The sequence below is a fragment of the Drosophila takahashii genome, chromosome 3R, assembly GCF_030179915.1.
Source record: "Drosophila takahashii strain IR98-3 E-12201 chromosome 3R, DtakHiC1v2, whole genome shotgun sequence".
Taxonomy (NCBI): Eukaryota; Metazoa; Arthropoda; class Insecta; order Diptera; family Drosophilidae; genus Drosophila; species Drosophila takahashii.
The window spans coordinates 27,313,107-27,374,064 of record NC_091681.1 but is presented as its reverse complement, the minus strand read 5'-3'; the positions used below and the strand labels follow the sequence as shown (position 1 = coordinate 27,374,064).

Here is a 60,958-nt window from a genome sequence, read left to right as displayed (position 1 = left end):
ACTGCTAAATGCTGAATTTTTACCGAGTGTGACCGAAACTGCAATTTCCCCGCACATATATCCTCTTTCCATATTTGCATATATGCGCACATGTCTGTCTGTGAGCGAATGTGTGTCATATGTTTATTAGGAACATTACCGAAATACGTTTATATTTAATTTTACACTTACACCTAAACATGATTTTTTTGGGGGTCTGCGAAGTGGGCAACAAACTGGAAACCAACCGGGCCGCTTGCATCGCGTCTTTGGTCACATTTGGTTTTTACTTTTGATGTCTCAATTTGAATCTTCGTCTGTCTGAGTTTTTTCCTTTCTTATTTTCCGAAATTCACGCCAAAGTCTAAGCCGAGAGTTGGTTACTTCGTTAAGTTTCTTTTTCGATTTTTGGTCTTGCCAGATTGCAAGATTTCCTTTTTTAAATTTGGTTTTTTATATTTTGCAAAATGCAGCGCGTTGCTTTTGAGCCGAAAGTTAATAATTTTTTTGTCCTACATTTATCTAAGCCGAAATATTAAAACGTTCTTCGAAATGCTACCACTTGATTGAAATGTTTCCTTAGCTCCTCCTTTGATCCTGCTCTGAAATCTGTTCCTGTGATCCTGCTTTTGATTATGGTCTGGAGTTCTTATTATTTTTCTTTTTTGGTTGGGTCAGGCTTGGCTATATGTATGCTTAGAGTTGTGTATGTATCGTTATTATTCATTATCCTGGAAAACTATAAGTGTAAGCTGATGCATCTGTGAACTGATCTTCTTCGGTTGTTGTTCGGTTGTTCTTGTTTCTGATGATGTTGGCTGAACGGCATTAAGTTGTTATAGTTACTGTACTGTTGTTGTTCTGTCTTAGGTGGCTGATGATGAGTTCTATTTAATGTGTCTTTTGGATATTGTTTGCTTCTGTATTCTGTTACTAGCTTAGTTCTCGTCTGTATGCTCGGCTGTATGTTCATAATTATGCTTGTTTGATTCTGCTTCGTGTGGCTGACAAAATATAAATCAATTACGGCGACTGCTAAACTATGAGTATAAATTTTAGTTGATTCTCGTTACGATTATACCTATGCTGACATTCAATTTCGTAGTATCTCTGCTTGTTTTCTTGGGTGTGTCTGTGTCTGCGTGTCTGAGTGCGTAAATTAAACCTAAAGGCGGCGGAGGATCCGGATCCCTCCGGCCGATCTGATCTGATCTGTCCCAATTTCCACTTGGCTTATATGGTGTGAGTAAAAAAGCATACAAATATCATATAGTTTTTCGTACTGATTTTGGCTTGGAACAAACTGCGTATATATATTAAGGTAATATATAGGTGTGTCTGACTGATTTGCTTTTGCTTTTGCTTCTGCTTTTGAATCGGTTTCTGCTGCTGCTGTTGTTGCTTAGGTTGGCTTTTGGTTCCTGCTTAACATTTATTAGAGACTTTTGCTGCATGCGCTGAAGATCATTTTATTTCGACTGATTTTCGGTTTGTTTAGTTTTGTTTGTTGTTTTGTTTTTTTTTTTTGGTATTTTTCTTGGTTTTGTAATACATATTTAAAATAGCAACTACCATTATCTTGTATTTGTATTTTATTATTATTTTGTTTTGCTTGCTTTGAGTTTATTTCCTTATATAAGTAATAAGTTATATATATTTATAAGGTTGTGGATCGTAATGTGGTTGATGTGGTTCGTGTGCTGAGGGCGGGTCTCTTAGGGGGTCTTTGGGGGTTCACTCGGCCAGTACCAGGTAATATTCGATCTGCATTTCCCGCTCGGAAAACGCTGCGCAAACGATTTCCCTCTCTTTCACTCACTCGATTTCTCTTCTTTTTAGTTTGTTGCTTGGGTTCCGGATTTTCCTTTTCTTTACTCAGTGTACATTTAGAACATTTGTTAGCTATGCTGAAATACGGATTACGACGTCTAGAGTATGTATTTTATATATATGTCTATTTATATAGTTTCACTTATCGTTTAAATGTTACCGGCACTATTGTTCTGAACTCAAGAGTTGTTAAATTTCCCATAACGCTTTAATGCCTCGAACTCAGGCTGAAAATGCTGCCAAACTTTGTTGATCCAACTAAAGAACTCGACTCACTAAATTCAAACCAAGTTGGTCACATATATAAGATTGCTTTATACATGTGCAAGTGTGTATGCATATATATACTGGTTACTCCATCTTAAGACTTTTGTTTTTTTTTTCGATGCTGCTTCACTTCCTCCGTTACTTTCTCCTTTACTGCTCCTCTACTTTCCTCCTGCTCCTCCCGAAAACTAAATATAATCTTTGTATGAACCGTGAACTTAAGAACTCTACTCTGCCCTCTTCCTGTTGTTGTTGTATTCGAACGAACTGAGGAGATGCTCAACTGAAAACTGGCTGGAAAAACTGCGGCGCCACGCCGCCCCTTTTCTGGGTTAATCGAGGGGGCGTGGCCGCCGTTCTGGCTTGTCTATTTCACTATTGGTAACTTAAACGGTAAATTGTTTCTGTGAAAGGCAACTGTTGCGCGTGGAGACCGCAGCTTCCTTCCTCTAGGATGTTCAGGATTTTCTGGGATTTAATGGGATTATCGGTCAAAGGTTAAGGGTTAAAGGCTGGGTCATATAAGCTGCGGCTCCCGCTCGGTTTGTTTGTCGTTTTGCTATATTTAGTTGTATATGCTATTGTAAAAAATATCATTATAAATACTTTTGTTTATCGGTTGCTTACGTTTACGGCTCTCGTTACGTTACGGTTACGGTTAGGGTTACGGTTAGCTAACGGTTACCTTAACGCCTACTGTGGTTGCTGTTGCTCGCGCTGTTGTTGTTGCTTTTGATTTGATCGGTAGCATCGGCTATAGCTATTGCTAGTCGGATATATAGCCTGTCGATTGCTCTGTAAACTTATACATTATAAAATATCTGATCACATTTGTTTGCAGTCTCTGTATAAATATTGTTGTTTCATTTGTTCGCTTATCGCCTTCGTTTTCGTTTACATGTGGTTTACGTTTAAATTACTTTACATATTGTACACATGCCACGCCCACACGAAGCGTGGGGTGGCACGCCTTTATCTCGGATAAATTATAGGATGGGCGATCGATCGAAACCTGGATCGATGGCCGAGAAGGAAAAACGTTGAAACTGAAAATCGATTATTTAGCTTTTTCATATTGGCTCGTTGGAATTGCGTTTTTCGTTTGCTCCTACAGTTGTTTTACATAAAATTTCGTGTAGAATTTTGACAAACGTCTGGCCCCGTTCCTGGTAATATATCTTAATGGTTCGTGTTTTTTCAGTGTCTAATTCTGGAGGACTAATGCAGCGGCTGCTTGCTTCTTGGTGGTGCCAATGGGTGCGATTTCGTTTTGGTTGTACTTCAGTTTGACGACGGCTGGTGGCGCGCCTTTAATCCTCGAAGGATTACAAAGGACGCCGAGTGGGAAATAATAATAATATTGCTGGGCTATTGTCTGGGGGTTTTTGAGGGACCCCCGTCTCGATTTGCGTTTTGTCAATTTTCACCTGTTTATTGCTGCTGCATCTGCAAGTGCATCTGTATCTGTAACTGTTTGCTTTATTGTGTGAGAGTAAACCAAAGGAGTTTTGCAGTTCGTTTCGCAGCGCGTTGCACGTCCCTCAGATATATATGAGATATATATTCTCGATTCAATTTGTTTGTGTTACCAGGAATGGCACCAGTTAAACGCACGCAAAGTTTTGTGGCTCATTTGTGCCGGCTCTCGATTGATTGAGTGGCTCGTTAGAGAATTGTGAAACAAAGGGTTTTTATCACTTATTCTTGTTGTCTATGTGAGTCGATCTGAGTGTAGGTCCCCCGATTTGCTGATTGACCCGAGCCGAGCCGAGATATATCCTAATTCTGGGCAGGCCGAGCACGGTTTGCTTAAAGTTTTGATTGTGGCTACTCCTCTCTAGATTTCTGTTCCCTCGGGTTCAGCAGGCAGGCATCTTCTTCGGGGCTTCGTCTCCTTTTCTTTTATATAGTTTATTTTCGGCAGTTAACTGACTGCACTTCTATTGGCAATTTCTTGTGTGGCGTGCTCGGCACTCTCAGTTCTCAAGGATATATCCCTTCGGGGATTGGGTCTATTGGGGGCACAGAGATCGGCTCGATTGCTGATTCTTAAATGAAAAAATAATTGTTGCTGTTGTCGTTAATTGCTAACTGAAAACCTCGGTGAACGAACTAAAAGTTTTGGCTTATTTGGCTAATTGGCTATTGCTGCGGTTGTTGTTGATTGATTTCGTTTGAGTATAAAAATATAAATCGTTTTATAAAAAGTTATTGGTTGCTGTTGCTTATTTGTTTATTTGTTTGTTTGTTCGTTTGTTTGTTTGTTGGATGCTTGTTGCATTGTATTGTACTATAAATTATCCCGGTTCGTGCGTGGCACGATCGTCTATTGCAAATGAAACTGTGGCATAAAATCTGATTCTCCCGCTTGCTCCTGTCAAAATTCAACTATAAACACTTATGGATTAGTTTTGGTATTGGTTTATATGTATATATATTTATATTTGTATTCGATCATGGGTAAATATTCAGTTATATTCAGTGTAAAATTTGAACTCAGGATGGCTTAAAGACTCAACACAAAGAAATATCTCTCTCCTATCGCTCCCTATATAGTCTGTATATAGCGTATTTATCTTTGATATGTGTAGACAACCCAAAAAAAGTTGCTGCTGGAAGTGCTTTGTGCTGTTGTTATTACCGATCTCTTTTTGTTTTCGTATTGTCGCTTCTAATTGGGCTTGTTGTTGTTCATATTTCGATTTCTTATTTTTTTTTTGCTTTTTGCTTTGTATATTTGAGTAAAAATATTTATTGTGGTTGTGGAAAACTGTGAGAGATTAACTCAAAAATATCACATACGAGTTGATGTATGTTTCCCTGGCTATTGTTGGCTGTTAAAACTTAATTGCAAATTCTCCTCTTCCTCCTCCGCTTCACTGTTATCGGTTACTTAGGTAATTGTTTATCGTTATCGTTGTTTTTATTCGGTTATCGGTTTTTGGGGGGTTTATGCAACTTTCTCTTTATATTTTTATACTTTCTCATGTGCTTTTTTGATGTTGTTGTATATATATCAATTTGAATTTGGAATTTCCATGGGCAACGTTCATTGCGGCCGAAATGTTGGGGTTACGTCATAAGCCAAAAGTTTTAACCTCTTCTTCATAAACTTCACAAATAAGGATGCGTAAGATTGATTCCTGATTGATCAACTTAATAATATTAGTAATACTGGTTGCTGTTGCAGAAATTGCAATTGAATTTTGATTGTTTAACTAAGTCCCTTGGTGCAGGCGCACAGTGCATGCCGAAAGTATGCGCACTGTGCGCTGCTCTATTGCAGTTTGTTTGAAAAAAGATTTGTGGTGCATGTGTGTGTGCACCACGGCTTAATCTTCATACTCTCCTCTCCTCCTCTCTTCTGTCTGATGCTTCCTACGCCAAATAAGTGATAAAAAGTTTACTTCCAAACGGTTTGTTTTTCTTTTTGGTTTTTCGGTGTTTCGATTTTGGGCCAAAAGTTTTTGGGAATTTTGAGAATCGCGCTTGCTACTAAAAAAACGCAATTGATTTCAGAAATATTTCATCGTTTAAATAGATATTTTTCGTTTCATCTTTTTCATTTTCATGTATACCAAAACTGCAAATTTATGTGTATTTTATTTTACTTCGTCTCTTTTCTGTCTTGTGATCAGATGTTTTCCAAACCAAGGATGTTTAACTAACTTATGGTTACGTTGAAGTTGAAGTTACGAATAGATTTGCTTTGATTTACCATGGAGTATGTACCCTAAGTGTAAGTTTGACTGACTTGCTTCAGTGTTTTGTGCGTGTGTGGGCTTGCCAAAGGGGATCTGCTTGATATATATACCGATTTGGGTTTGGCACATGTCCTATCTCAATCCCCTCCTCTTCTTTCTTTCTCCTAACGGAAACCGCAATGCGCGCATTTTCAATGCAGTAAGGCTGTGAGTGAATATTCGCCTGGCCCCTGGCCAGAATGTCCTTTTTCAGGGGCTCTGAGTGGGGGGGTCACGGGGTCGCTTATGCTTAGACTGTAGTAATATTTTAATTACGTGTATGTAGTTGTATTTAAATGTCGCTATGTACAAATCTGATCAATTCTGTTATCGGTTTTGGTTTTTCATTCAGTAATCAGTAATCGGTAAGTTTGGGTATTTTTCTTTTGGTTTGCTTGGTATTCTGCGGTATTAATGCTTTTAAAATCTAGTTAAAATTGCATATGGCTGCGTCTGCTTTTATATTTGGTAATTGTTTTACGTGTAGTAGGTATATACTTATCTCGCCTTCCATCTCGCTCTCGCTTCCATCGTCTGCGTCGATCATCGAATTGATCGATTCGTTTTCTTTATCGGTTTGCGTGCAGTGTTCATTAATGGTTTAGTTTTTACTTTTGCTGTGCTGTGAATTCATTTCTTGCTGCTGACCAACACTGGTCACACAGGGTCGCTGGTTGGTTGCTTTGGCCGGATGTCCTTTGTCATTTCCATTTCCGTTTCCGGCTGTCTTTCTCTGTCTGGTTTCCTGCTGATGCTGCTGCTCCTGCTGCTGCTGTACTTAATCTATATGCTTAGGCTAACTTAGTTCCGTGGTGTAAACTGTACCTGGCGAACCGCGGCTAACAGCTCGGCCACAAAACGAGGAAGGAACTTTCTTTGGCCTATGGCTGATCTGTAATTCTTTTTGGAATTTTCCAACACCGAAAGGTTACTCTGGAGGAACTAAACTCGCTTTCCGGGGGCTTCTCGAAAGGGCGGGCCGAAGTTTGTGGTGGGCGTGGCTGAAGGCTGGCACAGCTGCTGGCCGCGGCCGCTAGGTGTCGCATTCGCTTGGTTTGCGTCGCTCGAATAAGATGAATTATGGAGAATTTAGCTTACCCTTCTCGTCTCTGCGCTCCACCGATTAGTTGAGGTTGTTTTTTTGGGGTTAGTGAGTTGGAGGTGTGTGATGGTGGTGGTGTTGTGCTTGCCAATCAGTTCCAATTTTGCGGTGACAAATGCCAAAATGCTTCTGACGGAGGTCGGTTGGTTTGGGGGAGAGTTGAACCAAAAATTGGGTGGTTTATAAGCGAAAAGGCCAAAAGGTGGGGTATAAATTTTGGTAAAGAAAAATCCAAGCGCCGTCATTTGTGTTTTCTGTTTTCTCATTTAATTTCGCTTTTATTAACCAATTATCGTTCGGGACGGACCCTTTTGTGGCCCGTCCCCTTGACTTGTTGACTTAAGTTTAAGTATGTATGTTTATGTTAGTATAAATGTATGAAATATGTATGTTGCATTAAATATACGCAAGTGTAAGTGTGCTCCTGTGTCATTTGTTGGTACGCAAGTATATCGGTTCATTCGCCTTCCTTGAGGTAAAGAAAGAAAGCGCTGACTGAAAAACTGATGGAAACTGAACAGAACAGAAAGGTTTGACTTCTTCGTATTTTTCTTTTCTTTTTTGTGCTGCTGATTGCTGTTAACTTCCTGAATTTTGACGGTCTAGATACTCTGCTGCTTCTCGCTATTTTCGAATTTTGCTTAAAGATAAAATTTCGCCTAAAGTTTTGTTAGCCAAACGTTTATTGTTAATACGCCTTAAATTGCCTAAATGGTTTCGTCTCATAATTTCGCTCGTCTCGCAATTGTCAATTAACTATTTTTACATCAATCAATAATTTCGTATGGAGGCCTCAATGGGAAGCCTCCATATTGGTTTTATCCGAAACAATAATGAAGTTAGTTCGATTTTTAGTTTGTTGTTAGTTACTTTTTCTATCACAAAATCAGTTACAATTGTATTTAGATCAATTTCAATTTCATTTCCAAATTTCTTTTCAAATTTCATTTTCATTTTTAAATTTCAACTCCATTGCCAAAAGCCGCTTCCTCCGTAAATTTTGTAAAGGCATTAACAATCAACGCGTCACTCCTGGGGGCCCTAAAATCGGACCTGAATTTCGACTTCTGTCTGCTGTGAAGGTGGGTAAAACTTAGGGGTAAGATAACTCAACTGGGTAATGCGATAAACGTAAACTTCAGTTCGATTAGCGAATGCCTCATCTGCTTTGTACGATTCCCTAAATACTAATTTCGCAAATGCTTTTTTCATTTATTCTTCATTTATCCAAACTTGAATTTCACTTTCAATTTCGATTCGAAGAACTCCAGTTTCTTCCACTCGATCTCGCTTTTCGGATTAGGAAACTCACCGTCTTATACGCGACTAATTTTGTCATAGTTACGCCAAAGTGCAATCAAATTTTGCTCAGATTCCCCCGGCGGGAAATCTGGTTAAGCCTAAAAAACTCGCTTAGTTCGTTTCAATTTAGTTTTAGCTAAAATTCATCTATTGTTCAATAATTTCGTGATCATTGGTGTGGCCGAAAGGTTTGCTGGGTTGTGCGATCTCATCTCCTGATCATCTCCTTATAGCGGTGTTCCCATCTCATCTCGTCTCATCTAATCTAATCCAAACTCCCACCAGAGGGCGCTAGGGTATGGGGCTGGCTAACTTAGTAACTGACTAACTGGCTGGCTGATGGAGCTCCTCGGAGCAATTGTTGGGCCGAAATGGTCGATTTCGCTTCGTTCTTTTCGTTCGAGGAATATGATTTTGTCTGTGCCAAATATTCAAATGTTGTGCATGCAGTTGATGATGTTGTTGCTGTTGTCGCGTTGCAGTTGCAATCGAGGATGAGATATTGCAGCTGCAGGAACAACAGGGTTTGCCCGCCCCTGGCCCAAAAAATTTGACGGACGGAGAGCAGGCAAACATATCCCTCTAAACCCGCCCACTTTCCATGCTGTGTCTGCTGTGCTGATGAGTGAGAAGTGCATGATCGATCTCAGCCAGCCAGAAGATGGGGAATTATAATATTGGGAATGGTTTTAAAATCAAGAGAAAGAAAAAACGATATTTTTTAATTGGTATTTTTGGTGTTTCGTGTATATTTTGTTTTGTTGCAACTCAAGGCCAAGTAAAGTAAAGTAATTAAAACTAAACATTAACTTAACTAAACGTATAAATTATTTACATAAATAACAGACTAGTGTGTGTGTGTGTGTTGGTGTTGTGGTGTGTTTTAGTGTGTATGTTGATTATACTATAAACTTAAGATGCGTGCTCAAAGGTGGGGCACTAAAGTATAAGAATTGATTAAAAATAAACCGTACTCAAGGGATTCATGTTAACAATTAACTTTGGTCGAAGGTTCGCATAACGTATTGTAAATGATAAATTGATAAATTTAACTACCCTAACGCCCGCTGTTCGTACAAATACATAACTCTGGCTCTCTTTGATTACAAATCTAAATAGTTTTCGCAATTTCTTAACTTTTTTTATGATTTTTGCTTTTACTTTCGCTTAATAGACATCGAATATATGCTTAGCGCTTAAAAGAGGGGTTATAGGGGATAATAGCAACCTTAGCTTTCGGGTGACTTTTAAACTTTTAAGATTAACTCCCGATTTCCGGCCGCCGGAGGTGCGACTGCTTTTGTAAAGCAGTGCGCAGCTGGGCGGCGGAAACTGCTTGCCGGAAAGTCGGTCGGCCAAGCAGTGCGGTGATGTCCGCTTTCTGTTTGGCCGAGCGACTTTCGCTCTCTCTCAAATGAACACACACTTTGTACCGTTGTGAGCGTGTGTGTGTGTGTGCGTGGAATGTGTGTTATTTTTCTCTGTGGAATGTGTGTCAACTTTCGGTAGATCATTAGACGGCTCAACTATTTGTTAAATATTCATACGTATACGTAATCTGCTGTAAATATTTTCAAAAAAATTTCAACTAACAAACCAACGGCGAGTACAGTTTACACTGCCTGTAAATTACGCTCGGTGTGTATGGGTGTTCTCAGGTGTGTGGCTCAGGTTCTCTTTCAATTTGCACTATTTCACATTATTAGATTAAGACTTGCTGCTCTATGTTTATGCTTAGGTTTTTTGGTTTTGTTCAACTGGCCCGGGAAGATTAGGATCTCCCTGGCCCACTTTCTTCATATTCTTGTCGCTCTTTTGCTGAGGTTCATGTGTGTGTTTGATGTTTTCTGGTGTGTCGATTGTGTGGTTTTGGAAATTTTTGAAAAAATATTTTTTGCTCAGTGTGTTTTCTAAACGCGTTATCGAAATCACTCAGCTATGTCTAAGTTCCCTTTTACTTCTTCTGTGTGTGGATACTGTTTTTTCTTTTCGGTTTTTCAGTTTCTACTCTTGTTTTTTTTTTGGCTGGGGAGTTGGTCATATCCAGTCGTGTTTCCTGCGCAGGTTTAGCCTTTTAGCTTTGGCCTGCGCCTCGCCTTCGAATGGCTGCTGCCGGTGGCTGAAGTGGTGGTGCTGCTGCAGATGGTGGTGGAGGCCGGACTGATGGGCGGTGGCATTCCCAGCGGGTGCGGCAACGGCGGCAGCGTCGGCAGCGCCAACTCCTCCACTTATTCCAGCTGCTCTAAAAAATTGGGCGACTTGAAGTACTCGGGCACGGGATCGTCCATGCGCGAGATGATCTTGTATATGGACTTCTTCCACGACTGCTCGGTGTCTTTGCCACCCTGTATTGCACGGAAGAACTCCCGCAGAGTCGATTCGACCACGAAGCGGAAATTCTGGGGTACCTGTGGACCGATTTTCTCGATTAGCGACTGGCTCCCAAAGGGGTTTTTCTCTGGATCATCTGGTTAGTGGTTCGGTGGTTCTAACTCGCATCCACACACACTTTTTTGGTTTCTTTTTCTTTTGGATTTAGGAGTGTGTGTGCATGTAGAGTCGGGTTACGGGGGTATGGTTAGTGTTAGTGTTAGTGGGTGTTTGGGTGTGTGGGTGTGGGCGTGGTTATTGGCATACCTCAATGTGGTTATTGCGATTGTAGTGCAAATTGAGCACGCGATACAATTCACTATCTCCAGCAATCAACAGATCATCGGGTGTCTTGATGCCTTCGGTGACAGCTTGTCGTGCATATTTCTCCATTTGTATGTAGTAGAATTCTCTGCAGATGCGTAGATGAGGAATGTTTGGTTTGGTCAGTATTCTGGTTTTTTTTTATTCTATTCTATTTATATTTTTTGTTGTTCAGCATTCAAATTTACAAAATCGCAACGCAAATGAAAGAATAATCAAGGTTCGAACCAAGGCGAGGTGGTGGGAAATCAAAGGGGGGAAAGTCAAGTAAAGTGGTAAACCAAATTCAAAGGAAATCGCTAATGCTTTGCTCGCTCGCTCTCTCTCTCTCTCGCTCTCTCACCCAGTCACTCTATCTCGCTCACACTGTTCCTAGGGGGTCCCTTAATGCATTATATTGGATAGCTGTTTGAGTATGACATTATTAATAATTCGCTGCATACTCTTAGGCGCGTCGCGTGTATATGTGGCTGTGTCTGTGTGTGAGTGCGAGTGTGTAAAGAATTTTTAATAAATCTCAAATGTGCAGCAGCAGTAGCTCGTGGTGGTGCAATAACAATTGCAAGTCGAGGCGGCATCTTCTAGCTGCGGTTTTATTTTTTCTGCTGCCTTGGGGGTTGGGGATTTAATTAGCAAGTGCAGCGGGCTGCTGCTGCTGCTGCGTCGCCTTGTTTAGTCAAGTGATTTGTGTGTGGGCTGCCATTCGCAGGGGGATTCAACCGGTGGGGGGATGGGACCAGATGGGGTATATGCTTTACTTGGCAACTGTAAGTGATTGCTTGTCTTCCGGCCTGACTGCCTCCCCCCCAGCTTCTGTGCCTCCTCCTTCTCCTCCATTGTCTGCCGCGCACTAATTGTTGTCTTTTTGCCGAGAATCCTTTGGAGTCCTTCCCCACTCCACCCCCTTTCGCGCCCCCTTGACAACGCTCCGATAATCGCGCTAATTTCAAGATTTCCCAGTAGCAGCGCCAAATGCATTTCTCATGTTTTGCCACACAGCACAGCTCGTGTTGATTTTCCAAACAATAAGCGCAGAATGCGCAAATAGAAAATCTTTTCCTTCTGGCCCCCGGCCTACACAGCCACGCCCCCCTTCGTTTTCAGCGGCTCCCCGGAGGCGGCGGTGGGTGGGTGGTTTCGGTGGCTGCATAATGAGGCTGATGGCTTGGCCTGGCCGAAAGAAAGGAATCGCTGTGTGACAGTTTTGTGTGACAGTTCATTGTGCCGGGTGTCCATAGTTATTAGGGATTGCCAGGATCTCAGCCCCTCTCCGCTTGGGTTTGGTTTGAATTGCAATTAGCTTTGTGGCTGGCGTGAAAAGGAGCTTGAGGCGATCCTTGTGCAAGCAAATACCACATGTGGCAGGAAAAGGAAGCTTGGCTTGGCGGTTTCAAATGCGCCACTTAATTTAGATAATAAGCCGTGCAAGTGGAACTGCAGATGTGCAGATGCAATGGCGTTGGGGCTTGACGGAAGTGCTAATTAGTTTGCATATAATATTTCGTAGCCTATTTATTTGGGCCTCACCCACGCACACAGATGCACCGAGAGGCGGTGGGAAGAGAGGGGAGGAGGTGAGAGAGAGAGTGAGAGAGGGAGAGCCACTAAAACACTTGTTGAAAGGCAGGCAGGCGTTTCTTTGTCAAGTGCATTCATCATCTCACACCCACACTCACACCTCTTTCTCTCTCTCTCTCTCCCCGCTTGAATGTATGCGTGTGCCAGTGTGTGGTTTTTTTTTTGTATGTGCGTTTTTCATGTTCGTGTGTGCCTTGTGTGTGTCTCCTTCTTCGCTGCACCTTCTTCTTCTTCACTTCCTCCGCAATAATTTACGTATCACGGATTACGGTTACGAATACGAACGAGTAGAATGTTATTAATAAGCTCACACATACTCACCCACACATATGCAGACATCTCTACCTCATACATTAATGAAGTAATTGGCAACACTTTTGCATTGTATCTATATATAAGCATCTGTACAAGTCATATACGTCTATATACATATACAGAATGGAGCGTGTATCGTATCTGAGTGTCTGAGTGTTGTGGCTGGGTGTGTGTGTTTGTATTTATATAAATGTAACTGCATTTGTTGCTGTAGCTTTTGTTGTTGTTGTTGTTGTCAGCAAGATCTTTTCATGCGACGAAGGAGGGGAAAAGCTTTGGGGGGTTGGGGGAGCTGTTCTAAGCGCCAAAAGGACACTTAACCTCAAAAAAAGGAAAGCGGCTCGATGAGAAACAAAACACGGAAAAAGAACAGCGGGAGATGTGTGGTGTGTGTGGGTGTAAGTGAGTGGGCTGGCATACGAGTGTGTGTGTGGGCGTATCCTTGAGCGCCTTTTGCCAGTAGGGCCCTGGCCATTGTGCTCGAAACTCTCAAGTAGCTGCCGCCATGAAAAGCGGCCAAAGAAACCCACTGAATGTATCCTGGCAAACAAACTAATTAGCCCGCCAGGAGTCTGAGTGTCGGTGTATATGTCTATGTGTATGTGAATGCATGTCCTTTGCCGCTTTCTTTTCATTATTTGCATTTTGGCGAGCACAAAAAGAAGTTACTGCAGCTAATGCAATTATATAAGTGGCCTGCTTGAGGACCTCCAACAAAAGGCACTTTTGTTAATTAGCCAACAGACACACACACATATGCGCCAAGTGGCAGGAGAAGTGCATAAGTATATGTGTGTGGGTGGGGCCCACTTAAGTAGGCAACACTTTTTAATATGCCAGCGCCACAAGTTTCTTGGCCTCGCTCTTCGCTATTTTCACACTTGACTCTCCAGCTGAAGTGGCAGCATCTCATCATCATGGATCTCATCCTCCGGACTTTCGAGCTCATCTTCAACGGCATCCTCCTAAATGAGGGACCTAACCCCTTGCATTTTTCTTAAGTGGCCACTTTAAGCAACATGTTATTAGAGCACTCAGCCCCAGTATATAACTGTGTATGGTTCTGTGTTTTCTGTGTCTGTGTGAGTGTGGGAAACTCATAATATTAACTAGTCGTTAAGAGAGAGCAAAAAGCGGTTACAAGTATTAATTTCCTAGGTTAATTTAGGGGGAAAACGATTAAGAGGGAAAGCATTTCCCCCTGAGAGAACAAAGGAAACCGAAATCAAAACTTAAGGAACTCAACTCATGAGAAAGGAACTCAAAAAACCGTTACATCTTACAACCCTGCTATCCTGCTAAGAGGAAAAAAACGGAAACAAACAATCGAGAACCAGTTAGGAAATCAAAAAATATTCCCACCCATTTTAACCTCTCTGGCCAAAGAAGTCGAAGTCGAAGGCAAAGACAAGATGCCAACTCCCCGTTTCTCGATTCTCGATTCTCGATTCCCATGCAAAGTAGGGTTAGGCTAGGACTTCTTATCGAAAAGGGATTGCAACCCCCAGAAGATATGCCCGAGAAACAAACCCCGAGCGTGCCGGGTCTTGATTTGTTGTCTTTTGTTGTGCGTTGCTTGTGCGCAGGTAGGGTAGGTAGGTATTTCTTAGGGTGTCCTTAAGACGTTGCGCATGTCTTAGACAAATCGGAGACGGCGGACAGCTGCTAAGCCGGCGATGAAAGAGGGTTGCAAGGTAAATCCAGGTGAGACCTTGTGCCACGCTCTGTTTTCTTTCGGAATTTCTTCTGTTTTTTCGGGGCGGACAGATGCGGCTCGGATTTGGCGCGCAAATAACGGCGACTGAATGCGGGCCTACCTCACTTCACTTTGGTTCTGTTCCATTCAGAGCACTACCCCTCGGAACACTCCTTACCCGGAATAACCCACACCCGGACTATCTGGCAGCTGTCGTTTTTCCGTAGTCTTTGTGCTCTTTTTGGCAACTTCTTGCGCAATTCCACGGACTGACAGTTGACTGGTGTTGCATGTCCCTGGGCCGACTTCTTGAGTGCAAGTCGAGGGTTTCGACAGGTGGCAGTCTCATTTTTGGCCAATCAATTTGTTATGATCTAAACGAACCCCCCGCTAAAACCCCCTTATCAGAAAACTTAAAATTCCAAACTTAGGCGGCGAAACGAAATCATAAAAATGAATGCTGAATGGTTAATACAATATATATGCTTAGGTCTTAAGGCTTATAGATTGTTAATTGCACAACTTACCGGAAGTTCGAGAACCATTTCACCAATTGTGCTGTGTTGTTCTTGTTGAACTTGATGTCCGGGAAGTACATCTTGAGCACCGCGGAGCTGGGGTAGCGCACCCAGAAGAACATCAGCTTGGCCTTGCGCAGGTGCATCGGTGTCAATGTAGAAGAGTGCAAAGGAGTCAAGGATTCGCAATGTCTGGTGGCGTTATATAGATATATGGTATATGTATGAGTTAAATGTGTCGGTTTGGATGGTCGATTGTCTTTCCAAATTTCCATGTTCGTGTATGGCAGAGAGAGAGAGAGGGATTCGATTGGATTGGCAATGTCTAACGTGGCTGCACTTTCGAGTGCCAATAATGAATGTCTAAGGGTGCCACGCCGCCCGGCCGCTTCTTCTTCTGCCTCCTTCAACCCACTGATTGAAAAAGCTCAGCTGGAAATCGGAATCAGAAACGGAATCGCAATCGGAATGGCAGTAGAAGTGGAAATGGGGGCTAGTAAGAGGCCAACGAGTGCAGCTCTTTCGATTGGCTGCTCGTCATTGATTTTTTTCCATTTCTGTGGCTGTTGCGAAATGCAACTCAAGCCAGGCCAAGTCGATGATGATGATGACTTGAGGGTCTTTGGGGGCTTAAGTGTGCGGCGGGGCAATAAATAAGGTTTTGATTACATTTTATAAAAGAATTTAGTTGGGAAATAAATAAACTGAAGAAGACACTTGATTGGTTTCGTTTTGTAAGCGAGGTCTGGGCGAGGTGGGGTTAAGTACTTCTACTATACTGTAAAATCAACCCCCCTCCCTACTTTTTTCTCTCTCTTTCTCTCTGCTGCACACTATGGACTAGGTGGAAACTCACTTGGCCATCAGCGACTCCTGCTGTTCTGTGTTTAGTTGCATTTGCTTGTAAAAGGATATAGTAGGAGCCATGCCATCGAACTGCATGTCGGCCGAGTTGCACTCGGACTGGCGATCCTGGGCGTCCATGACGGCCCTCAGGCAGGTCTTGTAGTCCGGCGATCCCCCGTGATGGGCGGCGGCCAGGAGGGCGGGATGGAGCATCGACGGCGGGTGGGGCAGCGGCGGCGAGTCGCGCGAGTCCATCAGGGCGCCCAGGCTGCCCGGCGGACTGGAGGACAGCTGCATCGGCTGGTGGTGCGGGTGGTGCTGCTGGTGGTGCTGATGCAGTTGCGCCGCCGTTGGCTGGCCGGCGGCTGCGTGGGGATTGAAGAACGGCGAGTACGGCGAGAAGACCTTGGACTCGTGCAGCGAGGGATTGGGAATGGCCACGGAGGTGGGCAAGGACACGGGCATCATGGGTGGTGGTGGTGGCGGCGGTTGCGGATGGTAGGCGGCTCCTCCTCCGCTGCTCCTCGTCGGACTCTGGGCGGGCGTGGCATTGCTGTTGCCGCCATTCGACGCCTGCTGTTGCTGCTGCTGCTGTTGTTGCTGCTGCTGCTGTTGCTGCTGTTGTTGCTGCTGCTGCTGGTTGCCTGGGACATTGGGAGCTCCTCCGGTGGGCGGCACCACGCCATCCTGGGCCAAAATCCGGCTAACGGTGCGAGGCGTGATGCGGGTGTCGGTCACCTTGTGGCGCTTCTTCTTCGGGGTCACCACCAAACTAAGGGCCTCATTCTGCTCCAGCTGCTGCTGCGTCTGCTGGGCGGACTGTTGCTGCTGCTGGGCGGACTGTTGCTGCTGCTGGGCCGACTGCTGCTGCTGCTGCTGGTCGGGCGGCAGGCAGAAGGGTCCGGTCATCGAGTTGTACAAGGCGGCGGCGGCCACCGGATTCATGCCCTGCGGCGTCTTGGGCGCCTGGAACATGGCAGCCGCTGTGGGCGAAGGACGAATGTGAGGAGGCGGTATATTAAGGGAACTTAAGCTATTGTTAGTGGGATTCGGCCCAGCTGGCCCGCTTTGGTTGTTAGTATTCGCTTGGGGATCCCCCGACTGTTGCTGCTGCTGCTGCTGCTGGGCGGACATTGCTGCTGCTGCGGCGGCATGATGCATTTGCAGACCCATGGCAGCGGCTGCAGCAGCGGCGGGCGAGGCGAAGGACAACTGACTGCCATTTAGGCGGGGGGCGGAGATTAGCTGTTGGCAGTTGGGCGGCAGCAAGGGATGCGACTGTGGTTGCTGTTGCTGTTGCAAATGTTGCTGCTGTTGCGGCGTCTGTTGTTGTTGCACGTTACTAACATGTTGCTGTTGCGACGTCTGTTGCTGCTGCTGCTGCTGCCCACTCGAGCCACTTGCGACGGGCGTTTGGGAGGGCATTTGACTATTAGCTAGGAGTAGTGAACCATTATTACCTGATTGTGTTGCGGGCGTGGGTCCATTTTGGGGCCTGTCCGCCACCTTGGTGCGCGGCGATTTCCGGTCGAGGATCTGCGAGGCGAGCAGCAGGTCCTTGTTCAGTTGCTCGGCTGCCGCCGTCACGGAGTCCGCCTGCTTGCTGAACAGCCTGCGCTGGTGGACGAACCGGGTGACAATGGTGTCCACCAGAGCGGACAGCGAGGTGGTGATCTCGGACTTGAGCACATCGGCGAGTCCTTCGAGGTCCGTGCCGGACATGCGCATCATCGAGCTGTTGTTGCTGGCGCGCAGCATCTGGAACTTCTCGGACAGCTCCGACTTGAGGGCCGTGTGGGCCGCTGCCCCGCCCATTCGTGTGGGCAGGCGGGCGGGCGCCGGGTGGTGCATTTGCGGCCTTGTTGCGGCCGAGGCCACGACATGTTGCTGCTCCATCTGCTGTTGCTGCAGCTGTTGCAGTTGCTGCTGGTGGCGCTGGATCTGCTGCTGCTGCTCCTCCTTGCGTCGCTGCTGCTCCTGTTGCTCCTGCTCGAAGCGTCGCTGTTGCTCCTGCTGCTGCTGTTGCTGCTGCTGCTGCTGTTGTTGCTGCTGCTGCTGTTGCTGTTGCTGCTGCTCGGCCGCCTCCTTGGCCATGCGTGCTTCCTGCTCGAAGAAGAACTGTTGGTACATGGCGGCCGCATGCGACATATCGCCCATGTGCTGCAGAAGAGGTGGGAATCCCTGCGGCAGGGCGGGATGTCCTACGCCCACCAGCGGATTGTGCAGCTTGCCGGACATCATCTTGCTCATCATCTGGGACAGCATATTGGCGCCCGAGTCGGCACTTTCGCCCAGCGAAGTCTTGGGTTTCAGGGGCGAGGGTGACGGGGAACTGGAACCTGGTCGCTCCTGACCCACTTCCTCCTTGTGGGCGGGACTCACATCCCCATCGCCGGTCAATGTGGGCGAGGGCGACAGCTCAATGTGATCGCTGCTGTGGTCGGGCTCCTGTTCCTGCTCCTGCTCGGCATCCTGATCCTGGTCGAGCTCCTGGCACTCGGACTCCTGCTCCATGCGCGAGCACAGCTGCACATATTTCTGCTGCATCTCCGCCAGCTGCTCCTGCATCGAGCGCAGCTGCGACTTCAGGGCATTCTTCTCCACTCGCTTTTGTTGGATTTGCGGCGACTCCAGTTCGTTGGACTCGCTGTCATCCTGGTCGAGCATCATGCTCTGCAGATTGAGGCCAAAGTTCAGGCCAGCTGCGGCGGCCACATAGCGCTCCATGGCGTGTTGCTGTGGCTGGTAGAGCTTGCGCTTCTTGCAACCGTTCACCTGGAGTTGTCCCGCTTGCACCAAACCCGACGAGGGACTGCATCGCATTCCTGAGACAATATTCTCCACACGGGCCCGTTTTAGTTCCATGCCCGGTTTCTTGAGACATCCGCTGCCGGAGTCGCGCTTCTGCTCCACGCAATCATCGTCGTCGTCCTCGTCCAGCACATCGTCCTTGCTGTTGTCCAGCAGCATCATGTCCGAGTGACTGGGCGAGGCGAGGCTCTCCAGGTCGGAACCGCGGGAGTGCAGACCGAGGAGTTCCACCTCGTCGAGCATGTCGTCCACGGACTCCTTTTTGGTGGGCAACTGAGGTTCCTCCGGGGCACGGCTCTCGGATCGCTGGCGATTCACCGTTGGCTCCTCCTCGTCCTGCGCCTCGTCCTGCCCCGTCTGGCTGTCCAGCGAGTCGGAGGACTTGCGCCGCAGACTGCCATCGCTGGCCAGGCTGCTGTGGCTGCCGGCGGAGCCACTCCCACTGCGGCTGCTGTGGCTGCTGCCATGTGGCGATTGCTGCGGCGGCGGAGCCGTCTGAGGTTCGCTCTTGATTTTGATGTCCGCCATTTCCGAATCGTCAATCAGATTGATGCTCTCCATGGTGGTGTTGTTGTTGTTATTGTTATTATTGTTGGCGGTGGCAGCAATATTGTTGTTGTTATTATTGTTGAGCTTGGAGTGGAGCTGCTCCTTCTCCTGCAGTTGCTGCTGCTGCTGTTGCATGGCAGTGCGCAGCTCCTGATCGAGTTGCATGAGCTCCTTCTTGCCCTGCAGTATGTTGCGCAGCATGTGATGGGCCACCAGATCGTGTTGCAGTTGCGATTGCTGCTGCTGCTGCTGCTCACCACTGCTGGCTCCTCCGTTCAGCGAACTCACCGATGCCGCCCGCGGTGGTGAGCCACCAGCAACATCGGCGGCTGCCGCCTCCAAGGAGCGATCACTGCAGGCGGAGACCCGGCGACTGCCCTTCGGCGAGACACCCTGATGCGAGTGGCTGGAACTGTGGGCCGATCCCGGCGAGATCGAGGCATTTGTGCCATTGCTCAGCGGCGTGCTGTTCGCGGGAGCCAGGCTATTGCTGCCGGTGTTGTTGTTGTGCTGCTGCTGGAGCAGCTTGGACGTGGAATTCAGGCTGCCGATCAGCAGCTCGGCACTGGTGGCCGTCTCCATGGCGGCGGCGAGCATGGCGTTGTCCAGACTCTGGGGCAGGCCACTGGTTGCGTCCTGGGCCTGCTTCATTTGGCGGCCGAAGAGCTCGTTCAGCATCTTGGCCGAGGAGCCACCAAACAGGTTGCCAAAGGCGGCCGTCAGCAGGGACGAGGCCGAACTGGCGCCCGAAACGGGTGAGTTGCTCGTGGGCGAGTGGGTGTGCGTAACACTGCCAGTGGCTGTGGCCGGTGTGTTGATCGTACTACTGCTATTGGCCGTGCTATTGACCGATTGTGGTTGGAACAGGGCTCCTCCACCAGCGGCACCCGCAGCAGCCGCGGCAGCGCTACTCATGAAGCCAGCAGCGTTGTTGTTGCTCTGGTTGCTGCTATTGCTATTGCTGTTGCTGCTGCTCTGTTGCTGATTGTTTAGATTTAGATTGGTAATGTCTTTGCTCAAGGATCTTTGACGCGAACGACGATTCACTTTACTAGACGCGCTTCCGTTTCCGTTCGAATTTACGCTCGTGTTCTTGACTGTCTGAGCCTGAGTTGCTGTTGGTTTTTTAGCCGCGCACGTTGTTGTCTTGCCGACGGCCGTTGACTGACTGATTTGCCGACTACTGCGGGCGCTGCGATGACTGCGACTGCCGCCACTGCGATTACAATGGTTCGCGTTCGCCGTCGTCGTGGTTGCTGCCGCCTTATTGCTGTTGTTGCTGCTGCTATTGCTGCTGCTGTTGCTGCTGCTGCTGCTGCTGGCGTTGCCTTCGCAGCCTTCGAGCACAACCACGACGTCGTCGTCGGAATCGTCGGATTCGTTCGCCTCCTCTTCGTGCTCCGCCTTCTCCTTTGCCTTCTCTCTCTCTGGCTCCTTGTCTGCCTCTGTATGGGTGCTGCAATTGCTGCCTGTACTGGTATTAGTGGTCTTGCCGCTCTCGCCGCAATTCGCCGCGCTGCCGTCGCCGTTGATTTGTATGGGTATTGGTAGTGGTATCGGTATTGGTGACGTGTGACCGTTGCTGCTCGGCGGTGGTTGCTGTTGCTTGGCCGTTGCTGTTGCTGTTGTCTCCGGCTCGGTTGCCTTCAGCAGCACGTTGTTCTCATCGCTGTACAAACCAAAACAGTCCGCCTCGTACTCCTCTGATGACATCATAAGATGATGCCCACCAGCAGCAGCAGCTCTCTCGCCTTGCGCTGCTCAGCTTTCCCTGCTTTCCCCGGCTTTTCCTGGCCTGCCCTGCCTTCCCCTCAGCAACCCCAAGTCGTCACCCTCTCCGCTTCTTCGGATTGGCTGGGGATTTTCTCCGGGCCTTTCCCCTTCGTTCTGGGCAAAGAGAAAGAGAGCGAGCAATTCGCCGCGGCGTATGCGTGATTTCAAGTTTAAGTCCTGGCTGAGGCTTTCTATTTCTAGCCTTCTAGCTTTCTAAGCGTATCCTGGTATCCTTGTCCGTTCTGCGGGTCCTGGTCCGACGAAGAAGAAGATGGTGAGGGAGAAGGAGCTATATCGATGTGTGCTGCGCTTTCAAAACCGCTCGCTCCTGCAATCCTGGCTGCCTGGCCGCGATGTCCTTGCTGCTGTTGCTGCCGCTGTGTTGTAGTTGTTGTAGTGCGCCAAACGTTGAAATTTTGCTGTCGCCCAACTTTCTGGTCGAAATGTTCCAGTTCAAAATTCTTCCCGCTGTTGACAGTTGTTGGTTGTTGCTGCTGTTGGCACTCTTGATTTTGTGTCTGCGTTTTCTACGTTTTTTCCTGCGTTTTCTAATTGTGAATTTTGTTTTGAATTTTCTTTCCACCACCACACACATGCGAATGTCCTTTGCATTTAATTTTATTTAGATTTGATTTGTATTTCCCTTCGTTTCACTCCCGTTCTTCGTACTCGTTCTCTAGGTCCCTTCTGCTCCTTTCCAGTTTGTTTATATTTTTCCGTTCGCTTTGATTTTCGATACTCAAAAGTGTGTTTTCGATGCTTGGCCCGAATTTTGAGATTTTTGTTCGTTTTATTCGTTATTTCGTCAATTTGTGTCGTTTTTTGGTTTTTTAGTTGGTTTGGCTTGGTTTTCGTTTTTAATAATCCTTGCTTGCGCTCAAAAAATCTTTCTGTAAAATTAATGGGATGGATAAGTTATTATATATCTGCTGTGTGGAGAAATGGAAAGGTGAGGGTACTGAGAGAGGGGCGAGTGTTTAAATGGAAAGTAAAAGTGGCTGGCCAAAAGCTTCTGGTTTGGGTGGCCACTTGATTGGTGCTCGGTTTGGGGGGCTGTTCTGCCAGAAGTCCTGTGAGGCTGTAAGCAAGTGGGTGGGTTCTCGGGGTGGTGTCCTTAATTCAGCGCAAGCCAACAACCACCCTCCTCCTCCTCCCGCCCGAGACAGGTTTTTATCTAATTTCTCCACTTGAGCTTATTCTCTGCCCATCTCTGTGTGTGTGTTTGTAAGTGGGGGTGTGAGTCAGTCGGTCGGTGTGTGAACGTGTACCCGCCCCTTTCTGTTTCTGTTTTTGTACAAAATAAAGATAAGTCACTTCGTTTTCGCCGATAAACAAGTTTGACTTACTTTTCTCTGCCACAGATAGAGATACACATATAGATACTTTGCATATGGCCATGGGTCGAATGCGTAAGCACTCGAAATAATCAATATGGGCAAAGTCCCCAACCAAAGCCAAATGCGTCAAAGCATCGACATCGACGACTATCGATCACACTTACTATCTTAGCGGTGTGTGTGTGTATCTTAAATGCTCGTTTTTCGAATCGTTAGTGTCGTTAGGGGCCATGTGCATTTCCCAAGAACCACCAAACAGAATCCTCCCCTTTCGGACCCTGCGACTTTCAATTGCGAGTGCAATGGAATGCAGCCCGTAGGCCCAAGTCAATGTCAACGGAAGCCACCCCTCCGTTCTTCGATCCCTTTTATTTTGGGCAACTGTACTTTCTCGAGCCTGCAGCCTGCAAGGACAACCCAGGAGGGACAAGAACGAACGCAAAGAGGGTGAAGAGGCAAAGGGACAGGAGCAGGAGCAGGAACAGCCACCCCTATGCAGGACTTATTAAGTTGGTTGGGCTTGGGTTTGGGTTTGGGTTTGGTCTAGAGAACGGGCAAGGGCATTCCAATGCACAGCAGATCGGGATATTGAAATCGTCAAAATTACCACAAACAAAGCATTATTTTCCTCTGTCGTCCATCATAGATCCTCCTGCAATTGAAAAAGAAATAATGTACGTTAGTTGGATGGCAAAAACCATTAAAAGGTATAGCGAAATCAATGTGTACTGCAATCGAGTAATTATTTTCATCTTTCATTCTTGAAGAAAAACATTTATAAAAAGTTATATGTAATGGAAATATTTCTTATTATTAAACCACGACATTTCCTAAGCCAGATTATTTTTAAAAAGTACAATATTTTCTCAATGTTCTTCCAATCTATATTAGAAAAACAGTTTTTCTTTCAGTTTCCTTAAATATAATACATTTCCTAATTCTTTTCAAATATCACACTGTAAGTCTTTGGCTTTATTCTTTGAGATACCATCTGATAAGAAGATTGCGCCCACGTGCCCGTATACTTAAGTCAAAGAAAACTATTTAATTGCCTCGTTATGTCGACAACCTTTCCTTGAGAAATGCTTTCCCTAGATACTTGTAAACTGCTCCTACGATAGACAGTTGGCATTTCCAAGTTCAATGCACCTCGGGACAAGGGTTTGGCATGGTCTTAGTCTAGGAGCGTTATCAATGGGCCTAACTTCCAACTTCAACCCCGCAAGGAGGCCGACATATGGCATTAACCCAAGAGAAGAAAGGAGAACAAGGAGCAAAGAAAGTTGCCAGCTGAGGCGAACTTCCACCTACAAACGGCAGCGCAGATAATTACGACCTTAACACATTTTCCGTTCATGTTGTTGCTGTTCCGATGGAAAACGCTGGCTTCGGCGGATACTTTGCATGCGCTGGAAATGAGGGAGGCGCCGGGTTTTTATGGAGGGGCTGTGTTTCGGCAAGCACATACACATATACATATCTCAAAGTGTGCTTTGGAATGTGCCTTCACAGATCGCGGCACACGGTAATGTACTCATCGCACAAACGACCGAAGTGTGGCACGGTGGCCATGTGTTCTGTTCACTCTCTGTATTCTGTATATTCCTATCCTTCTCGTGGTCGGGTGTCATCATTAAAATATGCTTTGGCTCATAAAAAAGAGCCTACGAGGGGGCGAGGTGGAATTGTGTTACGGTCAAGTGACTCTAAAATCCGTTAAAACACAAAAAAATGTCACAAAAACAAACTAGTGGCAATTAGGCACTATGATTCCGCTGCAAAGATCCATTTTGCCAGATTAAACAGCAATCTGGCGAGCTGAGATTCGCTGGAAATGGGAAATGCGCAAATGGTGGGGGAAATCACGAAGAGCAACGCGAAACCGGTAGGGATTCTGCAGCCCCTATGCCAAAATACGGATGCGGAAGGAAACGATCGCCACAGCCAACAGCTGATGATCGCAAGCGATTACTCCAAAGCAAGGGGAGTTTCGGTACACTGAGGAGAATGGGGGGTCTCAAATTGTTTTTTTTTTTTTTTAACAATACACATTTTTAGAATTATTATAAAGTGAAGTTGGAGGTCTTCTTCTTTATAAAAGTTAAAGTTATAAGGTTAACTTAAGAAATATTTATTTATTTTTTTTTGTGATTTTAAAGATTATTTTGAAATCTGCCATTTTAGCTTAAGGGGCTTAAACATATCTTAGAAATTTTAAATAATAAAGAAATAAATAAATACGTTATCAATGTGATAATAGGAACATTAGGTGTTAAATCGGGTTTCTTAATTTAAAAAAAACGCATTTTAAAACAAGTTTATGTATTTTTTAAGCAGTTCTTATATAAAGATGACTTTTCAAAGCACCCTAGTATTTTTTCGAGTGCGGTTATGGCACGTACTTTGCAGCCACGAGCGGCGAGCGATGATCGGAGCACACCTGGACTCGCTGTCTATGCCTCAATGCGCGTGCGCACAAGCTGGCGATCGCTGGAGGAAGAGGAGGAGGAGGAGATGGAGGTGGAGGACGAGGATGGGTTTGAGGAGCAGGGGCAGAAGGAGTCGAGGAGGCAAAGAAGCGAAGCCAGGCAGACGGAACCAAGGGGCGTGCTTGGTGGTGGCATTTGACATCCATCCATTCAGACGGGAACCGATTTTTACCTGATCCCAATGCTATTTGCTATTTGCCTAACGGGTGGTGCGGAAGTCGTCCGAAGTCGACGACATCAATAAAGTTCAGAAACACCTTTCGTTGGCATTCATTGTAAATGCAGTTGCAGCTTTCTAGCTTTCCACAGCTCTAATCCTGCCACAAACACATTAAAATTATGTTGCCGCAAAGTTTGCTGGCAGTCGCATCCACGAGAATTGGCAGCAGCAACTTTGTGAAGCGAATTGTGCTAAAAGAAAATGTCCTTCCCAGCCTTCTCCCAGTGGCTGTCTCAAACAGGGATTTTATGCGAAAAGTTTTCCCCGAACTTGCCAAAAGGTCTCTCTTGCAATGCAGTAAACTCGAATTATTATGATGTCAGCCCAGTCTCAGTTATTGTTATTATGGCCACTGCTGCTTTTCGGGGCCCCGAGAATTGGAGGTTGAGGTGCACGCTCCTTGGCTAATACCCCCGACTGCCAGATAAGATACAGAAATACAGATACTCGTACATGGAAACACTCTCACAGATATCGGCGTTTGGTCGCCATATGGTGGGCCATAGATACGACATCCGCGCGATACTTTCGAGTGGAGCCAGGAAAAGGTTTTCCCGCTGCACTTAGCCAGGCAGAGAAGTAGGTTGGCTGGAATTCTCTGTGATTTTATATAAAGGGGTATTTACAGTAAGGGGAGGATCTGGCAATAGTGATCAAAGATCTTGATTTAATATTAATGAAATATACAAAATAAAAATATTGTTTTTAATTATTACTTGTATATTCATAACTCCGAATATTTAAATCTCGAATAAATCACAAATAACTGGGTATCCCTTTGGTCTCCATTCAACTCAACGGTCTTGTCCTGCTGTTGTTTTCAGACATAAGCACTTTTTGTGGTCGCTGTTTGTCGTGGCTGCGTTGTTGGCTTTTATTGTCTTTCAGCGCTTGATTAGATAGCATAGCACACTCGTACATTCGCAGCCTGGGATACTATGGATATAGACACGAGGACGACGAGATAGAGATACGGATACGTACACTACTATACTAGTATTCGGGCCAGGCACGCAATGGCAGCCAGAAAATGGCCATATGTGGCCAAGTCGGCTCCCACTGCTCATTTTTCCGACTTTTGTTTGGACAGTGGTCGCTGGTCGCGACTGGTTCGACTTTGAGGCTTTTCCACCTCCTTCCGCCCCTCTTTCACTGGGCTTTTGTCCGACCTGCAAGCCTGCACCTGCACCTACACCTACCACCCACCACCCACTCCAACCCACCACCCACTTCCCCACATTCGTGTCTAGTGCTTATCGCGCTTTTGATATCGAAAAAAAAGAAAGAAACAGGGGGAAAATGCATGCCTAACGTGTGTCCTTTTGCTTCGCCTATCTATGCAGACATCTTTCTCTGTCTCTGTGTGGGTGTATAAGGGGGTGCAAAGGGGGGAGGGGGGTCAGGAGGGAAAGAGGAGCTCGGGCATTAAAAACATTTTCATTGTAATCAAGCGTACTTTCTTTTATTATTATTATTTTGCCTCTCTTTCCGGCACTAACGACGCAAATTACTCAAATGTATCTGGCAGATACTTTTTCTGTTTTCCGCCTCGATGTCGTTTTTATTCGTGTATCTATATCCGTCGCTACCCGTCTCTGTCTAGAGCAGCTCGTATATTATTTATTGATCGCGATAAGCGTCACGAAGCCAATTTCAAGCGTTAGCCAAATGATACTTGCCCCCTCCCACAAGCTCCCGGCTCTTAATCGTAAGTGCTTTTTGCACTCGCTTCCAACTAATTTGTGGTACAGTCCCGTCAAGCCACGAAAAGTTCTAGAACTTGTAGTTCAAGTCCCAGTGATTTCATATTTCGTATTTCCCCCTAACCATCCGCTTTGGTGCGTGGCAGTAACCCTCTGCATTATTAACGTTGCAATCAGAGGTAGGAACCCATTGCAGCTGGCAGATGTCGAATAAGTCACCCCCTCGAACGTCTTGAAGACGCTCTGGGAAACCAACTGTCGTCGTCGTCGATCGTCGGCCGTTACATTTGCTCAGGGTTCAGGCATTATAGTGGCATAATGGTATAGTGGGGGAATGGGTTCTTTGGGCTGTGTCCTGGTTCTGCTTCTGGCGTGTGCTGTATGGGCAGCGAGCGTAAACGGAGTCTCAGAAGTCACCCAGTGGAACTTTAAGGCACTCGACTGCCTGGGTTTTCCACCTTTCTGGGCTGGCCGGCTGCCTTTTGTAACGTATTTCTTAGCCCAGGTTTCGGAATAAGCTAAAGGAGTGGGAGTGGCAGAGTTTATAACTTAGAGTAAGAGACAAAAACTTTGACACGCAATGTCGTTTTGGCTCCAAATGCGACGCCTCCAAAGTCGCTTGAATAATTCAATTTTTTGTGTGTCCGGCGCGTAATGTGTCCATTTAGCCGGGGTCATTACGAGACGCACATGAGCAGGCATAAACACTTCCTTCCTTCGCCTTCCACCCACCTAGTGGGTGGGATAGTTCCCAGTTCCTTGACAAAACGCCTCCTCCGCGGAGACCAGCTGGGCCATTTTGTCCGTCGGTGGGTCAGTGGGTGGGTGGCTTCGGTGGCTGACTTATTTTTATGACAAATGCGAGATATGTTAATGCGATAGGCTGGCGGTTATTAAGGAAATTACCCACACATGGCAGAGTCCTGCCGGCGAGTCCTTGAGCCGCGTACAAATATTTGAAGTTTCAATTTCAGCGTGAGCGCTGGCATTAATATAGGAAACATGTACCGTGGGTAGTGGAGAAATGACTTCATGTCATGGCTTGAGATAATTAGAGGTTGTACACGGGACGACTGCCTTTTAGTCTATCTTGTGCCCCTTTTTTTCCCCCCAGCCAGAGGATCCAACGGGGGAAGGTGGCTCTGATTGCATGTCCAGAGCCTTGGAGGGCACTTGGGTGTCGTTTGCCCCGCCGGAGTGACTAACCTGGGACCCGAGAACCGAGAACCGGGACCCTGGGACCAAAGCGGCTGAGTCATCCTCGGTCGCCTCAGTTGGCCGCACACTCGGGCTAAATTTGTTTAAATTCATCTGCGTATCAACAAATTGATTGTATTTAATTCAATTGAACCCCGGCAAAAGCGGCAGAAGAGCCCAGCCAAGTGGGGGGTCGGTCATCACTATCGAGCAAGTTTTCGTTTTCGAGGCATCTCCGAGGCAAATTGACTTGAATAATGAAATTTGCTGCTAATAAAGGCGCACTGCGATTCGTTTTCATAACGAATGGGAGAGTGGATAGCTGGGGCTGCAACTGTCGGAGGAGGCGTCGAGTCAAAAAGTCGCAATAAAATCTTGTAAAGCATAAAATTCAATTCTCATTGTTCTCTGTTGGCTCCTCCTTTGCATCCCTTGTGTTTTTGGATTAAATGGAAAAGATTTTCTTGATCAAACAATGGAAATGTGTGAGGGGCAGAGACAATTGTTGATTTATGCATCGGTGATGAAATTCTTGGAAAACTTTTGAAGCGATTTGTTTTCTCATCTTGCTGCAGCATTTAATTCCTTCGTAATTGCAATGACAACTACTTCAGCTGGAGAGGAGCCCGAGTTCTTGGGGTTGTCCACCCTAGGTGCATTTTATCCTGGCTCCTGGCTCCTCCACAAGTGACAGTTTCAATTAAAAACCCGTTAGGAGCTAGGAACTCGGACCGAGTTGAGTTCGCCAGTCGGGCAAACAGAGCTCAAGTAGTTGCGAGATTCATTATGATAATTTAGTTGCTGGAGAATCCTGGCTCCGCTTGACATTTGAAGAACTTTTCAAGGGCCGCTGGAGGAGCGCGAGCAGTGAAAGGAGATGGCTGCGACATTAATGGGATTAAATTTGTGGAAAATGGTTTTCGCGAGGGGAGTAGGAAAAAGGGGGCTGCAGCCCCTACCCAACCGAGTGGCCCCTGGTCAGATCAAAGGGTAAAGAGCTGGGCAGGGGAACACGTGCTGCCCGCTGATTTCCGAACCGAGCCGTGAATCAGACTTAACAACCACTTGCAGCAACCCCATTCCGCAACCCATTCCAACCCACCTCCTCCTCGGTGGATGACGATGACGATGGCGATGGCGATGGCGATGGCTCTTCTGACAGCTCGTCAGCTGGCATCATAACTCAGCTCGCATTTGCGTCCAGTTCTTTCGGGTCTGCAAGTCAAAGGCTGCAGCACTTAATGAGTGCATCCGGTGCATTCGATGCACTACCCCCTTTGCCGTTGCCTTTGCCTTGCACTGCATTGCATTGCTTCATTGCACTTTACATTAAAGTCGCGACATTACACAATACGAACATTAATGTTCATTAGTGTCGTCCACTGGCCAGTTCCGTCCGCTGTCTTAGGGGGTAGTGAGTGTCTATAGTTACGCATGTCCATATATCCATTTCGATGTCAATGCAATGCTGATGGCCCCGTCGAAGTCCATGTCCATGTGTCATAAAGGTGTCAAAGTATTGCAGCGCTTCACGCTCAATTAAGGGAGGTCACTCATCTTGGGGCGAGGAGATGAGGAGAGGAAATCTTGGGTCTCGGTCTTGGTAACTGAAACCCAGCGGCGTCTTCTGCCTTTCTGCCTTCTGTTCCTTGCCAGGAAGTGCAGGCAACCGCCGTGACGTCTTCTCTTTTTCATTTTGGTGTGTGGGGCCCACCTTTGTTTGCCTTTGGTTTGGCCTTTGTTTCCCTGCTGATGATGGTCTTGTCTTTGACCTTTTGTCTCCGCTGGCTGCGGTTCATTAGGGCAACTCGAAACCCTTTAATTGTTTCGTCTTCTTCCTGAGTTTTCTCAGTTCCCTGAGCCTGAGAACTTTTTGAGACTTGGCCACAGATTTTTATTTTTCGGGGGAGCGAGCTATTTGTTTCTGCCGTCGACTGTCGACTCCAGAATTAGTTGATTTATGAATTGTGACAATGTGGACCAGGGCAGATAATGCAGACAGGCTGTCTGCGGCCTAAGCTGCCGGATATTCTAATAAAGCGGCCTCCAGCCGCAATTGCAGCGAGTGCAGATTTAACACTTCTTGTCAGAAGTTGATTGAAGCAGCCCCCAGCGGACCAGTTGAGACCTCAACTTGGACTGCCCTTCCAGTTGAGAAAGAAGGAACCGGCAGTTGTCCGATGCGGAACTATGAAACTAGTCCGCCATGGGAACTATTTGCTCTTTGGGTGCTTATGGTGCTACTGCTGCAGTCAAATTAGTGCAATCAAGTTATCTTGTGCGTATCTCTGTACTGTTTGTTCTACAGCCACTTGCTGGCAATTGGATCTTTGCATCTAACACTTCAATTGTCCACTGGTGCTGCTGCTGCGGCGGTGGGAATTTGTTATGTCAAAGAAAAAACTATTTAAGCAAAGGAAATTATTAAAAATTATGGCCGACCCCAAGGGTCTTTTCCTCCTCGGGAAACCGTGTGAAAAGCGCACCCTCGCCTTTTCTCCGGGTTCCGTGATCTGCGATCGCAGATCGCCATGCAAATGGAAATGGAAATTGTTTCCTCTAGGAACATTGGTTCTGCTTCAAGGCCCTTTCCGGCATAGCTTTACATGATTCGGCAGGTTTGGTTCCCAGCTGGCCGAAATAACAATGCCCGCCTTTCCTCCCCCTCGCGAGGTCCTTCCGACTTCCTGGCAAGCAAAGCGTGAAGTCCTGTTCCTTTTTTCCTGTTCGGTGTTTCTTTTTCTGCCGGCTAGCCTTGCAAGTAATTTTCGGAATACTTCGCCTTGACATGTCAACGCCCTAACATTTTTCGGGGGGCGGAGGAGGGTGGAGGAGGCGAATGCAGGCAAGTTCATTGTCGCCACCCTCGGGCCGAATTCATTACGCGAATGTATCTCACAGATGCAACCCCAAAAGCCGCCCCCAAATGTAACCAAGAAAGAAAGGCGGGCAAAAAGTCTTGAAGGGCACTGCACAAGAACAAGGAGGCGGAATCGAAAGGAGCCGTGGCTGGTTGGGTGGGGATTTCCATCTGGATCTCGAGCAGCAACTTGTGGCAATGCAACCAGAAGACAACCCACACTGCCGTTTCTTGGCATCCAGAAGGGTGGCTCTGCCAAGGACATTCGAGGCATGACTGCAGCAGCATTACCCAATCCAAAAGTCCTTTATTAAATACCCTACGTAATAATGGGTACTATTATTCGGCTGCTCAATAAATTTGTTGTCCTTAGAAACTCACTATTGAATATTATATATTATTATTATTTAAAAAAAGAAGTTATACGTTAAATAAAAATGCAATACATAAATTAAATCTTAACTAAGTTATTTATTAGCAAACCTCTTAAGCAATTGTTTGTTAAATTTTATTATCATAAGAAATTAATTTGAAAAGAGTATTCTTTGTTCCTCTAAGACTTAGCCCTAAACTCCTATTTTCCGGCCCGGCAAAACGCATTTCATTTTGGGCTGTCGGTCTGGAGAGTCTCAAGCCCTGAGATGGCAGACAAAAAAATTAAAAAGTGCATAATATGAATCTATAATACATAATAATAAAGCTTAAAAGCAGCATGGCATCTTGAGGGAGGAGGGCGGCGGGAGGGGCGAGCCACCAGCATCCTTGGCAGACTGGCAAATAAAAAAGGGTTGGTCCTGCCAACGTCCTGGGCGAACAACAAGAAGTGCAAACAGAAAATAAAATTTTCGTTGAAAAGAAATTAAAAATCTGCAAGATTTGCATTTTGACTCAGACCCCCGACCAGATGTAATATATGTATAATATTTTTGCCAGAACACCCAACCTCCTGGAAAAAACGAAAATCTCCCCCAGCCGTGGCGCAAAAACTTTTGAGTGTTCACCTCAAAGTGCAGTGGCGTGGACAGTGAGAGAACTCTGGGCAGGAGGATTTAGGATTCAGGACTCAGGACTCTGAATTAAGGATTTGGCTGGTTAAGCTGGCCGGGGCTCTAATGATGCTGCTGGCGCTTTGATGGCTGGAACTTTCTCAGGCTCAGTTCTTGCCTAGGTTTCAGTTCAATTTTAATTAATGAGCACACAATTCGCCGCATAATTTGCATTTCATATCTGTGTCTTCCCCCCACCCTCCCCCGAGTGGCCCCCTTTTCAGCTCGGCCTTGCCATTATCTAGGCATAATGCCAGCGGACTGCGACTTGGACCCGCTTAATTAAAGGCCGCCTCTGCCGGCTGCCTCTGCCTTCACCTCCGCGAGCGACTTCCACCTGGCTTCGAGCTCTTTATCTCCGCGGGCATAGAATAAACACAATATGCAAAGTTTTTCCACTGCCATTGAGGCGCGGCCCATTGAAACGGGGCGCCAGAAGAAAATTCGAGCAAAGGAAAAGTGCAATTCATTTATTTGCGTTTCCTTCTCCAGTTCTTCACTCCGGGCTCTTTGGCCGTCTTTTTTCTTCTCCCTTTTTTTTTTGGCCAACAGTTCATGGCAAGGAGTCCATCGTCCTGCCTTCATTCATATTTATGCGCTTTGTGGAAGAAGACTGCTCCTGCTCCTGGTCCTGCGACTTCTTCTCCATGTCTCAGTGCCGTTCCTCTGCCTTCATCCTGGCTTCCTACCCCCCTGGCTCCTGTGTGCAATGCACTTGTCAAAGCTTAATTGAAGGCAAGATTGCAGTCTGACTCGCTGACTCTGGGCCACTGTTCCCCGGCGAGTGAGTGTGCGCGTGGCCCTGTGTGTGTGAATGCGGCATATTTTCCCAGCGACTTGGCAAAAGTCGCTGCAACGTTGCTCAAACAAAGTGAAAGCCAAAGAAAAGAAATTACGTGTGCCCTGTTAAAGGTGCTGCAAGTGGGGTATATAAGACCTATGGATGACTGATGAAAGAGGAGAAATAATTAAGAATTTAATATTTTTCAGAAAAACTAATAAAAAAAATTAAACTAAAATGTGGTCTTAAGATGCTGATCAAAAATATATACATAAGTATTCTTTTCAAAGTCTCTAGCCTTGTTTTCTGTCTAAACACGTTCCAAACATGACATTCCATATCTCTTAAAGTTCGTAATTAAATTCCCAATCGATTAAAAAATCATAAAAAAAAGTTGGAAAGCAATTAAAATCATTTTACAGAATCCCTATAAAAGTTCCAATAATAACTGGAAAAATAGAGTATTAAATGATCGATCAGTCAAGTGATGTCTTGGTTTCCCTGCAAGTGCCTACCAGCTGCCAACTGCCAACTAGCAGCGAAAGCGATCTCCAGGAACCGCCTCCTGCCCTCCACTCACCTTTCCGCCCCCTTTGCCGCTTAGGCCGCAATTTGCAACAAAAAGAAACCAAAATTAGACAAAGACACGGGAATGGGACTGGGAATGGGAAGGGAATTGGGTTTGAGGATGGAAAGGAGTCTCGATTCGAGACGGGTTGCCCTACTCCGAGGAGCACTCACACACACGGGGGCAAATAAGGAAAGCCAACGACGACGACGACGGAGACGTCAAAAGAATGCAGTTAAGCACACAATTGACATTTGAAACGTCAACTTGGGAAACCACTCGAGCTGAAGAAGTTGCATAAAAAAGTGCCTCCGTTAGGGGTTTCCTCTGCGGCTCCTGTTCTCCATTTTTCCTTAGGGATGAAGTGGGGCCAAGAATCCGGGGACCGACTTCTTGCAAACAGGAGGCTGCAGTTTATTTGCACGGCAAATAAATTTCCATGCAATGCGGAAAGTGCAGAGGTTCAGTGCGGCCAACGGGGCGTATGGGTTATGGTTACGGTTATCTTTCTTGCCGTGCGCTCTCCATTCTAAGATAATCAACAAACGGCGGCTGATGCTGAAGACTAACGATGTGCGCATATCTGATTGCAGTTTACTGTTGCATGCATCATTAAAATGTGTCTGCAGCGGCAACGGTCCTCTTCTATTTCCCCCTTTTGGCCCTGCAGCTGCGTTTTTGCTGCATTTTCTTTTTATCCTACTTTGCTCAAGGTGGAGGAGGGCTGTCTATTTGCATAGGGTGGCGGAGGTGGGTGGGTGTCGTTGGTTGCAAAAGTCACAGATTGAAAGACGCGCCCGCACTCCTTTTGAGGCTTTTGAGCGTGTCGCTGAACTGTCGCCCAAACAGCCGGATTCTTTCAGCCCGATTCCCCCAGTTGATTCGGCCTTAAAGCCCACACCGAAAAAAATCATATTACTTACTTTAATCGAAGATTTTAATTGGTAGTAGGAGTGGGTTACTTAAAACTAAAATCAATGATGCTTAAGAATTCGCGGTTTTTTAAGTGTAGAGAAAAGCAACGTCTTGCAAAAGAATTCACGTTTTAAATATTCATTTATATTTTCTCCCTGTGCAAATGCGAATGGAGTCTATTGCCCGGCCATGTGAGCTGGCAGTTGCCTATTAAGTAACCCGTGGAGACCACTTTGCTGCCAACTGCATCCACTCGCATCCATGCAGATATTTCATTAAGAGCCCTGGCAAGCCCGTGAAGAAATAACTTTTGCAACATTTTCCAGCGCCCCCGAAAAAAGGAGAAAATATATATATATATTGTATGTATGAAAACCTGGAAAAACTGAGGAGGCCTACAGAACGAGACCTGTAAGGGTTTTCCGAACCCCACTCACCTTGCCGAGCAAAGTTTTTCAACTGCGCCAACTACCTCAGAAATACCCACACACTCAGATACACACACATACACGTTGCAGCTATGCCTGAAAGGAGGTGACTGCATATCCAGCCAGGCAACAACTCCTCGCTTTTCCTTCCATTTCCCAGAATTTTCCCCCCTGAGTACTAACAAAAATTCATCCAGCGGCAGCTAAGAGCGCAAAAATTATGTTGCATACATTACGGCGTGCACACAAAAACAAAAGAAACTGCAGCAGCAACTTTCTGCAGCAGCAATTTTCTTCAGCCCACCGCCGCCCACTTGAAGCCGCTTTTCCCACTGCAATTCCCTGCTACTTCTGAGTAAATTAACTGCATTTCTTCACAGCCTGCCACACGGCTGTTTCGCCGCATATTTGGAGGCGCCACAGTCAGGTGGCATGGGTTGCAGTGGGTGCTGATGGGTGGCATGGGGTGGCTAAGGGCGGCTAAGGGCGGTTGGGTGGAGCCTGAATCTGAGCCTGAGCCCAAAAGGGTTGCCAGCGAGTTGCAAAACAAGTTTTCCTTGTAGAAATTGTACTTTGCATTCGCATTAATTAATTAAAAATAAAATATATAGAGGGGGAAGCTGGAGTTTTTCGGTGCTGGGGGGTTGGAAAAGTCCTCGAAGGGTGGCTCCTTCGTCTGGCAGCCACTGCAGCGGATTGGAGTGGAGTGGAGAGGAGTGAAGAGGAGCGACGGGCAAGATGGACGGATGCAACGGATGCGAAGACATGCCAAAGAAGCATGGGCAGCCGGAAGCCCGCCAGCAAGGGGGGTTTTCGTATTCCCCCCGCCCCCAGGGAGGGGGGCCAAAACTTGATGACTGCAAAACTGGACTTTGAGGGGGCGTGTGCACAAAAGCAGCAGCAGAACAAAGCCAACAAAAACTCGCGAGCAGCAGAAGCTGGAAAAAAAAGGGAGAAAAATACAAGAGACGAGGAGCGAAAAGGGGCAGACCGGCGATTTCATTTTGTTTGATTGTTTGATTTCTGCTCCGCGTCGTGACCAACGTCCAGTGCATTTTGGCGCAGTCGGTTGAAGGGTCTCCGGCGTAGCCTCAAGACTTTCAGTGCGCCACGACCTAAACGGAAATCTGGGTGGTCAGGGTGGCCAGGGGGGTTGGGGGAAAACTGGGACTCGGCTGGAGTGGAAGGCCCACCGCTGTTGATGAAAAACGCACTCGAATTAAAAGGTTTTGCTGGAAAACGGGGACCGGACATCAACCTGATCAGAGGCGGGGGCTGCAGCAGCGCTTTGGGGGGTTGAACTACGAGTGGTTGCAAATGAATCAAATTAAAATATTTATGGGGATAATCTGTCATTTGAACAAGTGAATATTTTGCCAAAACCAAATAAGCATGGAGAAATGGGGGAAAAGAGAAAATATATAAATCGCTGTTACTTTAAGTAAAATGTCTGGGATATGCATTTAAATAAATAAATAATATGAAGCTATATTAATAAAATTAGGAACTTAAGGGAAAGGTATTTAATAACCACAAGAAAAACATATTTAAAAATAGGACAGATCATTTATTAACAATTTAACTAAATGCTCTAGACAATTCAAATAAATAAATAAGAATAAAAGAAAGGAGTTGGCCAATACAAAGCTTATTCAGATTAACCCCGAAATGGGAAGGTCCTGGCAAAAACCGGTTGCATTCGCACTGCAGTCTAACTGCAGTTATCCTGCGTGTGTGTGGAAGGGGAGAGGGGGGGGGGCAAGGAGTGGGTTGGGGTCTCAGAAGGACCAGGACGAGACGAGTTGAGCCAGACAGCCAGCATATTGCAATTTCGCAAATCAAACAAAAGGCAGCCGCAGAAAAAAACACAACACCGTGGGATGGGGCAAAAGGCGCTCGACCAAAAGGACAATGCACAGGCCGAGGATGGCACAGGATCCAGGATTCGGGATTGAGGACTCAGAAGGCAGGACGCAGGACACAACTCGGCTAATATCCATTGCACATGCAGCGAGTCTTACGCGGAGCAGGAGAATCCGGAGTTTGGGGGCTTTAAACTTTTTTCATGACTCTTGTTTCGGCAGTTTGTTTGCCCAGCAAATGCATCCAATGCAATTTTTCGGGCCGCAATGTAGACGCAAGTCCTTGCTGCAATCAACTTTGCCAGGATACCAGGAACCAGGAGTGAGATATGGAGCAGCAGCGATGGTTAAGCGGACGTTTCGCAAGTCAATCAGTCCACAAAAAAACAAAAAAAAAGCAACTGAAAAACAAAAAAGTCCCAAGCCGGCTAAAGTCCTTATTATCCTTGCATGTTGCCGGAGAAAAAAAATGCAATATCGAATGCATTTGGAGCTGCAGCCACGCCCCCTAGCCGCCCACCTCCCGCTATCAACTAAACGCACTGCAGCCGCAAAGAAATTGCGAAAATGAAAGCAACAAAAAAAAAGAAAAATTGGGAAATGGGAAGCGCGCGAGAGAGAGATTTTCAATTAAAAGGAATTGCTGCTCTATGTGGATTTTTGTGCTTATTAGCCTGCCTATCCGGCCTTCACCCCCGGAAAACCCCTTCTTCAGCCAGCCTAAAACCACTCGAAAGCCGTGCACATTTGGTAATCAATTTCTGTTGTTGCTGCCGTTGTTGTTTGGCGGCTGACTGACAATCTTCGCTAATAAGCTGCCCCCCAGGCGCCTCCTACATAGGCTACATGCACACTGAAAAGAAAACTAGGTGGAAAACTAGCTTCAAAGAAACGAAAGATCTTAACTTAAAGGTCTGAATTTATTTAATTTTCATAATTTATTTATGAGAACACAAAATATATCAATTAATTAATACAAGAAAAGGTATAATAACATATTATTGTATTAAAATATTCCACTTTAATATATTTTCTGATTATTTTAGTTTGAAAATCATTGGCCAACCCCTTCTTAACCTCGTCCTTTGTTTGAAATATTTTTCTATTTTTATAAATGTATTTTTCTTTGTGCACCCACATGGAGCACAGATGAGATGATGCACTTGCATTATGCAGATTTCAGATTTCTGAATTGCGCCGCCGAAATGCATTCAGTGCCAGCCTCTTTTTCTGAGCCTCTGCTGTTGCCTGTTGTTGCTGCCGCTTTTCAATTAGGCCAATCCAAGCCAAGCCAAGCCATCGCAGTTCTGGTTAGAGGCAAGGGATTAGTTCCATCATTATCTATTCCGCATGCGGGCAGAAGTGTCGCATTCCGAGGAGTTGGGGGGCAAACTGCCGCATGGGCAAAATATTATTGACAATTCTTCGGGCCGGCGACTGAACAATGCAATGGTGGAATGCAAATCCTTCAGTCAGCTAATATTGTTTGTTCCTAAGCAGTCTACCGCCCCGTTCCCGGGAAGGAACAAAGCCGAAAACTATGCAAAAATATAACAAAAAGCGAGAAAACACAGAGTGGATCGGCGAGACCAAATCGAAAGGAAAACTCTTTGACAATGGCAGGTAGACCTTCCTCTGAGGGTCGGTATTGGATGAATGAATGGATGAATGAACTATCTAACTGCGATGCAAAGTAAGTGCAAAGGATTTTTGTCCACGACCAAAGGGCTGAAGTGGCCGACGACGAGGAATGATTGAGGAAAATCAAAGCCAGAAAAACTGTGAGAAAATCAGCCGTTTTCTTGATGAAAATCGGAGATTTTAACCCCGTCCCTTGACAGCTGAAAATTGTGATTCTTCTTTTATTGTCTGGGATATATATGCATTCCATTTCCCTCATTTGGCTGGCCATTGTTTGGTCCTTTGATCGGAGGTTGAATTTGACACTTTCCAAGAAGGCATTGTTTGAACGGGTTAATTTGTGTATTTAGCCGAGAGCCAGCTGTTATTGAATATCGACAGTGAACAGCAAAATGTAAACCCAATTAAAGACCTAAGTCGCCGCACACATTTTGCGGCACGTTCGTCCTTCATTTTGCACCTTTCGCGATGCGGCAAGAAGGACGCAAAAATGCAGATCACGGCCCAAGGAGTCATCGCTCCTGCAAACTCAGTCGTAATCGATATGCACCCGCATTTGTGTGTCAAGATGCTGCCCTTTTCTGCCAGATCTCCAGATCCCGATCCCGAGTCCATAACTCATCGGGGCAATGTGCAAAAGTGGCTGTATCGCATATCCTGTGGCTGCTTTGTCTGCCGGAGATCCCTTTGTCCGACGCCGAAGTCAGCTGCAGTTGCAATCTGTTTTTTCCGCATTCAGCACGATCAAATATTGCCGAAGAAAGAACTATCTCTTTATAGATATAGCATCCCGATCAGGTGGCGCGTGTCCGCTGGTGGCCAACTGTGATTTGTCGGTCGGAATCGCATTATGTTCATCTGTTTTTGGGGCGTCAGCTGGTGTGCGTGCCACGTGTATCTGGCAGTTACTTTGGCCAAAAGGCGGCTGCCTTATCGACTGCATGCCGAATTACCCGCCTCCTCATTAACATGTCACTTTGGCCTACTTGTCTTGGCTTCTTTGGCTCATCTAAATGCAAATTCCCCTACCCAAGTTCCCCAACACTTTCAATTACGAATCTCAAAGTCAAAAGAATAATGTTGATTTGCAACTGCCAAGCTAAGAGGGCACTGAGACAAAAATGGTTTACTTTTAAGAACTGTTAAAATATGTAAAAGTGGTTTAATCTCTTACATTTCAACTTTTACTTAAAAATACATTTATTCTAGCCTTCAAAAGAGATGCACTTTGAATGGCAGCGGAGAGTTCTAGAAGTTAGGGTTAATTTTTTCCAAGTGGATGGCCAAAAGCTTTTTAATTAAGGCCTGCCTTCAAGGAGGGGACCTCGGATACGAATCGGGAATCGAGGAGAAATCACAGAAAACTGTTATTATAATCATCGTCTACGTCTGCAATCGGACCATCCCGACCCAACCCAACCACCCCTTCTTGTCGCCTACTTTGTCATTATAATTTTTCCTTTCAGCCGGCCAAAGCGATGCCAAATGAAAGAAATTTTTGCGGGCCAAAAGAAATGCATTTTATTATTATTATTTGTTGTGGTGACTTTTTAATCATTCCCTACCAAACAAAGCGGTCGAACCGAACGGGCGGTGTGGGGGGTTGTGATAGGCAGGGGCAGGGGGGTTGTTGTTCAAGAAGTGGAACCACTGGCCGATTCTTATTGGTGCACCAACACCGCACGGACAGCTCAGACAGATATGGCCATCGGCTACTCCCACACCGATGACGACGGCCCAGCTGATGACGACGAATGGGGAAGTCTCGAGAGAACGACAACCACCACCGCCACAAGAAAACCCACACCAATGGAGAAACTTTAACGAAGACGATTACGAATACGAAGACCACTACAAAGCCCAATTCGCCGCAAAGACGAAGAGCACGAAGTACAATAGCCGAAGACAAAGTGCCTCCCCTTCGCAGCCGTGACGTCACACCTCAAGAAACGCTCAAGGAAACGACCTTCAGAGCAGCCAGCGGCGAATGAGTGGGTAATGGGCGAAGTGACGAAGTGTGAGCGAAGGAAGAGCAGGTAATGGAGGAAGAGCAGTGAGCGTAAGAAGAGCACCAGAAGACGCTCTTCCGAACTCTCTTACTCTCGCTCTCGCACTCTCAGCAGCCCGTCTCAGACGTTCAAGACCTGTCTTCAGATACTTCGCTCAATGCGTTTCATTTCTACGTCGCGCCTTGTATCTGAAAGTTCGCTCTCGCTCAACGGATACGAATCCATACAATACCATACATCTGTGGACTGGATTAACGCTAATTCGTTTTTGATTGCCGCCAGGGGGGATCGCCAATGGTCGAGTGCGTAAGTAAAGAGTGTAATTAACCAAGCACGCGGTTGGAACCTCAGTCTCAGCGCTTCGTAACCACGGTTAGATAAGCCAGATCATATCCCTCGGGGACCCAGAAGCCTTATCGTGCATCTTTAAGGGGGGCGTTCTTTGGTTCTCAATATAAGAGGCGTTTTATTAAGGTCAGCTAATGGATCAACTGTATGTATATCATCGCTTTGTGTAGTAAGTGTGTTAACGAACGAGTGGCAGACATGGGGCGCCTGGTGAAGTTCCCCAAAGTCTCCGATGACTCAGTGTGCAGGCGCGGATAAACATCGGTTGAGGAAAGAACAAAAAGAACAAAAACCAGAGAACCAGAATCAAAATAGAAGAACCAGAAGGAGAGGCGATCGGAAAAAACAAGCCAAAGATCCCATGGGCAGAGAAAAAAATAAAAAAAAAACAAAGGGGAAAACGAGATGGGAGACGACCCGCACATGTTGACATGTGTTGGTATCTTGTGAAAATCGAGAGGGGGGCGGTGGAAAGTGGGGGTAACCCTAGGTGGGGTACATTGAACTTGGGTGGCGAAAGGGGAGCGATTAAAAACCCAACCAAGAGATCACAGATCTCACTAGTTCCCAGAATTAAAACCAAGCCAAGCCAAGTACTTGCTGTTGCAGTTGTTGTTATGGCGAATTTCCACAGATCTCTCGGGTTGTTATTGCGAAAAAAAAGAAAGAAGAAGATAGAGAATGAGCAAAATAAGAAGAGCAGGCAAAAATAATAAATACAAAGACCCAAAAGTGGCAGCTGCAATTCAAATATTTCACAAAAACTCAAACACACACATATTGAAATAAAGAGAGAGGGATACACACACTTAGGCAGGCAAAGGAGCTGAAAAAGGAAGCGAAGAGCTAGACGAAAAGGAGACGAGACAAAAGGCAAAGCAGGGATGACGAGAAAAGGTTGCAAGCAAAACAAGTCAGCAGGATCAAGGACACGCAGGCACTCACATACACTCACAAAGGAGCAGGCAGAGAAAACCTGAAATCGTTACTCGAACCCAAAGCCAAAGAGAGAAATGCAAGCGAACGAGCGGGCCAAAAGAAAAGGCAGATTAAGGACCCGTTCCTTTGTAATATTTTTTTTTACAATACATCCATAGGTAGGTAAAACCCATTAGGGTAGTTCCCTCCTAGGTAACCCAGTGTGCGTATAGAGGTACAGATCGGCAGGACATGCAAAAAAAAAAAATAGAAAGAACAGAATTGAAAGAGAACCGAAGAAAATACTTTATGACAAAGGGAAAGATTAGTTTTTCAGGTCGATTGAAAATCTGTTGTTAGGGGATAGAGTAAATTACTTAATGCACAGTGGTGCAAGATCTATAAAATTGTTGGGCAATTTGTCAACTACTCAGAATAAAATCGGAATCTCCAGCTACAACTTTACTTATGACTGTTGCATGTGTTTTTTTTTTTTATTTGATAAGTTTCTTTCTAAAAGTATAAAGAAATTTTTGAAGAAATATGTGAAATTTTTGAGCGATAAGAGAAACATGTATAAATAATTTAGTCATAATTCACTGCTTGCTTTAATCTAATTTCTTGGACTTGTCAATACAAATTTTATTAAATGAAAACTAAATTCAACTAAAAGTTTATATTTGAATAGAGATGAATGATCAAAGTTTTAAAATAATTATTTTTATATCCATTTAATGAAGTCCCTATTAAGACCCAAAATTGAGTGCAACCTCTAATCGAATCATTCCCTTCTTCACCCAACAGAGGGCAGCTGCTACTCCTGGCTGACGAAGGAAACCAAACACCACCAGCTGGGCTATATCCTCACTAGTCGCAAACAAGAACAACAGGGGCACACGATCGCAGCGGAGGATCACAAAGGACTCGTGCCACATGAACCAGGGGGTTGGTGATAGCGCCTCCTGAAAGAAATACCGACTCATGCTCAAACAGTCGAGTGTCGAGACAAAGTGATCCTGCCGCAAGGAGCAGGACGAGCCGCTTATCAGCCATGCATGGAAATCGGGGTGGCTGAGGGTTGCAAACGCGCGTTCTTATCTTAAAGCTCCGACCTCCCGACAGGAGGGTGACGAAATAGAGCAGATGTGCAAACAACGGCACCGATGACTGATGACTGACGAGAACCAGGCACTGCGACTTGAGGGGCGGCAATAAATTCCATCCAACGACGCGTGCTCGACACACTTCCAGATCCTGAGCAATCCGGAGCAACTCTCGCCTGGGCACTCAGACTCGGGTTCAGATTGGAAGCCACAAAATTTCTAGTATTACAATGTCCGTGGACAACAGCTTGGGAATCCTAGACTTCACTTTGGCTAAGGAGAGTGAAAAGACAGCAATGACAGCGGCAAACGTATACAAAACGTCAGACAAGGAGAACGACCCGGATCCCCACTTAACGGGCACAATTGTCACCACCGGCGCCACTGCCCAGCCAGCCACGCCTACTGCCGCCCAACCGGCCACGCCCACTCCACCAGCTGGCCAGGATGTGGGCGATGGAGCCGCCAGTAGTACCAACACGGAACTCAAGTTCCAGTCCTACGTAAATGGCAACGGCAATGGGGTGTACAAGATCATCAAGACCCTGGGCAAGGGCAACTTTGCCAAGGTCAAGCTGGCGATCCATGTGCCCACCGGTCGGGAGGTGGCCATCAAGGTGATTGACAAGACCCAACTAAACACGAGTGCCCGGCAGAAACTCTACCGCGAGGTGAAGATCATGAAGCTGCTGAACCATCCGAATATCGTGCGCCTCTTCCAGGTGATCGAATCGGAGAGGACGCTCTACCTCGTGATGGAGTACGCCAGTCGGGGCGAGCTATTCGATCACCTGGTGAAGAACGGAAGGATGCGGGAGCGGGATGCCCGGGTGATCTTCCGCCAGTTGGTGTCCGCCATTCAGTATTGCCACAGCAAGTTTGTGGTTCATCGCGACCTCAAAGCGGAGAACCTGTTGCTCGATCAGCACATGAACATCAAGATAGCCGACTTTGGTTTCGGCAACACCTTCGATCCGAATGCCCAACTGGAGACGTTCTGCGGGAGTCCTCCGTATGCGGCACCTGAACTCTTTATGGGCAGGAAGTACGCGGGACCGGAAGTGGACGCCTGGTCACTGGGAGTGGTGCTCTATACCCTGGTCAGTGGTTCGCTACCCTTTGATGGCGGCACCTTGAAGGAGTTGCGGGAACGAGTCCTGCGCGGCAAGTACCGAGTGCCCTACTACATCTCCATGGACTGCGAGAACCTGATGAGGAAGTTTCTGGTCCTGAATCCCGCCAAGCGCACTTCGCTCTCGGCTGTCATGTCGGATAAGTGGATAAATCTGGGTCACGAGGAGGCCGATAGATTGCGACCCTTTCGGGAGAAGCCCATGGAGCTGCAGGATGCCGCTCGGTTTGACTTGCTGATGAGCATGGGCCACAAGCGTCGCGATGTGGAGCAGTCGGTGAAGGGACAGCAGTTCGACGACATCTACTGCACCTACATGCTCCTCGGAGTGGCCAAGCCGCGCTCCTCGAACCGCAGCGCTAAGCAGGAGGTTGTGGCCACAGTGGATCTAACTGTTCCATCGGTCAGCAGTCCGCTGCCCAACATCACCACGCCCACTGTGACCATAGCTCAGGTAACGCTGGCGATGGACAAGAATCCGCCCACTTCCTCCGTTTCAAGTCGTCCCATAGCTCCTCGTCTGGCGAATGTTCCCAATACGCCCACTTCGACGCCGCCTACGGGACCGCCAGCCAAGCCCACGCGACGCACGCCAGGAAGGACACCAGGATCACGCAAGATCACCGGTAGTTCGAGCAGCCAAGGACCCTCTAGCCTCCCGCACACTCCGCAATCCAAGCGAGCTAGCGCCAATATGGATGTGAAGCCCACGCTGCTGAGTGCCCAGCGACAGTTGGCCCAGACCCAAAAGATGGCCAGCACCCCGCCCCGCTTCCAGTACCCCGGTTCGGGTTCGCAGACTCCTCAGCAAGCCCAGGGATCCGCCAGAAGACCAACGACGCTCTACGAGAAGGCGGAGCCGGCAGTCACGCCCCTTTTGGCTCCGAAGTCACCTGCCATCGGCGGACGACTGTTGGAACGGATCCCCGGAGCAGGAGCGGCAGTGGGAGCGGTGGAGAAAACCTCGGACAAACCCTTCACCCGACACAATGTGGCGCGGGCCACCTTTCATTTCGGCCAGGCGCGCAGTGGAAAACGGGGAGGTGGATCAGGAGGAGGTGCTGGCGCCGAGGAGGACAACTACCAGACGCCACCCCTATCCGCTGATGACACCAAACCCGCCTCACGAGTGGGCTTCTTCTCCAAGCTGACCGCACGCTTTGGTCGCCGGGTGATCCACCTGAACGAGAAGGATGTCACCGAGCAGCGCAAGAACCTCACCAAATAGCCAGGTGTCCGGCGGATTGGGACATCCCTAGGGAGCGAGAGTGAGAGGAAGTTTGAGTGATACAGCAAGTGATACAGCAGGCCCTGCCCGAATGTTCAATCAAAACCCCAGTCTATTTGGGAGTTGTAGTAATCAGTTTGCCTTTCAAGTGTGCGGCGAACGTATAGCTGGGATTTGGAAAATAAGTAGCCCCACCAGAAATGACAGCAGCAAACACAGGCAAAACGTCCGACAAGGAGAACGACCCAAAGTCATCAACCACGGCCGCTTCCACAGCAGCTGGCCAGGATGGGGGCAGCTCGCCCACACCCCAGTTCCAATCCTATGTGAATGGCAACGGCAGTGGGGTGTACAAGATCATCAAGACCCTGGGCAAGGGCAACTTTGCCAAGGTCAAGCTGGCGATTCATATGCCCACCGGTCGGGAGGTGGCCATCAAGGTGATCGACAAGACAACGCTGAATGCCAGTGCCCGGCAGAAACTGTATCGCGAGGTGAAGATAATGAAGCTGCTGAACCATCCGAATATCGTACGCCTCTTCCAGGTCATCGAATCGGAGAGGACGCTCTACCTGGTGATGGAGTACGCCAGTCGGGGCGAGCTATTCGATCACCTGGTGAAGAACGGAAGGATGCGGGAGCGGGATGCCCGGGTGATCTTCCGCCAGTTGGTGTCCGCCATTCAGTATTGCCATGGGAAGTCCGTTGTGCATCGCGATCTCAAGGCGGAGAACCTGTTGCTGGACCAGCACATGAACATCAAGATAGCGGACTTTGGCTTTGGCAACACCTTCGAACCCAATGTCCAACTGGAGACCTTCTGCGGAAGTCCACCCTATGCCGCCCCTGAACTCTTTCGGGGCATGAAATACGCTGGACCTGAGGTGGACTCGTGGTCACTGGGAGTGGTGCTCTACACCCTGGTCAGCGGATCCCTGCCTTTCGATGGCGGCAATCTGAAGGAGCTACGCGATCGGGTTCTGCGTGGCAAATACCGCGTTCCCTACTACATTACGTTAGATTGCGAGAACCTGATTCGGAAATTCCTGGTGCTGAATCCCGCCAAGCGAACTACTTTATCGGCTGTCATGTCCGACAAGTGGATTAATCTGGGTCACGAGGATGGCGACAGACTGAGGCCGTTTCAGGAGAAGCCCACGAATCTGCAGGACTTCAACCGATTGCATTTGCTGGTGAGCATGGGCCACAAGCTTCGTGATGTAGAGCAGTCGCTGAAGGGACAGCAGTTTGACGACATTTATTGCACCTATATGCTCCTGGAATTGGCCAAGCCGCGCTCCTCGAACCCCAAAGCAGTGGCTTCTATGGGCGATTTACCGACTTCTTTCAGTCGAATTCCTGTACCCACCACTTCGCCCAATGTTACAGTTACTCAAGTAACCTTCGCTCTGGACAAGAGTACCCCCATTCACTCTGCCTCGGGTTCGAGTCGTCCCATAGCTCCTCGTTTGGCCAACGTCCTCGTTACGCCCACTTCGACGCCTCCCTCGGAGCCGCCTTCCAAATTTATACGCCGCACAGCTCCCAGGCGATCTGAGCCCTCGAGTCATCCACCAACCGCACTGCCCAAGAGAGGAGCCAGTGCCTCCGTGGATGTCAAGCCAACGCTGCTAAGTGCCCAGCGTAAGTTGGCTCAAACCCAGAAGCTGGCCAGTCCATCCCTCCGCTATCAGTATCCCGGTGTCCAGTCTCCCAGCCAAACTCGGGGATCTAGGCCACCACCAGGATCAACGACTCACTACGGAAAGGCAGAGCCACCAGCCACGCCCCTAATGGTGCTCAAGTCGCCGTCAAACTTCCAGACCCCACCACCATCCCCATCTCCATCCCCAGATGTCATTAAACGCACCTCGCGAGTGGGATTCTTCTCCAAGTTGTCCGCCCGCTTCGGTCGAAGGACGATCCACCAGGACGGAAAGCTCCTGGACACCACCGATCATCGCATGAATAATTATAACCGCAAGTGATACAGCAGACCCTGGCCCAAAACGGACGATTGACCTTGTGTCTAGTTGGTATTTTTAATGAAAACGACTAAAATTTAGTATTACAAATAAATGTTGATTTAATGCATACGAAATGTGTAACGAGCTGAGGTGATCGTTCTGAACTGATCTTGAAACTTGACTGTCGAACTCATTAAAATAAATTTAGACGATCGCTTTATCATTTTTAGTACTTAGGTTTTATATATTAGACTAAAATATGCCAATAAATTTTAATTAGTATAAATGAAATGAAATGAAGGTATTTATATTTTATTCACGTAAAGCTGTTAGGAATGATCACCGAGAAAAAAAGGAACTTTGGCCAATTGGCTGGAACATTAAAAGGGTTCACACAAAACGGCAGCCACAATTTTAGATTGCGTGTCGCTTTGACATTAAATGGATTTGGAAGGGGGTTGGAAATGGAGAAACCTAGGGGTAGAGGTCCCTGTGAGCAACACGAAACCGCAATCATTTTGCACTTTTCGAGGCAACCAACTAAACAGGTTAGTTCGAGGGGTTGGGGGTGGTAATTCGAAGGCGTCGAGCGGCGGAAGGAAAAGGCGTTCACAGCCGAACATAACAATATCCGGAAAGAAACCAATAAACGGGAAATTCCGCCGAAGGGCCGCCGACTAACTATATCCATTTTGGTGGGAACCGAGTTGGAAAAAGGATGCCTGCAGGGGTGGGTTACCTTTACCTGGCCGAAAAGGGGTGGTTTAGGACTGATTGGACTTGGACCCATTGGGAGCGGAAGCGGAGCGTTAAATTCGTTAACTGGCGGAAGAAGGTGACGGCGGAAAACAAGTAACAGGTCGCACATAAACTAGACTCCCGGCTAGTGCATTAATGTGCAAGCGCCCACTCCTGGAAAATTTCTCCCACAATACACTCGCAATTAGCCCCCTTCCACTCTGGCCGACTGATAAGATTGGGCCCATTCCCAAAGCCAAAAACCGAAATGCAAACAGAAATACCCGCGGTCTATTTGCATGGGACTAGAACGGAGCAGAGCTTCGATTGTTTGCTTTAAGGGTAAACCGCACTCGCATTTATAGATATGGATAGAGATATATGCATATATAGATGGTGCTGATAAATCGAAATAGTACTTGAAGCAAATAAAAGTGCCTATGCAAACAGGTCGAGTCAATAATTTAACTAAAAGCGCGCGCCATCGATTAGATACAGACGGGCGACAGTCGAGGTTTATCAAGGACTGTTTATCTGATAAGATAGCCCATCCGCACACTCACACACACAGGCTTAGATCCCATTTAAAGCGGCCGGAAAGTATGCAGCAAAAGTTTCGCCCGGAAGTGCCAATAAGAATGCCATCCAGGACTAATCAGCAACGTCTCGCAGAACAAAGATCCCGGCTAATTTGCGGCAAAACATCTCGTAACGAGCATGTAAACGAAAGTTGAACTGTAACTGCAGTTAAACACTTTTATCCAGTGGGCTGGGTGCCAAATTGGCCAAGTGTAAGCCAAGGCTCTTGACATCTAATTGAGGGTGGATTCGTCTTCGTTTTCTTGGGGGGACCTTGGACCGCCTTCAAGTGTCTGCCGGCAACGCCTTGAGTGTGACTTGGGTCCGGGGTTCTGAGTCCTGAATCCTGAATCCTGAATCCTGTTCCACTGCCACCCACAATTATGTCAATAGCCAAGTTTTCAGGGCCAGCCGAGATTTGGTAGTGACAAAAGGTTCGCCCCCTGCCATTCCCCCTGAGCGGCCTGTATTGTTTACCCTGGGTAAATATTTTACGGCCCAAGAAGTGCCACAAGAAACTGTTACCGAGTCCTGGGCAAAGGAGCTTAACCTGCTGAAATGTCAAGTGGGACCGTCGCTTCTTTTGATTTTTCACATTTTTCTTTCGCCTGCCTTTTTGCGGTCGCTTAAGAAACATTTTCCAGGCTTTTCATCTTTTTTCGTTTTCTTTACCATTGTTCTCTTCGCGCTTGCCAATTAGTCCTATGCGATTTCGAATGTCCTTTTCGTGGCCCCCAACACTCAAGGATTTTTTAGCTTCTTATGCCGGCAACCCTTAATTAATGGCTCGCTTATTTCTCAACCTCGGCTTTCTCAACCCAAGCTTAGTTGGCCAACTATTTTGTCTCATTTTCCGCCTGACTTAAGCGCTTAATAGTTTTCAGTTTTTATGTGCCATAGTTTCATAGTATCCCTGCTCCTGCGATCCTTATTGCTGTGTCTTCTTTGGCTATCACTTTTCTTGCTCAAGTCGAAACTTTTTCTTATTGGAAAGGGTTCGGAACTTTGCTTGTGTGGTCGCCCGGTAGTTAATCAATTTTTTGTCCTTTTTTCCCATGGATTGTGTAAAAAGTTTAGTCTACAAGTATGTTTTCCCAAGGGGGCGGGGGAGACAAGTCTTTTTGTGGTCGGGTGCAAGGGAAAACTTTTAATTAAGAAAACCTTGAAGTGATTTATTGATTAGAACTCGGCCTGGTCAAACTTTCTGTGGTCGCAGACGACGACGACGACGTCCCTCTCAACCTTCCGACATTCCTTTAGCTGGAGGAGGTTCTTCTTCCATCTATCCCTCCCCGAAGACAACCAATGAGACGCTTTCTACCGTTTTTTATGAGAGATAATTGAGCCGGTGTAGGGGGCTTCACTTCCCCTACTAAATCAAGTAAGCTCAACAAATGCGAAGCGCGGCGAAATCAATTCTCCGTCTCATTCTCGCTGTGGAAAATAGAAAAATACCGATTCGCTGCTTACGGAAGCGCAAAGAAATACACCCACTTCCCCTGCCCCTTCTCAAACAACCAAACCATACCAATCCAAACTTACATTCAGTCTGCTCAACTGGCAGAACGAAACTTTGGACCCAGCCCACGGAAACTTTGGGCATTATTATTACTGGCCAATACGCAGTAAGAAATAAAGTCGAGGAAACAACAAACAAAATGGTGAGCACTTCCGCCCGTCCCGAAAGTAATTACCAAAAGTCGGTAGTTGGGAGCGAGGCTTCAACTTGGTCTGTGCCGCACATTTCACGCCCCCGCCCCTTGAAAAGCGGTCATTGTTTTAATTGTAAACAATATGAAGATAATCAGAGGCCCGAAATCAGTGCGTGGCGGGGGAGAAACTGCAGCTCAGGTGGCCGAGTTCTTGGTGACACATGCCCGTCCACCTCCACGACTGCCGACTCACCCACTCCACCTTCGAAAAATAAAAAGCCAACAGCGGAAGTGTCGCCCTGACTGTGGGCACAACAAAAAAGCGGAACTACTCTTGAAAGATTTGCGTTGGACAGGCGGGCACCTTCACCTGGCTGCCTGGCTGGCTGGATGGCTGGGCTGCTCTGTCTGCGGCTTTTCATCGCACCCGGCAACTTTCGCGGGCTGAGGCTGTCATGAGTTGCTGGCCCTCGCATATTATTAACGTTTTAATACGTATTTGTGCTGCCTCTCCCCTGCTTTCTGCCACTTTGGTGCGTGCTGCCTGGCCGGGGGAAAACGGTAATGGTAATGGAAATGGAAGAGGAAAGGGGGTAGGGGTTGGTGGACAGAGGGTGCGCCTCGACCACTTGTTGTCGGCCGGAGCACGTGGGAAAGTGGAAAGCGGCTATCGATGCGAGTGGGACCATTGAGCTTCCGCCTTAATCAAAATAAGTTGATTTTCCAAAATTAAAATAAACCTAGGAAAATAAGTTACACAAAAGGAGTAAAAAGGCTAAGAAGTATTTTGTAGCCCTTTATACAAAATAATAAAATAAAGGCAATCTTGAGTATTTTATAAGCATTAACTTAAGAGATATGAAAACAATTATTTTATTAATAAATTGAAAATAAATTAGACCAAGTCATATAATGAAATAATATAAAATCAAGTTAGTTATAGTTAAGTATGGATAGCTTAGAGCCTTGGCATGACCAGTGCAGTGCAGTAGAGCGATCCAGATAGCGCCGAATAAAGCTAGATCCGACTAGAGCCCAGTGCAGTGGGGTGGGATATATGGGATGCTTGAATGATTTCGCCATATGAGACGCGACACCAGCCCAAATCGACTCAGATCGCCTCACGCCAAGTGCTCGTGCATCCGGTCTAGTTTTGGGGGTTGGGCTGAGGCTTGATTCGCCTGCTAGTTTATGTAAGTCTATGGGCGAACGGGTGTCTGTGTGTGCGCTCCTCTCTAGATACTAAATACTAGATACTCGAACTAGATGGCATCGTACGCGAACAGATGCTCTCGTACTCGCACTTGTCGTCGTGCTCGAACTCATGCATGGCGCGCACCAAATACGAAATAAATTACACTTGATTATCTTGTTGCTCGCCTGGCTGCTGCTCAACCGCTGCTGATCTGTTGCAATAGTTTGTCCATGTCCGAAATAGGCGAATGAAAAACAAGAAAGATCAAGTGTCCCCAGCACTACGATGGTTGGATGCCCTCAGTTTTAATAACCAATATCTTCTAGGATCAGCATTTGATTGGTTTTGAAGAATAAATTGTTGATTTTAATTTAGAATAATTTATTTGTTTTGTGAAATAAATTTTTAACTTGTAAAAATTGGAAAAAATAATTTAATGTAATTAGTAAAATTTATTATTATTTCTAGACTAACTTTAACTATCGAACTCTGATAAGAAATACACTAATTGCTTTTATGAACTTATCTTATCTAGTGTTTAGTTCTGTTGAATTAAATATATGTGTTGTTATTTATGGTTTATCGTTATATATTTTCCACAGGAATGTAGTTGCGTAATTTATTATGAGCCAAGAGACCTCTAGATTTTTTCTACATATTATTTTTTACCCTGATTTACCTGTAGACTTACCCCTTTAGAAAATAGAGTATCACAGACGGACGGACCCTGGACATGTGTTGATATTCTACAAGTCATTTGCTGACTTAATTTCCAGCGCTTGAAACGGAATAGAACGGAACCGGGCAGACTGCTGTAGTTTCCAGTGGGCGGGAGGTGATCAGGGGGTGGTCAGTGTTCGGTGGGTGGTGGGGGTCATTTCGACAAGAGCCGCGACATTTGCTCAGCGAGGCGTGCAACTTTGGCCGCCGCTCAAGTGAGCTCTGCCATTGGCCGGCGCAAGTCAGATATTTTGCTCGGACTCGGGATCGGCATAGGAATCGGAATCGGGCTATACTATATACCCCGAGTGTGTGCTTTATTTAATTCCAGATAATCATCGCGACTTGTTGCTGGCTCTCTGTCTCTTTCTGTTTCTGTGCCGCGTTTTAGGGTAATTTTCTTTTCGCAATTGAATGAATTTGCGTTTCGGTCTGCCTCTGTAGTACTAGCTAGCCAGCCCCCTTCTATTGCCCCTCACTTTTTTATATTGTTCGGTCTCAATAAGAGATTATTCGAGGGCTATGTATAGATGTATATTTAGATGGTTGCGCTCAGCTGCATGGTAGAAATTTTCACTTCCGTTCTTAAAACGATTTCCGGCCGACCATCAGAGGAGTTGGCCGTGCATGGCGAAAGGTCCGATGCTTCGAAGTTGCGAACTTTCGAAGGCCCGAAACTTTCTACATGACATTTCCACCTGGATGCTGGCCAAAGTTCCAGAGTTCCGTACAATGTGCTAAACATTTCGTGTGGGTCGCAGTGAAACTTTCTTGGTAGCGAGCGAAACGGAACAAAACACAGCAACTTGGCCGGGACTTGGATGGGCCAACAAAAAGGGGGGAAAAGGAATGGTGTATGCCTGCACATTGTACGCCTAAAAGTCAACTTTAATTTAGCATTTTTCATAAGTAGCCTTGGGTGCACTTACTTATGCACTGAAAAGAAAACAGGCAGGCGGAAGCAGGAGAAGGGGTTGCGATGGCTGCACATGAGCAACTCAAGCCGTAGGGTTAAAGTTCCGCCTCCAAGTGGAATTAAACGAGAGAGAAAAAAAAGCAAACTGAAGTTGGCAATAACAAGTAAAAACAGCAGCAAACTCATTTACACGGCATCGAGCTGGATAATAACGAGGCTGGGAAATGGGAAATGCTTAAGACTTGCTTCCTTCTATGTTGTCGCTTAAGCTGAAAATAATTGCAGCCTGCTTGTAAATCCAACAACGCAGCAACTAGCGGCGTCTGCTGTCAGCAAAAGGATAACACGGCGCCTCATTACACACACACACACGCGGAGAGCAGGGAAAGGACACACGGCACACACATGCAACTTCAGCAATTTCCGTTTCCGCTGTTGCACTGCACTACACTCCCTACACTCTTCTACGCCTTCTTCTAGCCCCAGACGCCTCTGTTTGTTTTCCTTTTTTATTTTCTCCCAGCAGGTCTGGCGGGTGGAAAGTCAAAGAGAATGTCTGCGTGTGGGGCTGACTTGGTAGGAGAAATTGAAACGGACACAGGGCAGATGCAACCCCCTCTCGACCATCTCTGTCAGTTTTCTTTGCCATTTCATCTTAAGTAGCACACAAATAAACAAAGGCAAACAAGCGAGGATTGCCGAGTCCTGCAGCTCACAAAGGCGCCTCTCCATATGGCAGCACTTTTCGATTAAGGATACTGTGTGTCTATGTGTGTGTGTGTTGACTTTCTAATTAAAAAATGAAGTCCACTCGAGCACAAAGGCGTTTCATTAGACCAAGACTGCACTCAGAAAAAAAAATTTCCTTAATTTAAGTCCATTGACCTTGATTTAAGGAATAATGGCTTTAAAATGGCTAAATAAGGCTATACATGGACTTAAAAATTTTTATCCCATATACATTTTAAGTCTACATGGACTAAAAATGGACCTAAGTCCATGTAACAGTCCATATGGCCTTAAGTCCAAAATTAGTCCATGTAGACTTAAAATGTATATGGGATGAAAACTTTTAAGTCCATGAATAGCCTTATTTAGCCATTTTTAGTCCATCGTTCCTTAATTTAAGGAACGTGGACTTAAATCAAGGTAATTTTTTTTTCTGGGTGTGGACTCAGACTTAAAGTTAAAGGATATGCATGAGATATGAGGCGGACTTACCAAAATTTAAGCGGCTTTCTCATTGGATAACTTCTCGATATGGTGTAACCTGCAAGTAAAAAGCAGACGATTGCACAGGGCGCAACGTAAATGTGAGATTAGTAATCTGGTCAATTTGTTCAGATGGTAAGCTGAAAGAGTTGTGGAGAATTCAATGGGGGAGTGGTTATTTCACAAGCCCTAATTCTTAGGGTTTCTGCCTTTCAACAGTACAAAATGCTAACTCAACTGGATTATTTTAAGTGCGAGCTATTTGGCGGTTTTATAGGGTTAATATTTATAAGTGATTGGATGGGTTTGCGAGTCACAAGCTGCAAGCGAAAATGAAATAATTTCGATATTACTAGGTGGCAGGAAAATGTATACAAAATATAATACAAAATTATAAATTCTTAGGGTCGTGATATTATAAAATGTATATTTAATTTATTTCAAAACAGCATATTACTGAAAATAATATTTAATTGTCAATAATTGGATTTGATTGGGTTTTTATTTTTTTTTTAATTTCAGTTCCACACTGATATTAATAAAATGTAGAAAACAAAATAAACTTGCAGCTTCACTTTGTTTTACCTGAGCTCTTCACTGCCTACACTTAATTTTAATATGGTTCTAATCAAAATATGATTTTCTCGAATGTTCAGTTTGATTTGGGGGAAAATGTTCAAGATATTTGGTTTGTTTTCTAGGTTTTTGTTTTTTTTTTTGCACCAATACCATTTGCGATATTTTACCCTTAATTTAAGTTACAATGCCAGTGGCGAGTGCAAATTGAGCCGCTTCAGAGGATCGCCCCGCTTCATGGCGGCCGAGTGTTCAGCGTTGGCAGCTGGCGGCAGGAGCGGCGGCAGCGACAGTCGCTCCCGAGGAGCGGGACTGTGCCGCTGCCAGGAGCAGGAGCGGGCGGGAATGGTCCGCGGACCGCTCCGGTCGCTGGTGATGCGGATCGGATTTCGGATGAGGGTGGCCCATTTCTCAGGCCGATTCGTTGTGCACAGATTTTTTATTTTTGGGGGGACTTTTTCGTTTGGGACTCGGGGAGGCGAACACAATTCACTCTAGCGCTGCGGTCAACGGGGGCCGGGACTGGGGTCATCAGGGGTCACTAATGGGCACATTTTCTCTTTCATTTTTTCTAACAAAATTATTTATTTATTTAAGGCACCGCCGCACGGCTTGCTACATTTCTTGTCACTTCATTGCGAGGCACACCGAAAATTATGCCACAATTTTCACTGCTTAAGATCGTTTCCGGTGTTTTGCATTTAGTTACTTTTATTTTAGTTATTTTTAACGGTTTCTTTCGGAAGGGCTTTCCAAAGATTTGTTGCCGCAGCGCTTTCGATTTTAGTTTAATTTAGAATTTTGAGCATTTTTGCTTTGTTTTTTATTTTGTCAGACTTCTCTTTTTGTGGTTTATTCGCTTATTTTTATTTGGCTAGGTTTGGGATTTCTATTATTGAATAAATAAATATATTCGTTATTATATGAACTAAGAAGATTATAAAAAATATTAAAACAAATATTAAGATAGACTTTATAAAAGTAAATACAATTTAAAGAAATTGGCACAAGGCACTCATTTGAAAATAGAAGTTTTAACAAATTTGAATATAAACAATATAAAAAGTTTTAAAAAACACAATTAAAAACAAAAACCAATTTTATTTCAAAAAAATTAAAAAAAAAAACAGTTCCGTTTTCATATTAAGCGAACAAATTATTTTAAATTTATAAAAGGTTATTCTTTAATTTATTTTTTATTCAGTTATTTATTGTTATTATTTGTAACACTGATTTTAATTCACAACATTTATTTTCTGAGTTGATAAATTGTAGTTGTTTTTCACAGTCGTAATTTGGTCTCACTTTGTCACAGTTTTGGGAAATTAGTTAATACATTAGCATTAGCATTTTATTGAACATTTTCTGTTTGAGATGCTGTCATCATCCCCCAACCTGGCACGTACCATCATCGAACTGTGGACTTATGGGACTAACGGGTAACTGATTACTGACTACTGTCTACTGACTCCTGGTGACTGCGCTGTTGTTGTTCCCTAGCTGAGTGACCAACTGACTAAGGTTGAGCCTTCTAACTGGCCGCTGCTGCTGCGCTGCTGTCGCTGCAAGCCAAGACGATCAAATGTCTCCCAAGAAACGAAGCCCCAATGCTTTTATATTCGGCTCCGAGTGTGCCAGTGTCTGTGTGAGAGTATTTATATAAAATTAGACACGACCCGCTGTATCTCAACTATATAAGTATAAGTACGGCCTGCTGTTGGTGTGCGAATGCCTCGGTGTCTGTGAAAAGTTGCTGACAAAGTCAAGCGAGGCTGCGGCGAATCTGAGGCTCTGGCTGCCTTTGGCGCTTTAGATAATTTCCTGCCAAGTTTTTCCCCATCAAAGCCAAGACGCGGCGCCTGCCAATGCGCAGGCAGGATAATTGCGGGCTAACATGTCGTATGCGCAATGTGGCCACCAATGCCGCAGCAACAGCAGCAAGTGGCGACCGATTGCGTGTGAGTGTGTGTTGGTGTTGGGTTGTTCGATGGTTTTTTTAGTATTAGCTTTTTTATTTTTTTTCGTTTTGTTGGAGTGTGTGTGTGGCCCTTTGGTTGGCTAATCGCGAAAGAAGGCAGCGAATAAAGGCGCCGCAAGTTGCACGTACCACAAGACAGCGACACTTGAACTAATTGAGGAGGATCTGTGACTGGGTTCGATGAGCGAGACGATTGAGCTGGCTGAACTAGGCTTTAAGTGATTATCTCTAATTTATTTGATAATCAAATTTATTTAATTATTTTAATTTATTTTATTTATATGAATTTATTTTTATTTATTTGATTAAAAACTGATTTGAATTGATTCTTCAACTCAGACACACAGCTTAAGCACGGCTATACAATTTAGTTGTTTTTATTTTTATTTTTTTGGTTAATATTTTATTTTTATTTTATTTTAATAATTTATTTGGAGTGATTTGGATTTTTACACAAGTCGAGGCGGCGTTCGTCGGCGTCGTCGATAGAAGACATACGCAAAGCAAAACTTCTGCCAGCGCGCGTGACTGGAAACGTACTGAATTTTGTATTCTAGCCTGCGAAAGTAAAGTGCCAGAAGACCAAGGCGCTGCCTCAGTCGAAGTCGAAGTCGAGGATTCGGTCTCCGTTTCCGTTTCCGTCTCAGCTGCCGCTGCTGCTACTGCCTGATGCTGATGCTGCTGCTTCAGTCAACGCCTGCCCACATAAGTGTGCTACACTTTCTTGCAAGCAGGCAAGCAGGAGGTCCTTCTACACCCTACTACCTACTACCCCCGCTCCCCACTCCACTCCCCGGCATCCCTTATCCTGGGCATCTGCGATAACGAGCTGCCTTTTCTATATACACGAGCGTCGTCGCTTTTAAATATATGTATATCCCATATAATAATATATATTATTTATATATGTATTAGGCGACGCCGGCAGCGGCAGAGGCAGCAGATAATTTCCTACACGCAGTAAGTGCAAGTAAGTGTGCGCCTGCTCACACACACAATCGCACGCATACCTGCACGAAGAAGCGCTCCAAGGAGGAGCCGATGGCCGAAACGACGGGCCACGAGCGGGACGAACGGGATGAGAGGACGAGCGGCGGCGGGACGGGCGGGCGGTACGACCGTACGCGCGCGTAGCTTAAGAAGGACTAGAAGAGAAGAAGCAGGCAGGCAGCGGCCGCAGCAAGTTGAGGTCCTTGCCGAGTAGCAATCGGAGCGGATTCGGAATCGGAAGTCGGATGCCGAAGCTGTTGCGTAGGTGTAGGTGTAGCCGCTGCCTCAGGATAATGTAATGCACTCACTCACACTCACACACACACACACACTCGTAGACACACAGACGCCGGCAGAGAGAGGACGCAATTAGAAGGCAGCAGCAGGATACGAAGCAGCCGAAAATCAGGCACGAAGGCTCGAAGACCCGAAGCCTGCGGCTGGCAGTCTTCGTATTGCCGGCTCAGTTCAGAGACTTTCGAAAGGAGCAGTCCGAGAATCCCTCTCTCTCGCTCCCTCTCTCTTTACCCCCCATTTTCGTCTCTTTGCCAGCGTCTTCTTCTCAGGAGAACTGAACACACTATTTGCTTACCCGTCGGAGGATTCGGAGCATCACATGAGCAATTCTGCGTATCAAAATTGAGTTTTGGACTCTGTAGTTTCGAGTTCGTATAAAAAATATATACAAATCATAATAATACGTATATATACTTATAAAAATGTTGCCAACAATCTTTTTGCTTTGTACTTTTGATTTTATATTTGAATTTTGTAACTTGTGTCTTTGTTCATTTGGTGTCCTTTGTTCAATTATTTCGCGATTTTGTTCGTAATGTTTTTCGTATGTTTTTTAAATATAGTTCGTTACGTTTTTTTGATACTTCGTTAACAACTAAAATGGACTGATGATATTGTGTTGTGGGAGGGCAAACAAGTTCAAACAAATAACAAACTGAGAATCGTCGAGAGTTCCTGCCGGTTGAGAGTTTAATCGAGACTTTTGGAGAGACGGCGAAAAAACACTTGAGAATCGTTCTTTGGAAGCCGGTAAATGTGGTTCGATTCTTTTTGGTCTGAATGAGTTCCTTTTTTTGGTTTTCTTTTTTGGTTTCGATGCTTGGACACACGATCTATCAACTGTTTTCTGGGTAAGAATTTCCTTATGATTTTGTTCGAGTTTTAGTTGCTGATTTAGTTGCTTTTTGTTTTGTTTTTGAGTGCACGCAAACTTAATACTTAAAAATAAATGAAAACGTAATTGAAAAATCCGAAAATAAAAATTTGTTTGTACGACGACGTTGATGTGAAGCTTTGTACTAAAAATGCGAAAAATTATTTCGCCGCGAATAGGCCGAGGACGACCGCTGACGGTGTCGTTGTCGTTGCGTTGTCGTTCTCGTTGCCGCGACTCTCTGCCCCAGCCAATACATGTGTGTATGAGTGTATGGGTGTGAGTGCGCTGGTATGTGTGTATTGGCAGCAAAAAATGTTTGCCCGCCGCAGCCGCGAAAAAATACGCGAATGTCCTGGGGGAGGAGGAGGAGGCTTTATTTCCAGGGAGGCTTTGCAAAGCCAAAGGCAACAGCAAACACACACAGTGGGGCTTTGCAAATAAAATCAGCGGCAGCGCTGCCAGGACTCCCTGAACCACCCCAACCGCCCACACCACCACCCGAAACAGGATACTCTCCCACTCACACACACACCACTAAGCCAGAGGGGAGCTCACACAGACACATAAGCTCTTTGAGCTAGAGCTAGTGCGCATTTCAAATACCCGTATACTCGGAGGGGCAGGCAGCGCTGCCGACGTCGGCGTCGCTGCCAGTTGGGGCAGCTGAACAAAATGGAGAATGGGCCAGTGACTCTGTGTGTGTGTGAGTCAGTGTTTTAGTGTGGGGTAGAACTGCAGAAAGAGCATCCCCCAAAGGGGTGGAAGACATTCTCAGGACATTCTCCTCTACTCAAGATTCCCCAATGCTCGAATTGCATTCCACACGATACTCCAAAATCTGAACCCTACTCTTTGAGATTGCTGACAAGAAAACACTCAGAGTTGCCGTCGGTACTTGCGTTGGGGAAAGGACTTCCGTCCTATGTCTCTAAGTCCTGCGAGTTTCCAGAGATTCGCCCCATTTTCCTACATATTTGTCTTTATTTTAAACGAGCTCACACGTGCTAAAGTTTGAGAGGTACTCAAATGAAGCTAACAAGTTGTTTTTGGCCGAAATATAATGCATAAACTTGGGGGGAAATAAAAAAGAAATCTCTTAAAAATACGAAATTAAAATGAAAATAGTTTGAAAAATATCTTACAAAAAAACATTTTAATACAAAGAAATAAAACATTGAAAAATAAAAAAAAAAATAGTTTAAATTTAAAATGGAAATCTATTTAATTTGTATTAAAAACAGGATTTGTGTTTCGAGAAAAATATAAATTCAATGATTACGAAAAATGTTGCCTGAGATGATTCTACCTTTGTAAATTCTATAATTTTAAGTCCTAAACCTTTTTAATGTTGTAAAGAAAACTGTTTTAAAAGATCCCCAAATCCTCCTTAATATATTAAAGAAATAACTTTCAAGTGACTTCGATTTATGATGGACAAGTGCATTTTGGGGGCTTTAACATGGGGCATATGCGATTTTCGATATTCGATCACGTACAGGACAATTTACTGATGTTATTTATCCATGGCGGTGTTCAGTTTCTCTCTCGTGTCCACGGCAACGGCCTGGTTGATCCCAAGGATCCCGGTGAGTCCTGTGGCAGTTCGGTAGCTCGTTGGCCACTCTGGCATCTTTGTCTGCGTCGCCGTCGCCGGGAACGCGGAGCGGTGCGAGCGGTCCAGCTGGATGAGCTGAGCCAGCCGCTCCAGAGGATCGCGATGAGGCTCTGGCGGCTTTTCAATCGGTTGCAGTGCCTCGCAGTATCGGTTGGATTGCACCAGGATCAGAGTGTGTGCAAACATGAGAGTTCAGTCAGTGGACTTTTTCGGATTTCCCCTCTTAATATTCAATAAATAGCATCTTGCTCTTAGGGGTACTTCGATTTCTATAAGCTAGCATCTTATGCATATTTTTAGGGGGAAATAATTTCAGGGATAACAGATAACAGCAGACGACGACGCAGACGAGTGGACGCCGTTGACTGGACTGTTCTTGGATCGAGGTTGGGTTCTTCGGGTTCAAGATGTCAGCAATTCGTTTTGATTCAATCGAGCGTTTTAAATTTTGGTCTTCACGGGGGCAGCGGCAGATTATTTAAAAATCAATTGGATGTGTCAAAAAAATCAGTTGATTGCATTAGAATTTCGTTGTTTGCTTTCAATCGAAGCTGTTATTGTAACACACACTCAGCATCACACACACACACGAACGCACACGAAAGGACACTCGCGGCCGGATGCATGCATATATTTTTAGATATATATATTTGTATATATTTTATTTCATTTATTGTATATAAATAGTATTTGACGGCACTCGAACTGCAGCTGAAGCCTCAGCCCCTCAGCGTTTTGGGGGGCGTGGGCGGTTGGCTTTCGCTTTGGCTTTGGGGGCGGCAAACGCGCGCGCACTTTGCACCCATTTATATGTATATATATCTATATTCTATACCGTATATATATATATATGCAATA

The 60,958-nt window shown here is 46.1% G+C and overlaps 3 protein-coding genes and 1 long non-coding RNA gene across 6 annotated transcripts; 2 read left to right on the top strand and 2 right to left on the bottom strand.

The window, feature by feature from the left end:
• Nucleotides 1-10,239: 10,239 nt before the first annotated feature.
• pros (homeobox protein prospero) lies at nucleotides 10,240-20,963 on the bottom strand. Of its 3 annotated transcripts, none has more exons than XM_017153070.3 (5): nucleotides 17,331-20,963; nucleotides 15,881-16,853; nucleotides 15,034-15,216; nucleotides 10,861-11,005; nucleotides 10,240-10,631 (listed from the first exon to the last, which is right to left on the bottom strand). In XM_017153070.3, the coding sequence occupies exons 1-5, from the start codon at nucleotides 20,944-20,946 to the stop codon at nucleotides 10,452-10,454; spliced, it is 5,097 nt and encodes a 1,698-aa protein (XP_017008559.2). In that variant the 5' UTR covers nucleotides 20,947-20,963; the 3' UTR covers nucleotides 10,240-10,451. The 3 variants fall into 3 exon arrangements, with proteins under 3 accessions (XP_017008559.2, XP_017008560.2, XP_044251492.1); XM_017153071.3 differs by having other exon boundaries at nucleotides 15,034-15,188; nucleotides 15,940-16,853; XM_044395557.2 differs by having other exon boundaries at nucleotides 15,034-15,188; nucleotides 15,940-20,963.
• Nucleotides 20,964-21,073: 110 nt separating this feature from the next.
• LOC138913487 (uncharacterized) lies at nucleotides 21,074-53,826 on the bottom strand. Its single transcript, XR_011419253.1, has 3 exons — nucleotides 53,777-53,826; nucleotides 22,948-22,992; nucleotides 21,074-21,893 (listed from the first exon to the last, which is right to left on the bottom strand). It is a non-coding gene; the product is annotated as an uncharacterized lncRNA (long non-coding RNA).
• On the top strand, nucleotides 42,159-44,790 carry LOC108065154 (serine/threonine-protein kinase MARK2). The gene has a single exon (XM_044395587.2). The coding sequence runs from the start codon at nucleotides 42,659-42,661 to the stop codon at nucleotides 44,786-44,788; it is 2,130 nt and encodes a 709-aa protein (XP_044251522.1). The 5' UTR covers nucleotides 42,159-42,658; the 3' UTR covers nucleotides 44,789-44,790.
• On the top strand, nucleotides 44,813-46,889 carry LOC108065155 (serine/threonine-protein kinase MARK2). The gene has a single exon (XM_044395588.2). It carries the CDS (start codon nucleotides 44,989-44,991, stop codon nucleotides 46,774-46,776), a length of 1,788 nt encoding a protein of 595 aa, XP_044251523.1. The 5' UTR covers nucleotides 44,813-44,988; the 3' UTR covers nucleotides 46,777-46,889.
• Nucleotides 53,827-60,958: the final 7,132 nt, after the last annotated feature.

Bases quoted from the DNA above. Each gene is read 5' to 3' on its own strand.
- pros (XM_044395557.2), bottom strand. From the start codon at position 20,946: ATGATGTCATCAGAGGAGTACGAGGCGGACTGTTTTGGTTTGTACAGC. The intron at 11,006-15,033 runs GTAAGTTGTGCA...ACGCATCTGCAG, and splicing joins AAATGGTTCTCGAACTTCCG to AGAATTCTACTACATACAAA. The intron at 10,632-10,860 runs GTATGCCAATAA...ATCGGTCCACAG, and splicing joins ATCGCAATAACCACATTGAG to GTACCCCAGAATTTCCGCTT.
- LOC108065154 (XM_044395587.2), top strand. From the start codon at position 42,659: ATGTCCGTGGACAACAGCTTGGGAATCCTAGACTTCACTTTGGCTAAG.
- LOC108065155 (XM_044395588.2), top strand. From the start codon at position 44,989: ATGACAGCAGCAAACACAGGCAAAACGTCCGACAAGGAGAACGACCCA.